The sequence below is a fragment of the Schistocerca nitens genome, chromosome 1 (assembly GCF_023898315.1).
Source record: "Schistocerca nitens isolate TAMUIC-IGC-003100 chromosome 1, iqSchNite1.1, whole genome shotgun sequence".
Classification (NCBI taxonomy): domain Eukaryota; kingdom Metazoa; phylum Arthropoda; class Insecta; order Orthoptera; family Acrididae; genus Schistocerca; species Schistocerca nitens.
Window position 1 is genome coordinate 402,768,821 of NC_064614.1, and position 72,089 is coordinate 402,840,909.

General features: G+C 40.1%; 1 protein-coding gene across 1 annotated transcript; it reads left to right on the plus strand.

Annotated features, from left to right (window-relative positions):
- Positions 1-22,209: 22,209 nt before the first annotated feature.
- Positions 22,210-29,572, plus strand: LOC126250054 (putative leucine-rich repeat-containing protein DDB_G0290503). Its single transcript, XM_049951531.1, has 3 exons — positions 22,210-22,218; positions 22,274-28,240; positions 28,325-29,572. The coding sequence occupies exons 1-3, from the start codon at positions 22,210-22,212 to the stop codon at positions 29,570-29,572; spliced, it is 7,224 nt and encodes a 2,407-aa protein (XP_049807488.1).
- Positions 29,573-72,089: the final 42,517 nt, after the last annotated feature.

Here is a 72,089-nt window from a genome sequence, read left to right on the forward strand (position 1 = left end):
AAAAAGGTGACCCATGTGAAGTGTCCAACTACAGACCAATTTCTATCATTCCTATTCTAGCTAAAGTTATGGAGTCTGTTATGAAACTCCAGCTACAGAATTATTTTGAAGTAAATAAGCTCTTCCAGGACACACAGCATGGTTTTCGCAAGGGAAAGTCAGTGTTTATGGCAGCACTGGACTTAACGAGAAAAATAAGGCAAGGATTCGAAGACAGAGAAAGTGTGGCACTGACACTCTGTGATCTTAGCAAGGCGACTGCATTTCCCACAAGATACTGCACTATAAATTGAAGTGTTACGGTGTTGGAGGTGTTGTTCTGGCAACTTTTCAGTCTTATCTGGAAAACTGGAGACAAGTGGTATCAATTCATGGAGCAGCATCACAAGAACAAAAGCTGGAACATGGAGTACCCTAAGGGTTCATCATAGGGCCTCTCCTGTTCCTTATTTATGTCAATGATATGGGTTATAACAACAATATGTTACAGTTTGCTGATGACAGCACCCTTTTTGCCAAAGGAAGAACTGCTGCAGAATCACTCCAAGAAACAGATGTACTCTTCCAAAACATTAACGAATGGTTCATCAAAAATAAAATGAAAATGAATGAAGAAAAAACAACATCTGATATGCACCCTTAACAACATTGGATGCCATGATAATATGGAGCCTGTCAAACTGTTGGGCTTCATGATAGACAGGAAACTAACAATGAACGAACACACAGTGTATGTGTGCTCCAAGCTCTCCCATGTAATATAACTTCTGAGGAGGTTAAAAGGTGTATTGAGTGACCAATATCTCATAACAGTATATTATGCCCTATTCCATAGCCACATCAATTATGGTCTACTGTTATGGGGACATTCTGCAGGTTGTAAGGATGTGCTAATTCTACAGAAATAAGCTCTCAGAATAATCACATCTAGTAAAAGACAGGTGCACTGTAGGCCTATATTCAAGCAGTTAGGAGTTTGGACAGTCTTCAGCCAGTATGTGTTTTTGTGTCTCATCAGCATGAAAGAAAACCAAGGAGTCTTCAGCATGTGGCAAGATATATGCAATCACAATACCCTTAACAAGAGAGGAGCATCGAAATACCCAGGTGTTGACTGACGGGAATGCAATACAGCTTTCCAGTGGTTGCCCTAAAGATGTTCAACTCGCTGCCTCAAGAAGTGCAATCCCTGCCGCAAGGAACATTCAGAAGGAGAGTAGCACAGGACCTGAAAGAATGCCTATTGCACTCCATTGGGGTGAATTCTTTAATAGTGACCAAAGTGAATGGACAAACAAATATTGTTTCTATTAAGTATAAATGTCTTAATTTTGTGAATATTTTTTAAAATTTGTATGTGTAATTAATCTTGATGCAGTCATGGCTGTTAAACGACACAGATCTAGTAATAAAGTAATAGTAATAAATGTAGTGCTTTGTCCATAAAACTGAAGTATTCATGGTTTTTTGCGATAGTCTCATGTGGCACAGAATCAGAAGCTTGACTTAAGTCTGTAAAGATAGCAGAGGTGATCGGTTTCCTTTCATAACCATCGAGAATTGCAGTAAGAGGACTTCAAATAGCTTTTATGGCTGATTGGCTTGATCTGAATCTAAACTGGTTTTCACAGAGTAATTCATTATTCTCAGAATACTTGTATCTGTGTATGTATGCAGCTCTCTATGATTTTAGACATTATAGAGACCATTGATACTAGTCTATAGTTGTCTGGTATGGCTGTGTTACCCTGTTTGTGTTTTGGAAGTGTACCTGTAATTTTAACACACTCAAGAATAGTGCTGTAATCAAGAATTTTGTTTACAAGATACGCAGAGGCTTTCTGTTTTCCTAGATGATAGATTTTGGAACATAGGGACTGTAAACTACACCAAAGACAAAAATATTGTTTTAACTGTTGGCAACTCAGAGATAACTAATAGTGAGGAAATTGCTGAAATCTTTAACCAACATTTTTTAACTGTCCCAACACAGATAGGTTGCCATGGTTCTGTAGATAAAGCTGCCTGTATAATGAAAAATAATTTTCCAGAACCTTTCAGTCAAATAAGTGTGCCTCCCATTACTGCCAATGAAATCAAAAAAATCATACAGTCTTTGAAAAATAAACATTCTGCTGGTATCGACGATATTTCAAGCAAGCTGTTGAAGGCTTGCTGTAGTGAAGTGACCGAAGTTTTGGCTCACATCTGCAACACATCCATGCAACAAGGAGTGTTTCCAGACAGAATGAAATACGCTGTTGTCAGGCCCCTGTACAAAGCAGGGGATGCTACAAATGTGTCAAACTATTGCCCTATCTCTCTATTAACAACATTTTCTAAAGTCCTAGAAAAAGCTCTGTACAACAGGATTGTGGCACACCTTGGTGACCTGAACATCATTAACAATCAGCAGTTTGGATTTCAAAAGGGAGTTTCAATAGATGACGCAATTTTCTCATTCACAAATGATGTTCTAGAGTCTATAAACAGAAAGAGGCTGCCAATTGGTGTCTTATGCGACCTATCAAAGGCATTCGACTGTGTAGATCACCAGATACTCCTCAAGAAGGCCTGTCATGGAATTACTGGACCTGTAGGGAACTGGTTAAAATCGTACCTCGAAAATAGGAAGCAGAAGATTACTCTAGATGTTTCAGATAGTGTATCACAACATATAGTGGACTCTGAGTGGGGAATTGTGCAGCAGGGAGTGCCACAGGGATCAGTGCTTGGGCCCTTGCTGTTCCTCATATATGTTAATGACCTGCCTTTATCCATCAATAAGCAGTGTAAATTTACAATGTTCGCTGATGATATGAGCATTGTGGTGGATAATGTGTCAACTACTGACTTAGAATCCGAGGTCAATGATATCCTTAAAGAAGTTCTGGGTTGGTTTAGTATTAACTCCCTTTCAATAAACCCGAAAAAAAACCAATTTTATCCAGTTCCAGACAACCCACAAAAACCCAAAAGAAATAGTTATCACACAGAATGATCAGATGATAAAGCAAGTGTACTTATCAAAATTCCTAGGCATATACGTGGACAGTAGGCTGAACTGGGAACATCACGTTCTACAAACACTAAAACGGCTGATGTCGGCAACATTTGCTTTACGAATTTTGTCACGCTTCAATGACATTACCATCTCAAAGTCAGCTTACTTTGGCTATTTTCATTCAGTCATGTGTTATGGCATCATCTTCTGGGGCAATACACCTGCCGCAAAGAAAATCCTCACAGCACAAAAAAGAGCAATAAGAATCATTTGTGGTGTACCCCCACGAACCTCATGTCGAAATCTTTTTAAACGACTTGAAATACTGACAGCAACATCTCAGTACATATATTCACTGATGTGCTTCATAATAAATAACCCCACTCTGTATGAAACGAATTGCCTACATCATGAACATAACACCAGAAGAAAAGAAGATTTCCACTGTCAGTTAAAGAACTTGACAGTTATTCAGAAAGGGGTAAAGTACACTGGAACGAAAATTTTCAATTCCCTACCCAATAGCATCAAAAGTATAAGGAGTAGTACATCAGTATTTAAACGTAGCTTGAAAAATTATTTACTTGAGACCTCACTTTATTCACTAGAGGAATTCTTTCAGAGAAATAAGTAAAACCCAGATTGGAAAGATGTTTTTAAATTTTTTGACACTGTTTACTGTTAAACTAATGTAATAATGCCCTAATGTAAAAATTCCTGTTTTTCTCATTTCCATTTTTGGGTCACTTTTAAACCCAAAGTGGGAAGTTTTGATTACTGTTCAAGGTTAAAATAGATGCAATAATGCCCTAAATATGAAACTGCTATCTTCACATTTATGTTGACTAGTTTTTAAGCTAATAAGCATGACTTTTGTGCACTCTTATTAATACTATAACAATGTCTTTATTCTATGTATTTTATTATGTACATTGACACGTTCCACATCTGAGTGACTTGCTCACATGTACAGGTCTATGGAACAAGTATATAAATAAAAAAATAAAAAAAAGAACCCTTTGTAGTCCTCTTTTCTGGGGCTGTGCAACTTCTTTACAGCATTGGTAATATCCATAGCAGTAATTCTTCTCCTAGTGAATTCTTCATGTAGTTTACCTTTGACTGCAAAAGAAAGAACCTTGGCATTAGATACGTTATCACTTTGTGATACAGGAGTGTTTTCAGAGTTTACAAAATATTCATTGAGAGTGGTACAGTTAACTGGAATACTGATTTCTTCCAATCCCATGTTTATTTCACTTTTCACTACACTGCAAGCTACTTAATTTTTAGAATTTAAGACATACCTTTTAGTTACTTTGATTTTTGCTGTGCTAATATCAGACCTGTAGTTTTTTTTAAGTTTATACAGTTGGTCTCGTTGTCATAACTGTCAGTATTTCTGCCCTTCAGCATGAGTAAAACTATCCTGATTTTACTGAGTTGTGGTGTGTACCACATGTATGTATGTTGTGGTTATTATTGATACTGTTGCATGTTTTAGTAACAAGGGTGAAGTTATTGTCTAGTGCATGTCTTATGATGGAAATGAATGTGGAAAAGAATTCATTAATATCTTCCTTTGTGGTTAACACAATGGACCACCTTATTTGTCTCAATTCATTTATCATTCTTTTGATATTCTTTTTCGTTGACAACTCTGTAGTCATTTGTGTCTGGGAATTATCAGTAGGGTGGTTTCCAGTTTGAACAATATGCCATCATGGCCAGACATTCCAAATCTGATGATTTCTACTAACATTGCTAATCATGTTGTCAGGGCATGCATCCATCCTAGTTGGTTTATCATTTAAGTAGTAAAATTTCATTGATTGTGATATATGTAGTAAACAAATCACATTTTTTCTCTTTGCTCTTCTGTCTAGGTTAATATATCCTGTGATAGAAATTTTATAATGTTTATATTTAGCAGTCTTCCAAATTAAAGCAGAGAGTTCTTCTGCAAATTTTTCTTTGTTAGAAGTTGGTGTTTAGTATACAGATGCAGTAATGCGTTTCTGAGCATGTTGTGCCACAGCAGATACTTGAAAAACACCTGCTACACATAGGCTGCTGAGATCTATCTTTGAATGTTCCAAATTCTTATTGTTATTGAAAGAGATGGGCACTCCACCATAGGCAATGTTGAGCTACAGTAACTACTTGCCATGAGTAACAAAAAATGGTTCAAATGGCTCTGAGCACTATCGGACTTAACATCTGAGGCCATCAGTCCCCTAGAACTTAGAACTACTTAAACCTAACTAACCTAAGGACATCACACACATCCATGCCAGAGGCAGGATTCAAACCTGTGAGTGTAGCAGTCACACAGTTCCAGACTGAAGCTCCTAGAACCAATCGGCCACTGCAGCCGGCCCCATGAGTAACTGGAGTTCAGCAACTTTCTTAAGGATTGTACATTTATGTGTACCAAAATTAGTTCATTTTTGCTGTGGGGAGGTACAGTGTTTGTACTATGCCTTTTATATTTAGTGCTTCTTATGTACTGTGTTCTGAAGCTCTTTGCTTTCCTTGATCTGGTTCTGATGATTATGAATTGTCACCTGACTTGCTAGAGCTAGGTAATTTGCTGTGCACTGCATTAAATTTTTATGGGGTCAACAAAGTCTTGCCCAGCCCATTTAGGTTCTGACCATGTCTTAATGGCAAACTGCTGGGCAATTAAAATTATTCATAGATGGATGATTATAAGTAATATCCTTAATATCAATAAGTGTTACATTCTTAAACTGTTTGCAGTCTTATATAACTGACAGATGAGAAGTATAGGACATATTTTGTGATGGGCTGAAAAGACGAATTTTGAAATGAAATACAGGAGTTTCAGAAATAAGTCTGATACGTGCATTACATTGGTTGCTGCAGATCAATAAACATCAGATATGTAATTTCAGCTGAACAAATATATTCCTCCTGTGTTAACAACAGTTTTCACCTGACCTCTTGAAAATTATGTTAATTTTCTTGAGTTAGTTATAACACATTATAAGCTTTTGCATTATTTTACTTACTGGTGCTATAAACATTTTGATTCAACAGTTGTAGCCTGCTTTAAACAAAGAAATACGTTATGAAAAATTTCTGATTCATCAAAGAATATGCCCTCTAAATGAACAATGGAATATTCTATAGGAGAGAAGAGCAATTATTACAATATTTTAGTATAACATTGCCTAATGCTTTTTTATTTATTTGTTTATTTATTTATTCATCCATGGAACAATAAATATTGTATGGATGTCGTCAGTTTATAATACATGAGTACACATTTACATTTACAATGAAACAGATTTCTCATATTTTTTGTAGTTTTTGTAACTAGTCATACACACATTTATAATTACATCATACTTTGGTGATAATGTCATATGTTGCTAATAATCTACATCTATGTTAAATATTCTTTTAGAGTATAACAACTTTTACTTACTAAGAAGGTTTTAAGCTTTCGTCTGAAAGTGAGGGGCTCATTTATTTCTTTAATTTCCCGTGGTAATTTGTTATACAGTTTTATCCCATTATAAAATATACTTTTTTGCATCTTTGCCTTGTTCTTTCTATCTAGATGGAGGTGGTGACAAGCTCTTGTTTCATGGTCATGTATTAGGCTGTTTGTGTTATACATGTTGAGATTTTTCTTAATGAAAATTATGTTCCGAAAGATATACTCACAAGAAACAGTTAGAATGCCTAGCTTTCTAAATAATTCTAGGCAGTGGGCACTGTTGTTGCTGTTTGTTACTATCCTTATGGCTCTTTTTTGTACTTTGAACACAGTTTGTATGTTACTGGTACTTGTTCCCCAAAACATGATCCTATAGCTATCTGTAATATGTTATTTTAAGACAGGTATTATTGCATACCGGTGCAAGGATTCTAAGAGCATAGCATGCTGTGGATAATTTCTTTGCCAAAATGTTGACATGGTTTGTCCATTTCAATTGGCTGTCTACATTCATCCCTAAGAATTTGGTACTTGTTACACATTCTAATTCATTATTACTAATTTTTATTCTAGTGGCATTGTGTTTTTTGTTCAATTGGAAGTTAATATAGTTAGTTTTCTTTACATTTAGGGTTACTTTATTTTTTAATGACCAATTGTGGACATCACTGAGAGCCTCGTTTGCTCTTTCTGACAGTTGTGTTGGATTTTCACCTGTTATTACTATGTTGCTGTCATCGGCAAAAAGTATTTTTTCTCCATGTCTGATACTTTGTGGGAAGTCGTTAATGTGTATAAGAAACAATATTGAGTCCAATACACTTCCCTGTGGGATGCCTATATTCACATGTTCTGGGTCAGACAAGTGTTTTACAAGGGAACTGTTTGAAACATGTGATATCTCAACTCGTTGAACTCTGTTTTCCAAGTATGATTTGAACCACTTCTTTGTCACACCTCTTATTCCTATTTGTCCTAATTTATGAAGTAAGATTTTGTGGTCAACTGTATCAAAGGCATTTGACAAGTCTAAAAGTATACCACTTACATTTTCACCTTTGTCCAGTGCTTCTAAAATTACTTTAGCGAACTGTGCTATAGCAGATTGTGTGCCTTTTCTGGGCCTAAAACCAAATTGGTCATTGGAAAGAAGATTATATTTATTCAGGTAATTTAGCAGTCTCTTTTTGACTAGTATTTCTATTATTTTAGAAATGATAGACAGTATAGAAATCGGCCTGTAGTTCTCTACATTTTCCACATCTCCATTCTTAAGGATAGGTATAACTTTTGCTTGTTTTAGGTATTCTGGAAAGTATTCAGATTCGAAAAATTCATTAATTATGTCTGTTAATGGGCCCTTTATGGAGCCTATACATTCTTTAATTACGCAGACTGGGATTTCATCGAGTCCTACTGAAGTTTTATTTTTAGTTAGTGTACTACTAGTGCCACTTCCCTTTCTGTAGTTGGCAAGAGCACCATTGAGTTTGTTGGCTGGTTCTGAGTAGGTAAGTCATATGTAACTGGAAATTTCTGCTGTAATTGTTTTGCAATACTACTGAAATATGAGTTTACAAAATCAGCTAATTTTTTAGGGTTACCTACTGGTACATCTTTTAATATGTGAATTGAGGTCCTTTTTAGCAGAGTTAGATGTTTCCTGTTTGACAATGTTCTAAGCTGCTTTGCTCTTGTTTTCAGCTTGAAGTAATATTTTGTTGTTTGAAAGTTGTAGAGTTGTAGGTTTCCTGATTCTTGTGCTTCTTCTGTTTGCTTCTGTTACTGCTGATGATGGTGAAGCTGGTGAAAAGTCTTTCACTGTTGAAGACTGAGGAGGGGCCAATACTGATGAAAGGTCATTGGCTGCTGGCACATCAGGCATTTTTTTTTCTTGTTAATGACACAGTTGCGTAGTATGTAGCTGCTTCTGCTGGCAAAGAGATTATCCACAGCATGCTATGCTCTTAGAATCCTTGCACCGGTATGCAATAATACCTGTCTTAAAATAACATATTACGGATAGCTATAGGATCATGTTTGGAAACTTCTGTCCTAGTTGAATCATTTATCTCAGCTGCTTTTGAGGAGAGTGGAGATTCTAGTGCAGGACCGGTTGTCAGTGATTGAGTTTCATTTTCTTGTTGTAAATTTTCAGTTGCTGTGTTTGATGGTGGAAGTGGTATGGTCATGCTATTCTTGTCCTTAACTGCCTTCACTGCATTAAGGATTTCTCGACTAATGAATGATTTTCCAAGTTTATTTCTGTGAAGCCCATACCTGGTGAAATGACTTCTCTCTGTAGATGGTACGTCCACATATGTGGCATTTGGGAGACTTTGGCAGATTTTCTCAATTTTCCTATTAGTAACTGTGATTTCTTTGTTGACACAGGATTGTCCTATAACATCACGTCTTTGTGGGATAGGCCTACTGGCAATGAAGAAGTTAACATCTGTAATTTTCTTTAATGTACTTCTTAGAGCTCTTGTGGCGAGTTTGCCCTTGTTCCTATAAACATCATTAGCACCTCCTATTATTAAACAGTTGCTTTCCGGCTTCAAAGAATGTTCACAGTTTTTTAAAACTTCGCATAAGGGGGCACCCGGTTTCGTTATTCCACTAACCTTGAACATAGTTTGCATGTTACACAAAATGTCAGCTAGTCCCTTTCCATGACTGCCTGAAAGTATGAAAATATCTTCTTTGTTTTTCTTACCTGTATCAGTAATTATCTTGTTTGCATGATTAGTATGTTCCATGTATTTTCTGGTATTTCCTTTCTTGTTATTACAGGACTTTGTAGGCCTACTGAAATGATTTGTGGTCGCTGCATTTGATGAAAGTACTTCCTTTCTTTGGCTCTTTTCACATATTTCATATTCATCACACGTGAAAAATTCAAACTTATTTGCTTCTGGGAGACGAAAATTGTTTTCATTATGATTAACAAGACAAAACTTTTTAGACCTAATAAAGTTACCGTTTTGTTAGTTTACAACCGTTTCACTACACTTTGAATGGTCTATCACTTCTTCCAGCTTCTGTACACTATCTATCACTGATTCAAGCTTCTCTACATATAGTTCAGCTAACATAAGATCGTATTTTAATGAAGAAGTCGTGCATTCTTCTTCGCATTCCATTTGTAAACACACGATATAACGATAGTTACATTGCACAGTTCCACAGTCACAGGTCATGTTTTTTTTCTTCTAAGGCATTTAAACATTGACGATGGATCCATTTCTGTGACCACGAACATAATTTAATACCATATTTCACCTTCTTACTACATTTTACACACACAGGATTTAAAATCTCATAATTTTCTGCAGATCATTTTATTAGTACATCTATTCGTGCCACCATCTTCCCTATGCAGTTCAGAAAAGCTGTGTACATTTTACATCAGCAACTTCCCACCACACAGCCTTGATCAATTTGCTGCATTTTTAAAATTGTTCTATTTTAGGGAATTCAAGAACACATCTCTCCCTTATACTACATTTTGTTATTGGCAGTTAATTTAATTATAACAATGGAAAATCTAAAATGGAACATAAAAATATTATGAAAAGTGTAATTGTTACTCACCTTACAGTCAAGATGCTGAGTTGGTTGGGTGATTGATCTGGGGGAGGTAACCAAACAGTGAGGTCATCAGTCAGATGCGGAGTAGCAGGTAGACACAACAAAAAGACTGTGAGAAAGTGAACATTAGGCCAACAAGACCTTCATCGGAAACCATGCACACACACTCACACATGACCACAGTCTCTGGCTGCTGAGGCCAAACTGCAAGCAGTAGCACATGAAAGGAGAGGCAACTGGGTGGTGCAGGTAAGGAGGAGGCTGGAATAGTGAGGGGAAGGTCTGGGGGATGGAGGACAATAAAGTGCAGTGTGAGGTGGAGAGATGGTGGGGGGGGGGGGGGGGGGGGCAGCAGAAAAGGAGAGAAGTAAAAATTGAGAACAGCGGTGAGGACAATGACTAATGATGGTTGAGTCCAGCAGGGCTACAGGAATATAAGATATATTCCAGGGAGATTCCCACCTATGCAGTTCAGAATAGCTGATGTTGGTGGGAAGGATCTGGATGGCACAGACTGTGAAGCTGTCATTGAAATGAATAATGTCATGTTAAGTGGCACACTCAGCAATGGGGTGGTCCAGCAGTGTTTAGGCTACAGTTTGTCAGTTTCCATTCATACAGACAGCTTGCTGATTGTCATGCTATCATAGAATGCAGCACAGTGGTTGCAAATTTTACTTTTGTTTCAGAGGTAGTCGTGCCTTTGATAGGATAACTGTTGCTTGTGGCCATACTGTAGTAAATTGTGGTGGGAGGATGTATGGGACAAATCTTGCATCTTAGTCTGTTATAGGGATAGGAGCCATGAGACAAGGGGTTGGGAGCATAGATTGCATAGGAATGGACAAGGATATTGTGTAAATTCAGTGGGCAGCAGAATAACACTAGCAGGAGGGATTGGAAGGATAGTGGATAGGACATCCCTCATTTCAGGGCATGATGAGAGGTAGCCAAAACCCTGGCAAGGAATGTGATTCAGTTGCTCCAGTCCTGGGTGGTACTGAGTCACAAGGGGAGTGCTCTCTGTGGCTGGACGGTGGGACTTTGGGAGGCGGTGGGTGATTGAAGAGATAAGGCACTGAAGATCTGTTTTTGTACTAGTTTGAGAGTGTAATTACAGTCTGTGAAGGCCTCAGTGAGAACCCTGCTATATTTTGAGAGGGATTACTTATCACTGCAGAGGCAATGGCCACTTATGGCTAGGCTATTGCGAAGGGACTTCTTGGTGTGAAACAGGAGGCAGCTGTTGAAGTGGAGGTATTGCTGGTGGTTGGTACGTTTGATATGGTCAGAGGTTATGGTGAAACCTTTGAGGTGGAGCCCAACATTGAGGAAGATGGCTTGTGAAACAAATGGGGAAGAAAGTGTTGAGCTTCTGCACGAATGTGGATAGTGTGTCCTCACTTTTGATCCAGATCACGAAGATGACATCAATGAATCTGAGCCAGGTGAGGGGCTTGGGAGTCTTGGTCTTTAGGAAGGCTCTCTTTAGATGGCCCATGAATATGTTGGCATAAGATGGTGCCATTTGAGTGCCCATAGCTGTACACTGGATTTGTTTGTGGGTAATGCCTTTAAAGGAGAAGTAATTGCAGTTGAGGATGCAGTTGGTCGTGGCAACTAGGAAGGAGGTTGTAGGTTTGGAATCTATCAGACATTAGGAAAACTAGTGTGCAACAGCGGTAAGGCCATTGTGGATGATAATGTAAAAGGAGGTGACATCAATAGGGCACCATGTGATAAAGGAACAGGAACTGTGGAGAGTCAGTGGAGGAAATGGTAGATATCTTTTGTATTGGGGGTAGGTTGCAGGTAATGAGCTGCAGGTGTTGGTCTAGGAGAGCAGAAGTTCTCCCAGTGGGGGCACAGCAACTGGCTACAATGGGGGTGTCCTGGGTGCTTGGATTTATGGACTTTGGGAAGCATGTAGATGGTAGGGATGCAGGGAGTGATATGGGTGAGGGGAGAGATGGACTCTGGGGAGAGGTTCTGGGATGTGCATGAGGATTTGAGGAGGGGCTCGAGATCCTACTGGATTTCTGAAATGGGGTCACTGTGGCAGGGTCTGTAGTTGGATGAATCTGACAGCTGGTGTAGTCCTTCTGCCAAATAATGCTTGTGTTCAAAACAACAGTGGTGGAACCTTTGTCAGCATATAGGGTTGTAAGGTCAGAATCTATTTTTAGGTGGTGAATTGTGGATTTTCCTGTGGATGTAAGGTTGGTTTCCATGTTGAATGATTTGCAGAATGACAGTGAGGCAAGGATCGAGGTTAAGAAATTCTGGGAAGTTAACATGGTGTGATTGAGGGCAGTGGGGTTGGATCATTGTTGGAAGGATTCAGGCTGTGTTCAATATTGGATTTTTGTTGAGTCTTGATTCGTAAGATTACTGGTGAGAAAGTGTTTCCAATTTAGGGACCAGGAGAAGGAGAGAAGATCTTTAACAAGTCCTGTGTGATTGAATTTGGGAGTGGGGCAAAAGGTGAACCTTTGGAAAGGACTGATAATTCTGTGGCGCAAAGGCTTTTGAAGGAAAGGTTCATGACTGTGTTTCAGGTCTGTTTAGTTTCTGGATTCTGTATGGTGATGGGAGGAGGTTTTGTGGGTGGGGTAGGTATAGTAGGTCTGTGAGACTGGGTTTGTCAGCTATGAGGGGATATGGGGGAGGTTTGGAGGTTGTTGTAGAGGTGGTTGACAGTGATAGTCCAAGGCAGAAGTAGGAAGTGAATAGGGTGGAGGTGGTATTGTGCATGTTATTCTAGTTCCAGGAGGGCAAGAGAATCAGTGTATGATATGGGAATTTTGGATTGCATAGCAGAAGAATTTTGTGGATGGAGAGGAGATATTGCAAGGTTTGGGCCTGATTGAGATGATTTTGCAGGACTATATTGGTGAGTGCTAAGAACTGGTGGAATCTGAACAGAGGGAAGTCATTGTGGAAGGTAGGGTGGCAGCTGGAGATGGGAAATTTGATATTAAGGCCATTTGGTGGGACGCCATGTGCCAAACAATGCTTGTGTTTAAGCACTGAGTTCTGGCTAGGGATAAGGAAACTTTGCTGTATTGATGCAGATGGGAAGAGCAAGGTTCCATGGCGATGGATAAAAATATGTAAAAATATGTAAATAAGATAGAAATATGTCGAAAAAAATTGGCAAAAATACACCCAAACATGTGAGGAAAAATGACAAAAAGGATGAAACAGATGAAGTAAAGAGAAGTAATATGAAATCTGAGGGAGTAGGCCAATAGTGAAGGCCAAAAACCAACCGTGATTGGAGTGAAGATACAATGAGCTCAAACACAGTCATGAGCCTTTCCTCCAAAAGCCGTAGCTTTAGCCCACAGAAGTATCAGTCCTTTCCAAAGGTCTCACCCTCGAAAATTCTGTCATGCAGGACTTTTTAATGTCCTTACTCCTGCCCTGCTGCCACTCCCTAACCCAGCCTCCTCCTTACTCTCACCACCCAGTCGCCTCTCCTAAATGCACTGCTGCTCAGAGTCTGGTCTCAGCAGCCAGAGACTGTAGTCATGTGTGTGTGAGTTGTATTTGCATCAGTGTATGTATGTATGTCGTCTATTTCTTGCAAAGGCATTGTTAGTTTGAAGCTCACTTTCTGAAAGCCTTTTTTCTGTCAATCTGTGACTCAGCATCTCCACTGTACGGTGAGTAGCAACTGCTCTTTTCATACTATTGTTTAATTTTGGTGCCTTGGGCTCATTCGCGAAATATATTGTCCCCAGTCTTTTGAGAAAGTGCTCTTTGATAGACTACTGACTCATTTATCTTAAGCAGAATTTATTACCTGCCTCTCAGTTTGGTTTTATAAAGGATTTTCCACAGAGATCACAATGTAAGACCTTACAAATGGACAGCTATTAGAGGTAAATAAGAATTGATATCCTTTTGTTATATTTTGTGACTTTCCCAAAGCATTTAATTGCACAAAACACAAATTTCTACTTGCCACATTAAGGTGTTATCATATTATTGGCATCTGTTTTGCCAGTATGGCATCATACCACAACAGAAAGAAGTAGGTCACATTATGAGATTTATCTTAGAATAGGGAAACATAATATTGAATGTGTAAACTCCATTCCATAATTAATGATGCTACTGAAATACTTAAACCAAAAATGTAAAACCAAAAAATGTGATACATTTTCAATAAGCACAGTTGACAGTAATGTAGGTTAAAATGTTCATTTTACTATTATTAACAAATATAGCCCGTGTCATGCAGGATGGCAGTTCCACAGAACAATTGGAAAGCATGGAGGGGATGAGGTTTGTGCATGCATGGCGGCAAAGAGTGAGCAAGGTCCATGTTCCCACAGTGTGTCAGTGCAGACAACAATCAGGTTCATTTGCCTGTAGTACATTGTATTATATATTCAAATCTATGAGAGAATTTAAAAGTTATTTCAATCAGTCATCTACATAAGAGAAATCGTATTTCACATCTTGAGGTTGAGTCCACTGCTCCACAGCAACTGTCTGTGTGATGTCATAAGGCGAGAAAAGCAGATGCAGCTTTGTGAAGACTTCAAGTATAATTGTTCTCAAAATGTAGAAAATGGTTGCAATAATTGCTATTTATTGCAACTTGGTTGTAGGCCCATTATAGGTAGAAATGTAATAAACAGAAAATAAACTTCAGACTCGAACAGAGATCATTATATTCGTTTGACAGCTGCTTCTACTTCATATACTTTTTTTAAATGTATATAATGCATATATGTTGGTGCATGTCACCGCAGTTCAGTGTAAATCACTATGCATAAAAAGAATTAGTGGCAGCAATGACTAGTGCAAAAGAACTATCATAAAAATTGACAGTATGTTGTCATGTTTTTTGGTATCAACAGGCATTATGAATTTAAACTAATTTGTTTGATGTTACTTTGGGAGAACACATTTATGATCCATTGAACAAGCTGACAATTAACCATCTTCTGTGAATAGCTCAATAGAATGCTGATAAATAACATCAAAAATCACCAAATCGTGATTGGTAACCCCCCCTTTCAATTTAAGGCACTTTACAATTCATGCCTTGAGAATGACAGAAGTTTATGTGCCAAAATATTGGATTTTTTGACGTATTTATCTGGCCACATTCTCGCAATTAATTAGAGCATACGACACTCTGGGAAAAGCTTAACTTCTCATTGGGCAATGTGTTGAACATTATAGTCTGAATACTTTATAGGCTACATATTCCTAATCAATAAAAGTAAGGAAGTTCTCATGTACTATGTACGCAGTTGATATGTTGGCAAAAACATTTTTAAACCATGCATCTTTAAAACCAAGAAAGATCATTACTTTACTTTGTTTCAAAGTCTGCATCATAATACCATCTGCTATCTGTGTCCATGTCTGAACCACCTGAAAGTAAATTTAGGATGATAGTTTGAAGGCTTTTAACCATCTTCACCTCCCTGTCAAAGTCGTTTTTCCGAAACTTTTCAGTGTGCCACCCACAGTCTGTCGATACTGAAGGGGGATGCTGTCTATTGCCTCACACACAAGTGTTTCAGTGTCTGGTATGTTGAATGTCATGTTGTTTCCCCATATAGCTTGTAACTTGTGCTCAAATTTATCTTGTTGGTTTATACTGACAGTGATGTGTGGGTAATCACAAAACAGTGTGACCACATTCACATTCAAGAGAGTCAAATTTGTACATTCTGTCACCTGACTTTTATATATTAATGATCTACAGGAGTTGAGCACTAGTCTAGCTTATATTATCCAGAATATTTCTATTTTTCAGCCACAATGCTGTATCCCCTTTCCTAGTGCTCATACTTGTTCATTTTTGAGTAACAGCTGAATGATAACTGACTTCAAAGCAAGGTATGACAAGAATTGTTCAGCGAACAACTTCTTGAAAGTAACAATGTTCATTTCCAAAAGGCAGTCACTGCTGTTATTCTTACACCTGAGTTTACTCTCAGGAATCAAATAAGAAGAAGAGTCAACATGCTGAATAAGTATCTGAGAACCCTTTCCTTTGTGAACTTAAAACTGCCAGTACCATCACTCATTTTCCAGCAGGTAATAATGAAATGATTTTGATTCACCCATATTTCATCAAGGGAATGCACTGTAAAACTTGTACCATGCATCTTTATAAGGGACATGGTTTGTGCTGTCTCTGTGTCACTTTCTTTCAATTAAAAAACTCTCTTCTTAATAGGTTTGAAACCAATGTGTTTGTAAATTATTTGCATTGATGAAGCACTACCTTTGAAGCCAATCTGCTCAGGCATAATTGTAGCAAGTTTTTGTGATGTTTGATATTCCATTCCTATACACATTTCAAACAAGGAGCACTTTAAAATGTCTTTGTCAAAACCATCTGTTTCTGTTACAGGTTTCTTGTGATTTCAGTGCTATCTATGTGACACAAAAATAGATTTTCTTGAGTTTTATAGAAAACTGGCACTTTTTTCTACTATTCTCTTGCCAACACATGCTTCTGCAGCTTGTTTTTGATTCTTCAAAATGTCAAAAATAGAAGTATTGCTTTCAGATGCACATTTGAAAAAGTTATAAATCTAGGACATAAGCCTCCTCGACTGCTTGTGAAGCATCTACATCTACATCTGCATGATTACCCTGCAAATCACAATTAATTACCTGGAAGAGCATTCATCAAACCACCTTCAATCTATTTCTCTACCATTCCCCTCTCAAACAGCATGTGCGAAACACAAACACTTTAATCTTTCCTTGTGAGCTATAATTTCTCTTATTTCATTATGATGATCATTCCTCCCTTTGTAGGTAGGTATTTTCACACTCTGAGGAGAAAGTTGACAACTGAAATTTCATGAGAAGATCCTGTTGCAATGAAAAACACCTTTGTTTTGATTGCCACCACAATTCACATATCATATCCATGGCAGTCTCTCGTCTGTTTTGTGATAATACAAAATGAACTGCCCTTCTTTGAACTTTTTCTATGAACCTTGTGTGCTGTGGATCCCACACAGGACAGCAGTACTCCAGAAGAAGGCAGAAAAGCAAGGTGCAAGTAGTCTCTTTAGTAGGCCTGTTGCATTTTCTAAGTGTTCTACCAATAAATCACAGTCTTTGCTTTGCTATCCATGCAGTGTTAGCCATGTTATCATTGCAGTTTAAGTTATTCATAGTCATAATCTCTAAGTATTTATTTGAATTTATAGCCTTTAGATTTGTGTGTTTTATCCTGCAGCTCGAAATTTTGCGGATTCCTGTTAGTACCGTACTCATGTGGATTTCTTCAGACCTTTTATTATTTATAATCAATTGGCACTTTTCTTGCCATACAGATAGCTTGTCCATGTCTTTTGTAATTTGTTTCAATCATCTGATGACATTATAAGATGGTAAATCACAGCATCATCTGAAAACAGTCAAGAGGGCTACTCAGACTGTCTCCTAAATCATTTATTAGATCAGTAACAGAGGAGTGCCTATAACACTTCCTTGCAAACACCAGATATCACTTCTATTTTATTCAATGATTTTCCATTGATTACTAACACTGTGACCTTTCTGACAGTAAATCATAAATCCAGTCGTACAACTAAGGGTGTGCAATTTAATTAAAGTTGCTTGTGAGGAACTTCACATTCATTGCTGCCACCTGAAATATTCATTTGGAAATCATTCTAAAATATTTACAGATATGCATTCACAGCTATACTGCTCCAAAAAAGTAACATTAACACCTGAATGAATAATTTGATCGCTCTGTGAATGAAACTGCATTGTAGCATAGCAAAGTACTGCAACAGTGTAGCATGTGGGAGAGAGATTCTTGCAGGACAGTTTATAACTTACATCTAGCTGCCCAGAAACAGAATGAATCTTATTGGATGCTTGCAGTCAATCATGAGGTATGCTCTGAATGGCTGAAAATAGGGCTGTCTTTCTATTTTAGTAGCAATATTGATTTAAGATCATGAAAGAAAGTTGTATACGTGGAAGTGATCTGAAGATACCAGAAAGTTTCATTTTGATTACATAATGGTAAGACAGAGATTTTGGAACTAGATTTTAAACTGTAAGACATTTTCAGGGCCAGGTGTGGACTCTGACCACATTGTTGTTGTTATGGTCTTCAGTCGTGAGACTGGTTTGATGCAGCTCTCCATGCTACTCTATCCTGTGCAAGCTTCTTCATCTCCTAGGACTTACTGCAACCTACATCCTTCTGAATCTGCTTAGTGTATTCATCTCTTGGTCTCCCTCTACAATTTTTACCCTCCATGCTGCCTTCCAATGCTAAATTTGTGATCCCTTGATGCCTCAGAACATGTCCTACCAACCAGTCCCTTCTTCTTGTCAAGTTGTGCCACAAACTCCTCTTCTCCCCAATTCTATTCAATACTTCCTCATTAGTTACGTGATCTACCCATCTAATCTTCAGCATTCTTCTGTAACACCACATTTTAAAAGCTTCTATTCTCTTCTTGTCCAAACTATTTTCGTCCATGTTTCACTTCCATACATGGCTACACTCCACTGCCGGCAGCCTTTACATATGACCAGAATTTCTTTAGGTTTTTTGAAATATTATTGATAGTATTCTGCTATGGTAGTCACTGAAGGCATCATGCATTGTTCTCTTGACAGCCAAATGTACTTCATTCAGCAACCCTCTATCTATAGTCCTATGCTTTCTTTTACACTTATTATGCAGTAATCTCTGTTTTTTTAGAAGTTTATTTACAGTGATCATATACCATGCAGGTTCCCTCCAATTATGAACTGTTGTACTGGGTATATGTCCATCCAGCCCATGGTAAACTATTCTTTTAAATGTGAGCCTTTGTTTCTGTATATGCTCCTGCCCCATGCTGAAAGTTTCAGGTTCCTCATTGAGATATGACTCTATTGATATTTTATCTAGTTTACTGAACATATATATATCTTTCTCCTTGTTTTAGTTGTACTTTGTACTCTGGTAATCGTTGTTTCACAACCATGTCATGGTCTCTGAAACCAGTATTGATGTGTAAATCCTGAAAGAGGTCAGGTCTATTTGTTGCCATTAGATCCAATACATTTCCATTATGAGTGGACTCCCTAACTATCTGTTCTAGGTAGCACTAACATAGTGCTAATTTTGCCAGTTAATTGTTGGATGTTTAAAGTCTCCACTGATGAATACAGTATGACTGGGGAGCTTAGGTACAAGTGAACTGAGATTTCCTCTTCAGTTTTCAGTTACATCAAGCACTGACTCTGGTGGACAATAGAAGTATCCAACTATCATTTTATGCCCTCTGATAATATTGCGTCTTGCTCAAACAATCATACATGCAGCTTCAGTTTCTGTCTCGGTGGATCTGAGTTTCTGTCTACTGTGGCAAATACACCACCTCTATTTCCCATTTGCCTGACCCCTCAATATACAATTAAATTTTCCCCAAAATCTCACTGCTATCAATTTCAGGTTGCAGCCAGCTTTCTGTACCTAGTGTCATGCAAGCTTCATTGCTTTTCATGACCACTTCAAACTCTGGCACTTTGTTGCTAATGCTTTGGCAGTTTACATTTAGGATTTTAATACTCTCACCTGTAGGAGGCAACTTTCTCTTTTTCAATAACGAACTCCAACACATGTCATATCTTGTAGATCATCACCGTCCACTTGTAACTTCTGAGATCTTCATGCCACATTTCTTCTTCTAATAATCCACATCACATTGACATTCTGCCATGATATTTAGGCCCAGAGATGTCTGACCATCTTCAGGTGAGTAGACAACTACTGAAGAGCCCAGGTGCATTCATGGTATTTATGCCAAATAATGCATATGCAAAATGTGCTGGAATCACCATTCTCACCTTGCAGTTCAGATTTGCTGTCATGGTCCTCACATTTACTGTTTGTATCACTCAAATCTGCATCACTTGTCGCCAAAATATGAGAAGTCTGCATAGACTTCATATTAACTTTGAGTAGTTTGCAAATTTCCTCCTATGGTAAGCCCTTTGAACTGAAACAAAGTATCAAAAGGAATAAATAAATTCACTTGCCTGTATAACCAAAATAAATAACAATGAATAAATGTATTTTACTTGTTGTTACACTTACCTCTGCATGTTGACGGCTGGAAGAGAGCTTGGAACTATGACAACAGCAGGTTTGCATTGTACTTTCTACAACAAACAAACGCCTCATTGTTTGCAGTTGAGAAAACAAACTGAGAAAGCTAAACAAAGGAATGGGAGCCATTTTAACATTATCAAGTAAGCTTCAACACTGGAATACATTACTACAGTAGTGCAAAATTAAGGTATTGATAAGGTATAAAAACTGCTACTGTAGCACATTTTACAACAGTGTGGCCAGCAGAGGGTTAAAAATTCATACCACTTTTCTAGTGTTTTGTTGCTACTAAAAGTTTTGTGTGTTTATATTCTCTCTTTTATTGCCAATCATAGGCAATGTTCCACCGCCTGTGTTTTCCCGTTCCTGGGGTTTGGCCAAATCTCGTAATGTTTTTCAGATCATTAGCCACTTCTGTGAAATTTGTGATATTTTATTGCCTAATTTCCTAAAGAATTTCTTGCTTGTTGATTTTCAGGTACTGTGGATCATTTGATTTTGTTCTTTTGTTTTTTCTTCTGCTAGGTTGAAGTCTAATTTTTATTTTCAGGAGATGGTGGTCTGACTCAAAAACTCCCTTTCTTGTTTGTATGTTGAATACTTCTTTGGCTTTCTTATTGGGTATAGCAACATAGTCTATCTAAAACTCACTTAAAGGGGGGTTAAGAGATTTACATGTTTTTAATTTGTCTGCAGGTCTAATTAATTTTGTAGTCACGATTTCAAGATCAGTATTTTTGCAACAGTCTAGTAGTCTCTTGGCATTTTTGTTTGCTTGTCATCCATTTGAACTCCTGCTGTTTATCTGAATTTTTTCTCTTTTCCACTGAAATTTTCTAATAGAAGTTTCACACGATATTCAAACATAAAATCTTAGACACTGCCAATGAACTGGCAATCATGATTCAAGACCTCTATTCATGTATCACAAGAAAAAATGGACTACCGGTAACATGCTGACTATGAGAGTACAACCCTTTGGCAGAATGGCCCACTCCATGCATGGAAGAAAATATATAATTTATGAACTGAACATATAGACCTGTATAATGGACTGTATAATTTAAAATATCTGTTTCCTTGTACCTCCTCAAAAGTTTTTACACCATAAATAATATTTGTTAATATGCAGAACTGGAATATCGTATAAGGCATTTTCTGCCTAGTGTAGTACAAGTTGTGAACACCGGTTAATTTTCAAGTTTTTGACTTTGGTACAATAGTTGAAGTTGTGAACTATGGTCATCAAAATGTTGTAATAACTGTAAATATCCTTTCACTTTTCTAACTAGAGTAACTGTTATATCATAAGAGGTGAGAAGGTGTGGTTACAGTATTGATGTACACACCATTTTGTGAGATTTAATTAGTTTGAATTGGAATAGCTAATAGGGCATACCAGTGTAGCCCATATGTATTTGCTTACAGTTCTTATACAGGTAAATGCATGTATGTGTCTAATACACACACCGTTTATAAATGTCACATCAGTTCATGCTGTATCATCACTCAGCATCTCATTAACAGTTGACTTGTCCAATACCAGTTAGTATCTTTGTGCACAAATGATTAAATCATCTTAAAACAATACTATTAACAATACAATACCAATATTACATGTAGAGATATCCCCAAGAATATTAGAGTCCCATCCATAAGGATTATGCTGTCAACACAGTTGCGTATCAGTTTCTTTTGTGACTTATACGTCTAATTGAGTGTTTGGTTAATAAACAAATTCATACACACATCCAAGTATACCAAATTTTTTGTTGCTTACCTATGCAAGATAAGTTTTCAGGCAGCAGTCATCAGTGTGTGTATGGTCAGTATGATCTATAGACAATATAAATATTATTCTCCAGTTTCTTGTCTCAAATACAATATGAAAATATTAGAAGACAAAACATCTTTACATATTTTTTTATTTCCTTTTGACTGTGTTTCTTCTCTGAGTATCTTTATGCTGACCTGATGTCTTATTTTCCTTACCATTGCCCCAGTAATTACTACAGCACCATAATGATAAGAGTTTCTTATAATGGTTCTCTTTTTAATGTTACATTGATAACTATTTCTTTTTTAGGGAGCTGAAGACTTGGACCTCTTGCACCATCAGCTGAAAGCTTGTAAAATGGAAAATGAGCAGCTATTGAGCTTAATCTCTAAGCAAAATGCTGAAATTATAGACCAGAGAAACACATTGTCACAATTAAGTGAATTAAGAGTTCTTGAACTAGAAGGAAAGTCTCTGGAATCTGTGAAGGAAGAGGCACTTTTACTGCAAAATCAATTGCAAGCTGAAAGGTTAAGATTCAAGAGCATGAGAGACTTTCTTCACAGGCTGCAAATAAATACTGAAAATGTTGTGAAAGAAGCAGCACAGGCAGCAGTTAGTGATGATAGGCTTAAAAGAATGGGAGAAGTTCATTTGTTAGAAAATCAGTATAAAGCACAGAAGATGGAAAGTGAAAAGTTATGGAGGCTTATTGCTAGCTTCAAATCTGATATTGAAAAACTGAGGACTGTATTGCCAGATAACATTAGTGAAGTATCAACCACAATTTGTGAACATGGTAGTACTTCAGAGGAAATGCAAAATTTGTGCAATGAACTGATTGCAGCTAAAGAAGAAAATAGGAGACTTCAAGACATTGTGGATAATCTCAGAAGAGGCATTGACACAATGCAGCATAAACTAATAGAAATAAATATTGAAAATGATCATATTCTGATGCAGAATCAGAGGAGTTCACCCATTCTCTCTTCTGGAAGGCATGAAAATGAACAGCTAAAAGTTGAAGCGGATGACTTGACGTCTAGATTGACAAAATTTGTGACAGATTATCCAGAACAAAGCAAGCTATCTGCTGACACAGATAGTATTAAGGAACTGACTAAAGAAGTCAGATGCCTCCATGAGAAATTAATAGTAAATATAACAAACTGCACTGTTGAAACCATCAAGGAAGAAAATTTAAGATTACAGAAACTTCTAACGCAAAGAGAGTCAGAAATTGCAGCACTTAGGGAACATACATCGGAAGAGGATAAGAAATGCACATTATGCACATGTTGTGCTGCTAATGAGAAAATGTTGACGAAATTAGATGAACTAGAAGCTCATTTAATGCCTTTGATGTCAGATATATACAATTTGAGACAGAAAACATCTGCAAAAGGACCACCAACTCATTTCGAAATCCCTATAGAGGTAATTAGTGCATCCAGAAAGATAGATGTAGTTCAAAGTATTGACTCTTTAGATGATGAATCAGGTACAAAGAAACTTTTAAGTCATCTTGCAGCTGAAAATGAATTACTAAAGAAACACCTCGAAAGAAGGACTACATATACCCCTGAAATAATGCATCAGCTGCAAGAAGAAAAAGAGTTACTCGAAAAACAACTTAAATCTACAACCCAAATTAGGCAAAGTATCGCCAAGAAATCAATCAGATTTGCAGAGAAACCTGTGGACATAATTCAAATACCACAGCAACAAAGTGTTGATATACCACATATTGCTGAAGTAGCTCAAAAGAGTTTTGGAACACCCATTGCAGATGATGAAGAGGAAAGGATGATTAATGAACTGACAAATGTAATTGAATTGTTGAAAAAACAGCTTAATGATGCAAATAAAACAATGAGTCAGCTACAAGAAGAAAATGAATTACTCAAAAATCAGCCTGCTACTGCAGAAGTAGATAATGAAAGGATTTTTAATGAATTGAGAAATCACACTGAATCATTGCAAAAGCAGCTTAGAGATGCAACTGAAACAATGTTTCAGCTACGAGAAGAGAATGAATTGCTCAAAAAACGACGAAAAACAACCAGAATAATGGAAAGTGTTCCAGTAGAAATAATCAAATATGTAGAGAAACCTGTGGAAGGAATTAAAGCATCACAGCAACCATCTATTGATATAGCACATATTGTCGAAGTAGCTCAAAAGAGTGTTGGAACATCCATTGCAGAAGATGAAGAGGAAAGGATGATTGATGAACTGACAAATGTAATTGAATTGTTGAAAAAACAGCTTAATGATGCAAATAAAACAATGAGTCAGCTACAAGAAGAAAATGAATTACTCAAAAATCAGCCTGCTACTGCAGAAGTAGACAATGAAAGGATTTTTAATGAATTGAGAAATCACACTGAATCATTGCAAAAGCAGCTTAGTGATGCAACTGAAACAATGGTTCAGCTACGAGAAGAGAATGAATTACTCAAAAAACGACGAAAAACAACCAGAATAATGGAAAGTGTTCCAGTAGAAATAATCAAATATGTAGAGAAACCTGTGGAAGTAATTAAAGAATCACAGCAACCAACTATTGATATAGCACATATTGTTGAAGTAGCTCAAAAGAGTGTTGGAACATCCATTGCAGAAGATGAAGATGAAATGATGATTAATGAACTGACAAATGTAATTGAATTGTTGAAAAAGCAGCTTAATGATGCAACTAAAACAATGAGTCAGCTACAAGAAGAAAATGAATTACTCAAAAATCAGCCTGCTACTGCAGAAGTAGACAATGAAAGGATTTTGAATGAATTGAAAAATCACACTGAATCATTGCAAAAGCAGCTTAGTGATGCAACTGAAACAATGGTTCAGCTACGAGAAGAGAATGAATTACTCAAAAAACGACGAAAAACAACCAGAATAATGGAAGTAGCTCAAAAAAGTGTTGGAACATCCATTGCAGAAGGTGATGATGAAAGGATCATTAATGAACTGACAAATGTAATTGAATTGTTGAAAAATGAACTTAGTGATGCAACTAAAACAATGACACAACTACAAGAAGAAAATGAATTACTCAAAAATCAGCCTGCTATTGCAGAAGTGGACAATGAAAGGATTTTGAATGAATTGAGAACTCGCACTGACTCATTGCAAAAGCAGCTTAGTGATGCAACTGAAACAATGGTTCATCTACGAGAAGAGAATGAATTACTCAAAAAACGACGAAAAACAACCCAAATAATGGAAGTAGCTCAAAAAAGTGTTGGAACATCCATTGCAGAAGGTGATGATGAAAGAATCATTAATGAACTGACAAATGTAATTGAATTGTTGAAAAATGAGCTTAGTGATGCAACTAAAACAATGAGTCAACTACAAGAAGAAAATGAATTACTCAAAAATCAGCCTGCTATTGCAGAAGTGGACAACGAAAGGATTTTGAATGAAGTGAGAATTCGCACTGACTCATTGCAAAAGCAGCTTAGTGTTGCAACTGAAACAATGGTTCATCTACGAGAAGAGAATGAATTACTCAAAAAACGACGAAAAACAACCCGAATAATGGAAGTAGCTCAAAAGAGTGTTGGAACATCCATTGCAGAAGATGATGATGATAGAATCATTAATGAACTGACAAATGTAATTGAATTGTTGAAAAATGAGCTTAGTGATGCAACTAAAACAATGAGTCAACTACAAGAAGAAAATGAATTACTCAAAAATCAGCCTGCTATTGCAGAAGTGGACAATGAAAGGATTTTGAATGAAGTGAGAATTCGCACTGACTCATTGCAAAAGCAGCTTAGTGTTGCAACTGAAACAATGGTTCATCTACGAGAAGAGAATGAATTACTCAAAAAACGACGAAAAACAACCCGAATAATGGAAGTAGCTCAAAAGAGTGTTGGAACATCCATTGCAGAAGGTGATGATGATAGAATCATTAATGAACTGACAAATGTAATTGAATTGTTGAAAAATGAGCTTAGTGATGCAACTAAAACAATGAGTCAACTACAAGAAGAAAATGAATTACTCAAAAATCAGCCTGCTATTGCAGAAGTGGACAATGAAAGGATTTTGAAGGAAGTGAGAACTCGCACTGACTCATTGCAAAAGCAGCTTAGTGTTGCAACTGAAACAATGGTTCATCTACGAGAAGAGAATGAATTACTCAAAAAACGACGAAAAACAACCCGAATAATGGAAGTAGCTCAAAAGAGTGTTGGAACATCCATTGCAGAAGGTGATGATGATAGAATCATTAATGAACTGACAAATGTAATTGAATTGTTGAAAAATGAGCTTAGTGATGCAACTAAAACAATGAGTCAGCTACAAGAAGAAAATGAATTACTCAAAAATCAGCCTGCTATTGCAGAAGTGGACAATGAAAGGATTTTGAAGGAATTGAGAACTCGCACTGAATCATTGCAAAAGCAGCTTAGTGATGCAACTGAAACAATGGTTCAGCTACGAGAAGAGAATGAATTACTCAAAAAACGACGAAAAACAACCAGAATAATGGAAAGTGTTCCAGTAGAAATAATCAAATACGTAGAGAAACCTGTTGAAGTAATTAAAGCACCACAGCAACAAACTGTTGATATAGCACATATTGCTGAAGTAGCTCAAAAGAGTGTTGGATCATCCATTGCAGAAGGTGATGATGAAAAGATCATTAATGAACTGACAAATGTAATTGAAGTGCTGAAAAATGAGCTTAGTGATGCAACTAAAACAATGAGTCAGTTACAAGAAGAAAATGAATTACTCAAAAATCAGCCTGCTATTGCAGAAGTGGACAATGAAAGGATTTTGAAGGAATTGAGAACTCGCACTGAATCATTGCAAAAGCAGCTTAGTGATGCAACTGAAACAATGGTTCAGCTACGAGAAGAGAATGAATTACTCAAAAAACGACGAAAAACAACCAGAATAATGGAAAGTGTTCCAGTAGAAATAATCAAATACGTAGAGAAACCTGTTGAAGTAATTAAAGCACCACAGCAACAAACTGTTGATGTAGCACATATTGCTGAAGTAGCTCAAAAGAGTGTTGGATCATCCATTGCAGAAGGTGATGATGAAAAGATCATTAATGAACTGACAAATGTAATTGAAGTGCTGAAAAATGAGCTTAGTGATGCAACTAAAACAATGAGTCAGTTACAAGAAGAAAATGAATTACTCAAAAATCAGCCTGCTATTGCAGAAGTGGACAATGAAAGGATTTTGAAGGAATTCAGAACTCGCACTGAATCATTGCGAAAGCAGCTTAGTGATGCAACTGAATCATTGCAAAAGCAGCTTAGTGATGCAACTGAAGCAATGATGCAGCTACAAGAAGAGAATGAATTACTCAAAAAACGACGAAAAACAACCAGAATAATGGAAAGTGTTCCAGTAGAAACAATCAAATATGTAGAGAAACCTGTGGAAGTAATTAAAGCACCACAGCAACAGAGTCTGGAAATACCACATGTTGCTGAAGTAGCACCAGATGTAGACACTGGAAGGATCTTTAATGAACAGAGAAATCAGATTGAATCATTGGAAAAGCAGCTTAGTGATGCAATTGAAAGAATGAGTCACCTACAAGAAGAGAATGAATTACTCAAAAAACAATTAGATACAACACAAATTAAGGAAAGTGTTCCTAAAGAAATCATCAAATATGTAGAGAAACCTGTGGAAGTAATTAAAGCACCGCAGCAACAAAATGTTGAAATACAAGGTATTTCTAAAGTGGAACAACTGACTGGTGGAACATCTACTGCAGAAGCAGAAAGTGAAAGCACTCTTGATGAACTGAGAAGTCAAATTGAGTCATTGCAAAAGCAGCTTAGTGATGCAAATAACATGATTAAAAGTCTTGAAAGTACCCTTAATGAACTGAGAAACGAAAATGAATCATTGAAAAATCAGTTAAGTAGTTCGAATGCCAAGGTACTAGAGCTTGAGGATATAATTAGAAAGCTTACAGATGGAAATGATGCTCTTAAATCAATGCAAATTAAAGATGAAATATCAGCATCAGTAAAACAAATTCCTGCTGACAAAATCATGGAGACTGTTCCACAGGTATTGGCAGCTTCAGAACCATCCTCTGTAGAGCCTGAAAGTGGAATGGTCATCAGACAGCTCAAAACAGAGAATGAGTCATTGAGGAAAGATCTTGAGGATGCAAGAAAGGCCTTACATACGACAAGTGATGATGAAAGTGAATATGAGAAAACTATTACTGAGCTCAGAACTGAAAATGAGCGACTACTACAAGAAATCGAAGAGGCAAGAGTGAAGCGTCAAAGAGATCCAGATAGCACAAAAATTATTAATCAGATGAATCAAGAAAATGAAATGTTGAGAAAACAGGTTGAAGATCTAAAAACGGCTCATGCTAGACGATCTACTGTAGGCACTATTAGTGATAAAGCATTTGAACAATTAATGAAAGATAATGAAGCATTGAGACAAAGGCTTGAAAATGCAAGAGCGAGCATAGGCCTGCAGCCCACAAGTGTAACACATGAAGCAGATGTTGTTCAACTAAGAATAGACAATGAAATATTGAGAAAACAGCTTGAAGATGCACGAAAATTGGCACAGAGTAGTCAAGAACAAGTTTTGTCTGCTGAAACTGATGACACACAAATTATCGATCAGTTAAGGGAAGAGAATGAATTTTTGAAGAGGAGGCTTGAGTCCTTAACTGATATTACAAGCAGCAGTGCAAAAGAAGTTGTGAAGTACGTGGAAAAACCTGTGGAAATAATTAAAACAGACATAGATAGTGAAAAAATTATTAATGAACTAAGAAATCAGAATGAGTCACTACAAAATGAACTTAAAGATGCAAATACCGTTAGAAGGGAACTTGAAGAGGAAGTCAGGAAGTTCAAAGATGGAAAACAGACACCATTACTCCAAACAGAGCAAATTGCATCATTTGATGAAAAAAGCAGAGAGAAAGAGATGAGTCAGCTTATGGAAGATAACAAGTTATTGAACAAACAACTTCTTGATGCAACAAGTACAATTGAAGAACTTACAGTGAATGTCACTAATCTCAAAGATGAAATCCAGAGACTTCAATCTCGAAAAATATCTGATCTGCCATCGGTAGTAGAGGACCATACCCAAGAATTTCAGAAACTGGAGGCTGAACTACAAGCTCTCAGAGATGAAAACAGACGTCTGCATAGAGACAATGAAAAGCTTACATTAGAAGTAGAGAATCTGACAGAAGAGCAAATCCCATCTGCAGTTGCACTGTGGAAAACTGAAGAGAAACAACTGGAAACAGTTGTAGATGAGCAAAAGCGGCGCATTACTACTCTACTTTCAAAAATGGGCAAGAAAGAACATCCAGGAGAGGTCGCTGCCTGGACACGTGAGAGGGAACATCTCCTAGATACAATTAGGCAGCTGACAAAAGAAGCAAAAGAAGCAAAAGAGGCATATGAAGAGAAAGAAGAAATGGAAGATGTAAGTTTTGCCATCCTCTTTTCATTCAGATTAAGATTCAGATTCTTTATTAGTCATTCAGCATTATTACATGCAATAGACTTCGTCAGTTCACTTAACCTATTAATTTTACAAAATAAATTTTTACATATTTAAGTTGATATTGGGCATTTCTAAAAATTCTTCTAATGAATAGAATGGATTAGTTAACAAGAAGTTATGAACATTGTCTTTAAATAATTTGTCAGGCTTGATTGACCCATTTTTAGACAATTTGTTATATACTTTAATTGCCATATACTTATGACTATTGTTAGGTTCATTCAGTTGATTATTTATATATATTTATATTTAAAAAAAAATTAAAAAAATCTCTTATCACACTATTGTACAGGAAATAGATAATGAAGAAAGTATCACATAAGAATTGGACTGACAGTTTATATGAAGTGATCAATCAAGTGCTCAGTCTCTAGATTTGATCTAGATATTTTCTGTTAAGAACAGATATCTGAAGCTAGGTAGTTTTGGGTTATCAGTAGTACCTCTGAACGGATTACCAAAGGATATCATCTCTGCACTTTTTAGTATTTGGACATTTTTATTGTGATAGGTGGGGATGTGGAAGGCAGATTGTGATATAACAATACATAAGCATAAGCTCACTAAACGGAAAAGCTTACTAGGACAGTGGAATTTACACCACATTGAAGTCAGTATTTCTGTCGAATTGAAAACTGCAAAAGAATGATATGACTTGAGATAATTCTGTGTCTTCGCATAAGTAGGTTCCATTTTAGTAAGAGTCATATAAGTAGTTCTCCCTAAAATTTGTGATCACCGTATGAGTAACTGATAGTAAATTGTCCAGTTTGTGATGGCACACATTACAGTTAAAGTAATGATTTGTGAGTGAAAGTAATATCTTAATGGTTTTTCTAATCTGTTTTTGACACTATTTTCAGTAATTAATTGTTAAGTAACTGACAAGGCCTCAAAAATAGTTTCCAGACAGACAAAATCTGTGGTATACTAAACAACTGGCCAATTTTATTCAACAGTTTAAGCTGTAGTATCATATTTATAACAGCTTGAATACCTACCTTCTAAATTAAATGTATAAACGAGTATAAAAAAGCTATCCTGGAAACAATAAAAAAGTGTCCACACTCAGTGATATTGAGAGATGTACCAAAAACTGTAAAACTGCATGAAAACTAACGAACAGTTAGCTAAACACACAAGAAATTACAAAATTAATATGTCTCCACAAAATTTCAATCTTTTTTTTAGGGTTCCATAACTCAGTTAGTGAAAACAGAAACCTTATAGAATCACTTTGTTATCCAGCTGACTGTCTGTCTGTCTGACTGTTAAAAACCATTTTGCTTAAGAACAGGTGGCTGTATCAAGTTTAAATTTATGTCACACACTAAAGTCTACAGTCCCTTGATGCCATAGAAAAACTGAATCTTCTAAGTCAAGTCAGTCAAAAGGACATTGTCGGCCCTCTCCCCCCCTCTAACGGCTTTCGATTTGTTCTCTCTTCTATCAACCGAACAACTCGCTGGGTCGAGGCTGTCTCCCTCCCCAATATCACAGCAGTAACTGTTGCTCGAGCTTTCATCGAGCCATGGGTATTGCGTTTCGGATGTCCAGCTATCATCACGACTGACCAGGGCATACAATTTGAGTCGGCCCTGTTCAACGAGATTTGTAACATTTGTGGCATCTGGTGCATCCATACCACAGCATATCACCCACAAAGTTAGGCTAGTTGAGCGCTGGCACCACACTTTCAAGGCGGCTCTTTGATGCCATGACTCTCTATGGACGGAGGCCCTTCCCCTTGTGCTACTCGGCATTCATGCGATCTATAAGGAAGACCTCAAAGGCACAATAGCCGAGTTCATATATGGCCAGAACATTGTTCTCCCTGGCAAACTTGTAAGCCCTTCTGCTTCTCTCCCTCAGTCTGACTTACCTTCCTTCGTGGACCATGTCAGATGCCACTTCATCAGCTTCCACATCCCTCCGCCAGCCATTCCTGCCCTAAGATTCACGTCCCAAAATCTCTGAACAATTGTAAGTACATCATGCTCCTAGATGACACTGTCCATGCTCCCCTACAACCTCCATATACTGGGCCGTACCGAGTTCTCCGGGGCTCAGCCAACACCTATGACATTCAGCTAAAAGATTCAGCTGTTACAGTCTCTCTCAACAGACTTAAGCCTGCTCATGTTGAGCCTGCTTCTACCCCCCTTCAGGAAACGACCACGTCTCTCACTGTCGTGGCCCATGACACTCCGACCACTCCCTCCACGTCGGACTTACACACTCGGTCGAGTGACTTCCAGCCCCAATCGTCGAGCTCTTCTCCTACCTCGCCCTCTACTCCGGTCTCACGCACTCCATTGAGTGATCACTGATCACATGCTCCCCACGTCGAGCTTACCTATGATCACGCCCTCGCCGCCAGGCCCTTCTCCGGTCCCTTCGACCTCCCCCCTGTCGCCGCCTTGCCCTGTTTAGGTTTCTCATGCCCCCCCCCCCCTCCCCCCCCACCCATCATGAACTTGCCCTCACTCTAGGTGTTTGTGCCTGTCTCCCCGGACATAATCCATGACATCTCTATAATACTATGCGATGACACACTGTTCGTTGTGTGTTTCCCTTCATCCGGTGCTCATGACACAACCTCCGCCATTCCCTACCACCTGGTGAAATGTGTTCCCCTCTCGCCCGAAGTCGACCTGGACATGCTTTGGGTGTTCGCCATGCCCACTGGAGACATCATTGTTGTCGCTCCATTCCTCTCGCAAACCACCAGCCTACCTGTCGCCGCATGACCAGCACTCCCAGTACGATGCCCTGGCGCTTCAATGACTTCCAGGTTTGGTGGCTGGAACTTTCTTTACAACATCTACCCACACAGCTCCCTGATGATGCTGTTGAGCTGACCGCATACCACCCCTGATGACGCCCCTCACTCACCTTCAAATAGGGTCCTACTAGCAGAACTATTTACCTCAAGGGTAAGCTTCCAATTAGTGTCAGTGGTTTGGAATAAAGAAGCCCCCAGCCCTTGTGAGGGTGCATCTGTAGATGGACAAAAATCCTGGTTATGTCAAGATGATTAAAGATGTTGGCATTCAAAAGAGCATCTTTAATATTGTCAAAATCAGTTTGTTCATAACAGGAATGCTTCTTCTGTAGAAGATTCAATAGAGGGTCATTATTTAAAAGCTGCTGTGAGATAAATTTTCTGAAGAAATGTAATAATCCTCTAGATCCCTTCAACTATTTCTTATTCTGAAGTACAGATCAGTGTCTGATAGCATTGTGCTTCTTAGGGTCTGGAAGTATTCCTTAAGGTGATATTATGTGTCCAAGGAATTTAACTGTTTCCTTACTGAAATATGACCTCATTAGGTTGGCTGTGACTTGGTATTCAGAAAACCTATACAAGAATTGAGCCAAGAGCCTTAAGTATTCTGACCATGTGAAGGTAGCAATCAGTAAATCATCACCTTACACAGTGACTCTACTTAACAATTCAGATACTAAGATTCAGTCTAAAGCAGAAACAGGGTGCATTTATGTTTAAACCAAAAGGGAGAACATAGAACTTATACCCTCTGCCCCGCATACAAAGGCAGTGTACTTATGGCTGCCTCTGTGTCGTGCTGTTTCCCATTATGAGGTTCAGAGATCCATTATGATGAGGCACTTAATGTTGTGCAATTTTATAAGTTGTTCTTCCAGGTTGTCAGACTGCTCCATGACAGGCACAATAATTTTAGTTATTCTTTGTGCATCATGCACAAGGTGGACACTACCAATTGGATGTTAATACCCCAAATGAGGCTATAGAAAGGAATAAGGATGGTTGCATTATTCCCCAGTTTAGCATCCCATTGATCTCTTTTCAGGCAGGCCCCTTCTGGTCCATGGTATGGGATAAGAGGAAAAGCAGAAGGTTTTGTGAAGGTACACCTTCATTTTGTTTTTGTGTCCTTTGATTATGCCAAGGTATCTTTTCGAAAACATGAGCATGAGGTGTAGTTCGGGTCAGTTACACCAAACAACACCTTAATATCAGGAGTTCATTTATTCACCTCTTTACACAAGTATTGCTTGCAAAGAACTGGATGGCGGAACTACACAAAGATAATGTTTAGCTTTGTTCAAAGACGATACTCAGATCGATACTGGTGTCGACCTCATCGATGCCACATAGACCCCCCTCACAGTACGGAGTACTCTTGCGAGGCCGGGAGGGTGGGTCGGGTGACTATGGCATCGTCAGGGGTGGTCCGGGGTCAGCTCAACAGTGTCATCAGGGAGCTTTGTGGGTAGATGTCGTGAAGGAAGGTCCAGCCACCAAACCTGGAAGTCATTGAAGTGCCAGGGTGTCGTACTGGGCATGCTGGTCATGCGGCGACAGGTAGGCTGGCGGTTAGCGAGAGGAATGGAGCGACAATGATGATGTCTCTGGTGGGCATGGCGAACACCCAAACCATGTCCAGGTTGACTTCGGGTGAGAGGGGAACACATTTCACCAGGTGGTAGGGAATGGCGGAGGTCTGTGACAGCCAGAGCGAGAGCACCAGCAGCAGCGAGTACTGTTTGTATAACGCGTTTATTTTGCATTTTGTTTACGACCTTCCACTAAGGAAGGGATTCTATTTGTGTTTATCTGCTCTGCATAGAAACTAACAGTTCTTGATCGTTAGGAGAGAAATTTATTTTGTACTTATTTGCTGCGCTTAGCTTTTAAATAGCTTTTCTGGGAAAACCTAGCGTAGTTTTCGCGTCTCGTATTTCAGTGAGTGTTTCTTGATTATCAGAGTAGCTCATCAGAAGATTATCTTGGGAATTTGTCACCGTATAGAGTAGGGTAAACATAGTCATGTGTAGGGACTGTGGTTGTTGTGAGCGGACGCAAGGAGAATTGGCCACTCTTTGGGGGCAGGTGGAGGCTTTGTCTGTTAGGCTCATCGAGCTCGAGGCGCAGGCGTCGCCTCGTAGTGGCGTTGGGGCAACTGTGGTGAGACCTATGCCTACTTCGGTGGCCTTGGAATCACATGGAACCCCTGATATCGCTGCATCTTCCGGCAGTGAGCATCTTACCGGTCAGCCATCACTCCAGGGTGAATGGCGGACAGTGGTGGGCTCGCGCGTGCCTGGTCGAAAGGCGAAGTTGGGATCTGGCCGCGTGGCAGCTGCCTTACCCCTTTCCAACAGGTACGGGGTGCTTCCTAGTGGTGATGACATCGTTTCCGAGCCACCACAGGATGCCTCGCCTGTTGGGCCAGTGGCCGATTCTCCGGCAAGGTCCCGACAGTCACAGAGGGCGGGCCTATTAGTTATAGGGAGCTCCAACGTTAGGCGGGTTATGGAGCCCCTCAGGAAAATAGCGGGTAGGTCGGGGAAGAATGCCAGTGTGCACTCGGTGTGCTTGCCAGGTGGTCTCGTCCGTAATGTGGAGGAGGCCCTTCCGGCAGCTATTGAACGCACTGGGTGTGACCGGCTGCACCGGCTGCAGATAGTAGCACATGTCGGAACGAATGACGCCTGCCGCTTGGGTTCTGAGGCCATCCTTGGTTCCTTCCGGCGGCTGGCTGATTTGGTGAAGACAACCAGCATCGCACGCGGAGTGCAAGCTGAGCTTAATATCTGCAGCATAGTGCCCAGAGTCGATCGCGGTCCTCTGGTTTGGAGCCGTGTGGAGGGTCTAAACCAGAGGCTCAGACGACTCTGCGACTATAATGGTTGCAAATTCATCGACCTCCGTTATTGGGTGGAGAACTGTAGGGCCCCCCTAGACAGGTCAGGCGTGCACTACACACCGGAAGCAGCTACTAGGGTAGCAGAGTACGTGTGGCGTGCACACGGGGGTTTTTTAGGTTAGAGGGACCCCCCCTTGGGCGAAACGATAAAATACCTGATGGCTTACCAGAGAGAACATCAGCATCGTTGATAAAGAACGTCCGTCCTCAGAGACCAAAAACAGGGAAAGTTAACGTAATATTGGTAAACTGCAGGAGTATCCAGGGCAAGGTTCCTGAATTAGTATCGCTTATTGAAGGAAATAGTGCGCATATAGTATTAGGAACGGAAAGTTGGTTAAAACCGGAAGTGAACAGTAACGAAATCCTAGACACAGAATGGAATATATACCGCAAGGATAGGATAAACGCCAATGGTGGAGGAGTATTTATAGCAGTAAAGAATTCAATAATATCCAGTGAAGTTATTAGCGAATGCGAATGTGAAATAATCTGGGTTAAGTTAAGTATCAAAGGTGGGTCAGATATGATAGTCGGATGCTTCTATAGACCACCTGCATCAGCAACCGTAGTAGTTGAGCGCCTCAGAGAGAACCTGCAGAACGTCGTGAAGAAGTTTCGTGATCATACTATTGTAATAGGGGGAGACTTCAATCTACCAGGTATAGAATGGGATAGTCACACAATCAGAACTGGAGCCAGGGACAGAGACTCTTGTGACATTATCCTGACTGCCTTGTCCGAGAATTACTTCGAGCAGATAGTTAGAGAACCAACTCGTGAAGCTAACGTTTTAGACCTCATAGCAACAAATAGACTGGAAATTTTCAACTCCGTGAATGTAGAAGAGGGTATCAGTGATCATAAGTCAGTGGTTGCATCAATGACTACAAGTGTAATAAGAAATGCCAAGAAAGGAAGGAAAATATATTTGCTTAACAAGAGTGATAGGGCACAAATCGCAGAATATCTGAGTGACCACCATCAAACGTTCATTTCTGAGGAAGAGGATGTGGAACAAAAATGGAAAAAATTCAGAAACATCGTCCAGTACACCTTAGATAAGTTCGTACCGACTAAGGTCCAAAGCGAGGGGAAAGATCCACCGTGGTATAACAATCATGTACGAAAGGTACTACGGAAACAAAGAAAGCTTCATCATAGGTTTAAGAGTAGTCGAATCATAGCTGATAAGGAAAAGCTGAACGAAGCGAAAAAGAGCGTAAAGAGAGCAATGAGAGAAGCATTCAACGAATTCGAACATAAAACATTGGCAAACAATCTAAACAAGAACCCTAAAAAGTTTTGGTCATATGTAAAATCGGTAAGCGGTTCTAAATCCCCTATTCAGTCACTCGTTGACCACGATGGCACCGAAACAGAGGACGACCGAAGAAAGGCAGAAATACTGAATTCAGTGTTCCGAAACTGTTTCACTGCGGAAAATCGTAACACGGTCCCTGACTTCAGCCGTCGCACGGACACCAAAATGGAAAATATTGAAATAAACGATATCGGAATTGAAAAACAACTGCTATCACTTAGTAGCGGAAAAGCATCCGGACCAGACGAGATACCCGTAAGATTCTACAGTGATTATGCTAAAGAACTTGCCCCCTTCCTATCAGCAATTTATCGTAGATCTCTGGAAGAACGTAAAGTACCTAGCGACTGGAAGAAAGCGCAGGTCGTTCCCATTTTCAAGAAGGGTCATAAATCAGATGCGAATAATTATAGGCCTATTTCGCTTACGTCAATCTGTTGTAGAATAATGGAACATGTTTTATGTTCTCGTATTATGACATTCTTAGATAATACAAATCTCCTTCATCATAACCAACATGGATTCCGCAAACAGAGATCATGTGAAACTCAGCTCGCCCTATTTGTCCAAGAAATTCACAGTGTCGTAGACACTGGCGAGCAGATTGATGCCGTATTCCTGGACTTCAGGAAGGCATTTGATACGGTTCCGCACTTACGTTTAGTGAAAAAAATACGAGCTTACGGAATTTCGGACCAGGTTTGTGATTGGATTCAGGATTTCCTAGAAGAAAGAACACAACATGTCATTCTTAACGGTTCAAAATCTGCAGATGTAGAGGTAATTTCGGGAGTACCGCAAGGAAGCGTGATAGGACCTTTATTGTTTACAATATACATAAATGACTTAGTTGACAACATCGGTAGCTCCGTGAGGCTATTTGCAGATGACACGGTTGTCTACAAGAAAGTAGCAACATCAGAAGACTCGTACGTACTCCAGGAAGACCTGCAGAGGATTAATGAATGGTGCGACAGCTGGCAGCTTTCCCTAAACGTAGATAAATGTAATATAATGCGCATACATAGGGGCAGAAATCCATTCCAGTACGATTATGCCATAGGTGGTAAATCATTGGAAGCGGTAACGACCGTAAAATACTTAGGAGTTACTATCCAGAGCGATCTGAATTGGAATGATCACATAAAACAAATAGTGGGAAAAGCAGGCGCCAGGTTGAGATTCATAGGAAGAATTCTAAGAAAATGTGACTCATCGGCGAAAGAAGTAGCTTACAAAACGCTTGTTCGTCCGATTCTTGAGTATTGCTCATCAGTATGGGACCCTTACCAGGTTGGATTAATAGAAGAGATAGACATGATCCAGCGAAAAGCAGCGCGATTCGTCATGGGGACATTTAGTCAGCGCGAGAGCGTTACGGAGATGCTGAACAAGCTCCAGTGACGGACACTTCAAGAAAGGCGTTACGCAATATGGAGAGGTTTATTATCGAAATTACGAGAGAGCACATTCCGAGAAGAGATGGGCAACATATTACTACCGCCCACATATATCTCGCGTAATGATCACAACGAAAAGATCCGAGAAATTAGAGCAAATACGGAGACTTACAAGCAGTCGTTCTTCCCACGCACAATTCGTGAATGGAACAGGGAAGGGGGGATCAGATAGTGGTACAATAAGTACCCTCCGCCACACACCGTAAGGTGGCTCGCGGAGTATAGATGTAGATGTAGATGTAGGTTGTGTCATGAGCACCGGATGAAGGGAAACACACAACGAACAGTGTGTCATCGCATAGTATTATAAAGATGTCATGGATTATGGAAAAACTAGTAGAAGCCGACCTCGGGGAAGATCAGTTTCGATTCCGTAGAAATACTGGAACACATGAGGCAATACTGACCTTACGACTTATCTTAGAAGAAAGGTTAAGGAAAGGCAAACCTACGTTTCTAGCATTTGTAGACATAGAGAAAGCTTTTGACAATGTTGACTGGACTACTCTCTTTCAAATTCTAAAGGTGGCAGGGGTAAAATACAGGGAGCGAAATGCTATTTACAATTTGTACAGAAACCAGATGGCAGTTATAAGAGTCGAGGGACATGAAAGGGAAGCAGTGGTTGGGAAGGGAGTAAGACAGGGTTGTAGCCTCTCCCCGATGTTATTCAATTTGTAAATTGAGCAAGCGGTAAAGGAAACAAAAGAAAAATTTGGAGTAGGTATTAAAATCCATGGAGAAGAAATAAAAACTTTGAGGTTCGCCGATGACATTGTAATTCTGTCAGAGACAGCAAAGGACTTGGAAGAGCAGTTGAACGGAATGGACAGTGTCTTGAAGGGAGGATATAAGATGAACATCAACAAAAGCAAAATGAGGATAATGGAATGTAGTCGAATTAAGTCAGGTGATGTTGAGGGTATTAGATTAGGAAATGAGACACTTAAAGTAGTGAAGTAGTTTTGCTATTTGGGGAGCAAAGTAACTGATGATTGTCGAAGTAGAGAGGATATAAAATGTAGACTGGCAATGGCAAGGAAAGCGTTTATGAAGAAGAGAAATTTGTTAACATCGAGTATAGATTTAAGTGTCAGGAAGTCATTTCTTAAAGTATTTGTATGAAGTGTAGCCATGTATGGAAGTGAAACATGGACGGTAAATAGTTTGGACAAGAAGAGAATAGAAGCTTTCGAAATGTGGTGCTACAGAAGAATGCTGAAGATTAGATGGGTAGATCACATAACTAATGAGGAGGTACTGAATAGGATTGGGGAGAAGAGGAGTTTGTGGCACAACTTGACCAGAAGAAGGGATCGGTTGGTAGGACATGTTCTGAGGCATCAAGGGATCACCAATTTAGTATTGGAGGGCAGCGTGGAGGGTAAAAATCGTAGGGGGGGAGACCAAGAGATGAATACACTAAGCAGATTCAGAAGGATGTAGGTTGCAGTAGGTATTGGGAGATGAAGAAACTTGCACAGGATAGAGTAGCATGGAGAGATGCATCAAACCAGTCTCAGGACTGAAGACCACAACAACAACAACAACAATGGATTATGTCCGGAGAGACAGGCACAAACACCTAGAGTGAGGGCGAGTTCAAGATGAGGGGGGGGGGGAGGGGGGGCATGAGAAACCCTGGCAGGGCGAGGCCGGTGACAGGGGAGAGGTCGAAGGGACCGGAGAAGGGCCTGGCGGCGAGGGCATGACCATAGGTAAGCTCTACGTGGGGAGCATGTGAACAATGATCTCTCAACAGAGTGCGTGAGACCGGAGTAGAGGGCGAGGTCGGAGAAGAGCTCAACGATTGGAGCTGGAAGTCACTCGACCGAGTGTGTAAGTCTGACATGGAGGGAGTGGTCGGAGTGTCGTGGGCCACGACAGAGATGTGGTCATGGCCTGAAGGGGGGTAGAAGCAGTCTCGACTTGAGCAGGCTTAAGTCTGTTGTGAGAGACTGTAACAGCTGAATCTTTTAGCTGAATGTCATAGGTGTTTGCTGAGCGCCAGAGAACTCGCTACAGCCCGATATATGGAGGTTGTAGGGGAGCATGGACAGTGTCATCTAGGAGCACGATGTACTTACAATTGTTCAGTGATTTTGGGACGTGAACCTTAGGGCAGGAATGGCTGGCGGGTGGAGGGATGTGGAAGTCGATGAAGTGGCATATGACACGGTACACAAAGGAAGGTAAGTCAGACTAGGGAGAGAAGCAGAAGGGCTCACAAGTTTGCCAGGGAATGTTCTGGCCATATATGAACTCGGCTATTGTGCCTTTGAGGTCTTCCTTATAGATCGCACGAATGCCGAGTAGCACAAGAGGAAGGGCCTCTGTCCATAGAGAGTCATGGCATCAAAGAGCCGCCTTGAAAGTGTGGTGCCAGCGCTCAACTAGCCTAACTTTGCGGGTGATATGCTGTTGTATGGATGCGCCAGATGCCACAAATGTTACAAATCTCGTTGAACAGAGCCGACTCAAATTGTATGCCCTTGTCAGTCGTAATGATAGCTGGACATCCGAAAGGCGATACCCATGACTCGATGAAAGCTCGAGCAACAGTTTCTGCCATGATACTGTGGAGGGGGACAGCCTCGACCTAGCGAGTCGTTTGGTCAATAGACGAGAGAATATATCGAAAGCCGTTAGAGGGGGGGCAGAGGGCCGACAATGTCAATACGAATATTCCGGAAACGCCCAGGTGGGATCGAAAAGGTACCGGGGGGGGGGGGGGGGGATGGGGGGGGTTAAGGTGTGCTTGTGTACTTTCCAGCGTTGGCACACGACGCAGGAGTGTGCCCATTGTGGGCAGTCCTTGTTGACATTTCTCCGCACAAAGCGCTCTGCTACGAGGCGGGCGGATGCACGAACACCGGGGTGGGCTAAATTATGCAGTGTGTTGAAGACAGCTTGATGGAGCATGGTTGGGATGAGGGGGCATAATGTGCCCGTACTGTCGTTGCACCAGATCTCACCAGAAATGCCAGGGAAGGTGATGCGGATGAAGTATAGTGAAGAGGTAGAGGCTGAAATCAGGTTTTGTGTATCCTCGTCGGCGAGTTGGAGGTTAGGCAGTTCAGAGAGGTCTAGCAGTGAATGAACGGCGTTGACACGTGAAACGAAATCAGCAACTATATTATCAGCACCCTTTATGTGTCTGACATTGGTGGTGAACTGAGATATGAAGTCCATGTATCTGAAGCGGCGAGGAGGCAGGTCAGCTGACAGGTTTGGAATGGCCGCAGGCAGGGGTTTCTGGTCTTTTAAAACACAGAAAGGGCATCCCTCAATGTCAGTCTTAAAATGCTTGATCACTTTGTAGACCACGAGCAATTCCCTGTCAAACGCGGAATATTTCCATTGTGCATTGTTGAGCTTGCGCGAGAAGGACTGCAGAGGCGAAGTTTGGCCGTAGACTGTCTGGCTAAGGACAGCTCCAATTGCAGTATTACTCGTGTTTGTGGTGATGAAAAGCTGCGCATTGGGATGAAGATGTGTGATGGTGCAGGCCTCAGCAAGAAGATTTTTGAGGGCAGTGAAAGAGGCAGTCATTGCAGGTGTCCATGGAATGGGCCGAGATCCAGAAGTCTTGGTGCCCGCCAAGGTGTCAATCAGTGGAGCCTGAATCTCCGCAGCCGAAGGTAGATGACGGCGGTAATAATTAACCATCCACAGAAAGTGCCAGAGCTCTTTGAATGATGAAGGTCTGGGTAGGTTTGTTATTGTTTGTACTTTGTCAGGGGGTGGTGAAATGCCATTGGCAGAGTCCCGAAAACCAAGAAAAGTGACAGCAGGTTGATGTAGCTGCAATTTGTCCTGGTTGGTGTGGATGCCTGCTGCCACGAGAGTGTTCATAGCAGTTTGCACATGACGAATGTTGTCCTCGAGAGAGGAGCTGAACACAAGAATGTCATCAAGATATGCAAAGCAGAATTTTAGTTCGAATAGCACCTCATTGATGCAGCGTTGCCAGGTCTGGGTTGCATTTTTCAGACCAAAGGGCATGGATCGAAACTGAAATAACCCGACTGGGGTGGTGATTGCTGTCTCCTCGATGTCTTCAGGAGCCATGGGGATCTGGTGGTAATCCAGTTTGCAATCAATGACAGAGAATGTGGTCGCACCTGCAAGGGAACTGGTAAAGTCGGCAATATTGGGTATGGGGTAGGTGTCCATAATTGTTCGTGCGTTTAGTCGACGGTAGTCTCCACACATGTTCCAGGACCCATCTTTCTTGGGTGTCATATGAATGGGCGTAAACCAGCTACTGGCAGAGGGTTCAATGACGCCGGAGCTTAGAAGTTCAGAAACCTGCTTTTTAAGGTCGGAGATGCGCTTGGGACAAAGTCGACATGGTTTACTGGAGATCGGAGGGCCTGGCGTGAGGCGAAGCTTGTGAACTGCGCTGTTGGTGATGACGGAAATGTTGCCAGCGGCATGGGAGGTGGTTTGTTTACAATGTGTGGTGGGCAGGGCAGGCGAGGCGAGGTTGTGGTGTTCAGAGCCACTCGGTGGATCCGACGGGAGCCGAGGCAGCGAAGTGTCCCAGGAGTCAACGTGACAAGATGACCGCCGGCCCGAAGCAGTGGCACTGTGGTCGGGTGAGCTTGGTAGAGCTCGTGAAGTGTTAGTGAGTCCATTGTCCGAGGGCACAGCCTGTGGCAGCATGGTTGCGGGTGAAGATCTAAGTGCAAGTGCACTGTTTGTGTTGTCAGTGGCGGTCGAATGGCGCCACGCAGGAGCCAAAGTTGCATAGTTTGAGGTGCTGCCTGCGAGGGGAGGAGTAGGAGCTGTCATTTCAGGAACACGTGACACTGGTCGTACACGCACACTCATGTCCAGCTGAGTGTCAAATGCAGCCGTGTTAGGGGGGTATGGTCCTGTGGAACTGTCAGTACATGTTATGGTAGATAGCACAGTTGCGAGGGGTAGTGGGAGGTAAGCACATGGAGGCTTCAATGCTGGGTCTACAAGCAGATTTGGCGCACTTACTGACCTTGCTTTGTCCTTGCTGCAGTGGGTCTGTAATTCCTTTGCTGCGTCGGAGAGCTATAGCTGAATTTCGTGGAGATGGAGGGAGAGCCCAAAGTTTTCCTTGCATAGGTGAGCGACGTTTTTAAGATCAACAAGGCACTTGTGCATTGTTTTTTTGTAATGTCATTGACAGAGACGAGCATGTACCGGATGAGATGAGCCCACACCAATGTGTCACGGGCGGGGGGGGGGGGGGGGGCGGCGGGGGAGTTTGGGGTTGCTCGACGGAGCATAGGGGAAGTGAGTTTTGGACAGGTGATGAAACACAGCGTTTTGCACTAGGTCCGGTGAAAGTTTGTGGTGTCAAAAGAAGTCAATGCCTACTACAGGTTCGGACTCACATTCAGGAGGACGATAGTCAATCCCACATATGGCCTTCCTGATTTAGGTTTTCCGTGATTTCCCTAAATTGCTCCAGGAAAATGCCGGGATGGTTCCTTTGAAAGGGCACAGCCGACTTCCTTCCCCATCCTTCTCTAATCCAATGAGACCGATGACCTCGCTGTCTGGTCTCCTTCTCCAAACAACCCCAACCCCCTAGTATAGGTTCCTCAATATTGCACACTAATAAAGTCCACTCAAGTTTGCAGTTTGCGGAGAGTGAGACGACGTGGGAGGTTGAACCCAAGCATTGTAGTTTAGTTGAATTCACAGCTTGCAGTGAAGTATGATGAGGGCGGATGTTCAACGACACTAAGGACATAGGCAGCAGCGATACATCGGCGCCTGTGTCCACTAGGAAAAAGTATCCTGACGAACTGTCTTTAATATAAAGTCGTCCATAATTATCCAATTGTTCCCAGACAGAATGGAGCACTGGGAGGAGCCTGTCATGTTGTGCACAGGAGGTGGCACCTGGACCTACCTGCAATTGGCGTTTGGGAAGCAGCAGGTTGGTCTGCAGTTCTGTGCCGCCTCACCAAACCGTGTGTGGAAGTAACAGTATGGGTAGTGCGATTGCATTTCCTGTGGAAAGTTCGTTGCCAGAGGTGGTGGTTGAGGTTCGGTGGACACAGCTGGTTCGGTTGCAGGAGGGGGCGTGACCGATGGCAGAGCTGTTGACGTCCCAGCTGTTTGTTTACTGTGTCCCAGAGAGAGCAGAACAGTCTGTACAGTGTGGCCCTGGCTGCATCCGGCCACGGGACGAGGAGTCTGAACCTGAGACTTGCCAGGTAGGGAGTGGCTGGAGAAATAGAGCAGTGATGCATCATGTAGTTTGTCAGCAATTGTCATTCATTGCTCGACAGGTTCGGGGGACCTTTGAATCAGAGCAAAGTGAATGTAAGGAGGCAGTTCATCTGACCAGATGGCGAGGAGAGCTGAGTCAGAGAGTAGATCGTCGCTGACCAGGGCCCGTAGCCATCTCCAGAGTTGTGAAGGTTTGTCATTGCCTAGTTGCTTGATGTGAAGCACTTGCCGTATTGCTGTCTCAGTTGAGCACGCAAGCCGACGTAGAACTGTCTTTTTGGCTAGAGTGTACCGGGTAGCTGAGACCGGGGCGTTGACCAGGTCAGCAATCAAGTACTCCTGGTCGTGCAGGTGGGTGATAAGGCACAGAAATCTGGTTGATTCATCGAGTTTGAAATGGTCGAACACTTCATCCACAATTTTGAACCAGGTTGTTGCCCTGTCGGGAATGAATGCGGCATCATCGGTAAGCATTGTAGAACGTTCGGAAGAACATGTTGAATTGAATTCATTGGGGCACTGCCTGAAGTGAGCTGCTGTTGTCGCAGTATTCCAGGAGAGTGTGCCTCCAGGGTATGTGGTGATAACGGCTGGTCAGGTGGCAGCGTGAAGGTGATGCAATGTGGTTGAGCGCGATCCGATGAGATGCAGAAGGCCGACGCACTAATGTGTCGATTGTGGTTGCAGAAGTTCGACATGTTGCGGCTGTGTTCGGATTGACATGTTGTGGAAGACCGAGATGTGCTGAGAATGGTAGCAGAAGCTCGACTGAAGCTGCTGCAGGGGCTACAGGTGAGAAAAAGTTCAAAGTTTGAAAATGCGTGCCAGTCCATGGAAAACTCGACGTACGATCAGAGTCGGAACCACCTGTGTTGCAGGGAGGTTGCGGAGGTGCGGGCTGTCCAGGAGCACAGTGAGGAAAATGATAACAAACATCAGGCGGAATGTGTGAATGTTCACTGTTCATATTCACTTCACTCAAAATGGTGTGCGGATAAGGTGAATGTCATGGCACAAAACACTGAGGCGTAACAGTAGGACGGAAATGGAGGTCAGGCACAGATAACAAGCTATTGTTCCTGTTGCAGGCTGAGGTAGGCATGTGCTGATGCTGAACTGAGGCAGGTGTGGCAGTGGTTGGATGCTGAGGCAGTTGACCTGTGAACAAAGCAGTTCTGGCCACATGGCAGGTATCCGCGTGGTACTGTACGGATTGCAGAGTTGCAAACCATTGTCCTGGTGGTGGTAGGTTATCCAACGAAGCATTTGCAGAAATCGGCATTGATCCCACACTGTACAGATATCCGTAAGGGGTAACTGCACCGTCAATGAGGGAGGGCACATGCTGTGGGAACAAAGGCATCTGATAGCTGGAGTCATGCACACTCCTAACCTCACTTATTCTTGCAGGCACGAAAACGTCTGGCGAAATCGGTGTAATCGTCGAGTGAGAGTCTTTGTGTTGCAGTCCTGGAGGGTGTACATCGCTCGCAATATGATGCATGTCGATCACAAAATCCAGCATTAGGCATTGGGCTGAAGCCATTGTTCGAATGTTGTGTTGATGTAATACACAGGAAAATAACTGATGCGGAAGCCACAGACACAGTAAAACGGTGAAAATGGAAGACGTTACAACTCAGGGTCACCAGTGAGGTGTAGTTCAGGTCAATTACACCAAACAACACCTTATTATCAGGAGTTCATTTATTCACCTCTTTACACAAGTATGGCTTACAGAGAACTGGATGGCGGAACTACACAAAGATAATGTTTAGCTTAGTTCAAAGATGATACTCAGATCGATACTGGTGTCGACCTCATCAATGCCACAACTGTAATATATTAAAAGCTCCTGCACCTCTTCCTTTTGTTCTTCTGTAAGGCACACTGACTCACTTGCTTTCACACACACGATCTCAGGGCCTATTTCCTCTTCCTGTGATTGCTCAATTTCCTGTGTGTTTGCAAACATGACAGAGGGATAGAAGAATTGTATTCAAATATCAGCAATGTGTTTGGGTTTGCTTCCTCTGGCTTTTGACTTGAGTAGGTCTACTGAATACTGTTTGTCATTTACAGCGAAATGAGATTTCCCCTTTCCGATGGCAGTTTGTATTTGGTACCTGCTAAAGGTTCCCGTGCTGATAAGGAAGTTTACTATCAGCCTTTCAACCACAAGATAAATGTATTGTAAAGATAAGTAATCAATTTGAATAGGAATCCATGCCTGCAGTTGTACATCTTTAGACTTACTTCCTACAGCTGTTAGGAGTTTACAGTTTTGGACTGGAAGCATCAGTATGTGTCCTCATTTTCATAATTGGTCTAACAGACCCTATGAAATTATATTCAAGTTAGCTTCAGTATTCAGTACTACAGGTACCTTAAACCAAGTATTTGTGCACTGATTACTGTCTGTACTGTGTCTTCATCGTCATGTACATAGTTGGTAACATCTTCCTGATGAAGGTCATCTTTGATATCACTATAGTTGTTATATCTAAGAAAACAGCTTTTTAACTGGTTCCACGCTCATCCCCTATTACTGGTCATCAAATGAGGGACTATCAATAACGGTTCAAGTTTCCCAAATTACCCTGAACACTGACCACCTCTTCAGGGATAGCCTCAACTATGTGTACTTCTGGTCAGGTGACTACAGGGTTATAAACACAAAGTCAAATAGGGGGAATGCAGGAGTAGGTTTAATAATGAATAGGAAAATAGGAACGCGGGTAAGCTACTACAAACAGCTTAGTGAACGCATTATTGTGGCCAAGATAGATACAAAGCACACACCTACTACAGTAGTACAAGTTTTCCCCCCCAAGAACCATGGACCTTGCCGTTGGTGGGGAGGCTTGCGTGCCTCGTGCCTCAGCGATACAGATAGCCGTACCGTAGGTACAACCACAACGGAGGGGTATCTGTTGAGAGGTCAGACAAACGTGTGGTTCCTGAAGAGGGGCAGCAGCCTTTTCAGTAGTTGCAAGGGCAACAGTCTGGATGATTGACTGATCTGGCCTTGTAACAATAACCAAATCGGCCTTGCAGTGCTGGTACTGCGAATGGCTGAAAGCAAGGGGAAACTACGGCCGTAATTTTTCCCGAGGGCATGCAGCTTTACTGTATGATTAAATGATGATGGCGTCCTCTTGGGTAAAATATTCCAGAGGTAAAATAGTCCCCCATTCGGATCTCCGGGCGGGGACTACTCAAGAGGACGTCGTTATCAGGAGAAAGAAAACTGGCGTTCTACGGATCGGAGCGTGGAATGTCAGGTCCCTTAATCGGGCAGGTAGGTTAGAAAATTTAAAAAGGGAAATGGACAGGTTAAAGTTAGATATAGTGGGAATCAGTGAAGTTCGGTGGCAGGAGGAACAAGACTTCTGATCAGGTGACTACAGGGTTATAAACACAAAGTCAAATAGGGGTAATGCAGGTGTAGGTTTAATAATGAATAGGAAAATCGGAACGCGGGTAAGCTACTACAAACAGCTTAGTGAACGCATTATTGTGGCCAAGATAGATACAAAGCCCACACCTACTACAGTAGTACAAGTTTATATGCCAACTAGCTCTGCAGATGATGAAGAAATTGAAGAAATGTATGATGAAATAAAAGAAAGTATTCAGATAGTGAAGGGAGACGAAAATTTAATAGTCATGGGTGACTGGAATTCGAGTGTAGGAAAAGGGAGAGAAGGAAACGTAGTAGGTGAATATGGATTGGGGGGAAGAATTGAAAGAGGAAGCCGTCTGGTAGAATTTTACACAGAGCATAACTTAATCATAGCTAACACTTGGTTTAAGAATCATGATAGAAGGTTGTATACATGGAAGAACCCTGGAGATACTAAAAGGTATCAGATAGATTATATAATGGTAAGACAGAGATTTAGGAACCAGGTTTTAAATTGTAAGACATTTCCAGGGGCAGATGTGGGCTCCGACCACAATCTATTGGTTATGACCTGTAGATTAAAACTGAAGAAATTGCAAAAAGGTGGGAATTTAAGGAGATGTGACCTGGATAAACTGAAAGAACCAGAGGTTGTACAGAGTTTTAGGGAGAGCATAAGGGAACAATTGACAGGAATGGGGGAAAGAAATACAGTAGAAGAAGAATGGGTAGCTTTGAGGGATGAAGTAGTGAAGGCAGCAGAGAATCAAGTAGGTAAAAAGACGAGGGCTAGTAGAAATCCTTGGATAACAGAAGAAATATTGAATTTAATTGATGAAAGGAGAAAATATATAAATGCAGTAAATGAAGCAGGCAAAAAGGAATACAAACGTCTCAAAACTGAGATCGACAGGAAGTGCAAAATGGCTAAGCAGGGATGGCTAGAGGACAAATGTAAGGATGTAGAGGCTTATCTCACTAGGGGTAAGATAGATACTGCCTACAGGAAAATTAAAGAGACCTTTGGTGATAAGAGAACCACTTGTATGAACATCAAGAGCTCAGATGGAAACGCAGTTCTAAGCAAAGAAGGGAAAGCAGAAAGGTGGAAGGAGTATATAGAGGGTTTATATATGGTCGATGTACTTGAGGACAATATTATGGAAATGGAAGAGGATGTGGATGAAGATGAAATGGGAGATACAATACTGCGTGAAGAGTTTGACAGAGCATTGAAAGACCTGAGTCGAAACAAGGCCCCCGGAGTAGACAACATTCCATTGGAACTACTGACGGCCTTGGGAGAGCCAGTCCTGACAAATCTCTACCATCTGGTGAGCAAGATGTATGAAACAGGCGAAATACCCTCAGACTTCAAGAAGAATATAATAATTCCAATCCCAAAGAATGCAGGTGTTGACAGATGTGAGAATTACCGAACAATCAGTTTAATAAGCCACAGCTGCAAAATACTAACACAAATTCTTTACAGACGAATGGAAAAGCTAGTAGAAGCCGACCTCGGGGAAGATCAGTTTGGATTCCGTAGAAATACTGGTACACGTGAGGCAATACTGACCTTACGACTTATCTTAGAAGAAAGGTTAAGGAAAGGCAAACCTACGTTTCTAGCATTTGTAGACTTAGAGAAAGCTTTTGACAACGTTAACTGGAATACTCTCTTTCAAATTCTAAAGGTGGCAGGGGTAAAATACAGGGAGCGAAAAGCTATTTGCAATTTGTACAGAAACCAGATGTCAGTTATAAGAGTCGAGGGACATGAAAGGGAAGTAGTGGTTGGGAAGGGAGTGAGACAGGGTTGTAGCCTCTCCCCGATGTTGTTCAATATGTATATTGAGCAAGCAGTAAAGGAAACAAAAGAAAAATTCGGAGTAGGTATTGAAATCCATGGAGAAGAAATAAAAACTTTGAGGGTCACCGATGACATTGTAATTCTGTCAGAGACAGCAAATGACTTGGAAGAGCAGTTGAACGGAATGGATGGTGTCTTGAAGGGAGGATATAAGATGAACATCAACAAAAGCAAAACGAGGATAATGGAATGTAGTCGAATTAAGTCGGGTGATGTTGAGGGTATTGGATTAGGAAATGAGACACTTAAAGTAGTAAAGGAGTTTTGCTATTTGGAGAGCAAAATAACTGATGATGGTCGAAGTAGAGAGGATATAAAATGTAGACTGGCAATGGCAAGGAAAGCGTTTATGAAGAAGAGAAATTTGTTAACATCGAGTATAGATTTAAGTGTCAGGAAGTCGTTTCTGAAAGTATTTGTATGGAGTGTAGCCATGTATGGAAGTGAAACATGGACGGTAAATAGTTTGGACAAGAAGAGAATAGAAGCTTTCGAAATGTGGTGCTACAGAAGAATGCTGAAGATTAGATGGGTAGATCACATAACTAATGAGGAGGTACTGAATAGGATTGGGGAGAAGAGGAGTTTGTGGCACAACTTGACCAGAAGAAGGGATCGGTTGGTAGGACATGTTCTGAGGCATCAAGGGATCACCAATTTAGTATTGGAGGGCAGCGTGGAGGGTAAAAATTGTAGGGGGAGACCAAGAGATGAATACACTAAGCAGATTCAGAAGGATGTAGGTTGCAGTAGGTACTGGGAGATGAAGAAGCTTGCACAGGATACAGTAGCATGGAGAGCTGCATCAAACCAGTCTCAGGACTGAAGACCACAACAACAACATGTGTACATTGTGCATCTTGTCTAACCAGTTAACACAATGCGCAGCTCTTGATTCAAAATTTCATTGTCCCTGGCCATTATATGAAATGTAATTTTGTTTGTACTGATTATACTCAGTTGGCAGTGGAATATTTTGTCACCCGGTTGTGTTTTGCACCTGTCAGTTGTCCACAGTCTGCAGTACGTTGCACGCTTGCTGGCTATATTCTCTCTGGCCATTAAATCCTGTCTGATTGTAATCCCATCATTGGTTATTGTATATATTAACTTGAATTTTTACCCCTTTGTGCTACAAATGTTTACCTGCTGGTATTGTTGGAAGGGGATATGGCTGCCAACTCTGTCGGTCATTACTGCATTCCTGCCTTGCTGTGCATTAGTTCATGTGGGGGTCAGCCTGCACACTATCACTTTGTGGTTGTACAGGTTTCTCTTCATAAACAAGATCTGTGGAATTGAGAACTGAGAGGAAATTCTCTGTATTGTGCTCAGGAGTGGTGATTAGTTTCTCACGGATGTTAGCCGGTAGTCAGTTTTCAAAATGTTTAGAACTTCTATGTCCAGTAACAGATTTTATTTAGACACTTCTCGAAGTATTTTCTGAAGACTCTGTGTTTACAGCTGAATGGAACCAGATTAAACACTTCATGACTCAAACTCTCTTCTACTGTGATGGACCAGAGTGTGCCTAAGAATGCTCCACCAAACAGTTCGTAGGTGTGACATTTCTCTGCCATGTCAGTGGCCCATGGCAAGACACCACCCTGTGTATAATCTACCGCAAAGAGTTTCTTTTGTGCTTCAGTCCAGTTTCTTGGGAAAACATTCCAGAAGGCTCTTATGAACATGAGTTTGTTTGCTTACCTTTGGAAGAAAAAATCGAAAACTGCTTGTGTCATTGTAAACCTTCATCTATGAGCAAAGCAGAAAGCCATGCAGCACTGTCTGTTGCCGGTGTGGCATTGTTTTGATGTATTGAATCATATTTTGAATACCTCTATGCAACAGAGACAGAAGTCAGCAACTCCTGCTACATGTTAGAGTTGCAATTTATTTCACCTGGCATGTTAGTGTTGAACTGCAGATAGATGTTTGGATTATCTATCCTGTCCGTTGACTCCTGATGTGTTGGTGTTGAATGTTCCTTTTCCTTTTCAGTGTTATTAATGATGTTAGTCAGTGATTTTACCTTTGCCACTTTCAATCTCTGATCTATTTCAGCTCTTAGTTCTCCCTTCTGTACAGGAATACTGCTCAGGGACACCATTTGTCATGGTATCCCCACAGTCCCTCACTAGAGTGCAGAGCACTGGAGGGTGTGCTGAGAGTTTATCTCATTGAGCAACAAGCACTGCTGGTACTTGACAATGACTGTCTCCTGAATACAGAGTACAGATGGTACGGCATGAACTTGATGGGTCTGGCCATAGGATGAGGTACTTGGGGTTGGAGGCAATTTTGCATCTACCATTGACGGTGGTAGCTGTGGTAGTGCTGGTCTAGCCAGGGGGCAGTGAGAAGTGAGAACAGTTAGCTGGCATGGTGATAGTGAGCTCAATTTCTTAAAAAGCCCAGGGAACACAGCAGCAAAGCCCACAGTTGTTGGTAGGCAGAAGGTTGAGGTAAGTGAGGTGGCAATCGTCATAGACTGTGAGTCTGTACCCACATGACTAGCTTCAAATAAAGGTTCTGTGTCAGTCAGTTTGACCACTACTTCATCCAGTCAAAAGTCATGGATGCTAACGGTAACAGTCGCTGGCTCAGAGGGTCATGAGCCTCGTAGGGTTGAGTTCTCAAAGCTCTGTCTTGAAGAGCAGTTGGGTCATCTAAGGTGGCGATGATCTGAGATAGTTTCATCCTGTTGATGGAGAGTATCTTAGAAGTGCTGCTTAAGTCAACATCTAAGGTGTGACTACCCTGTTTCAACACCTGGAATGGCCCAGTACAGGGTGATTGTAAGGATAGCCTTATGGTGTCGGCCATATGGTATCATTACACCATATGTCATAGGCATTGTCTCAGAATTTTTCATGGATGTATGGCTTTGGGAAAGCATGCAAAGCAGCTTGTAAATAATATTTATGTAAAGAACTGTTCAAAAATTATGTGCTCTCTTGTATTTATGTATATGTAAGTTTCATGCAGCTTTACTGTATGATTAAATGATGATGGCGTTCTCTTGGGTAAAATATTCCGGAGGTAAAATAGTCCCCCATTCAGATCTCCGGGCGGGGACTACTCAAGAGGACGTCGTTATCAGGAGAAAGAAAACTGGCATTCTACGGATCGGAGCGTGGAATGTCAGATCCCTTAATCGGGCAGGTAGGTTAGAAAATTTAAAAAGGGAAATGGATAGGTTAAAGTTAGATATAGTGGGAATTAGTGAAGTTCGGTGGCAGGAGGAACAAGACTTTTGGTCAGGTGATTACAGGGTTAGAAATACAAAATCAAATAGGGGTAATGCAGGAGTAGGTTTAATAATGAACAAAAAAATAGGAGTGTGGGTTAGCTACTACAAACAGCATAGTGAATGCATTATTGTGGCCAAGATAGACACAAAGCCCATGCCTACTACAGTAGTACAAGTTTATATGCCAACTAGCTCTGCAGATGATGAAGAAATGGATGAAATGTATGACGAGATAAAAGAAATTATTCAGGTAGTGAAGGGAGACGAAAATTTAATAGTCATGGGTGACTGAAAATCGTCAGTAGGAAAAGGGAGAGAAGGAAACATAGTAGGTGAATATGGATTGGGGGGAAGAATTGAAAGAGGAAGCCGTCTGGTAGAATTTTGCACAGAGCATAACTTAATCATAGCTAACACTTGGTTCAAGAATCATAAAAGAAGGTTGTATACCTGGAAGAATCCTGGAGATACTAAAAGGCATCAGATAGATTATATAATGGTAAGACAGAGATTTAGGAACCAGGTTTTAAATTGTAAGACATTTCCAGGGGCAGATGTGGACTCCGACCACAATCTATTGGTTATGACCTGTAGATTAAAACTGAAGAAACTGCAAAAAGGTGGGAATTTAAGGAGATGTGACCTGGATAAACTGAAAGAACCAGAGGTTGTAGAGAGTTTCAGGGAGAGCATAAGGGAACAATTGACAGGAATGGGGGAAAGAAATACAGTAGAAGAAGAATGGGTAGCTCTGAGGGATGAAGTAGTGAAGGCAGCAGAGGATCAAGTAGGTAAAAATACGAGGGCTAATAGAAATCATTGGGTAACAGAAGAAATATTGAATTTAATTGATGAAAGGAGAAAATATAAAAATGCAGTAAATGAAGCAGGCAAAAAGGAATACAAACGTCTCAAAAATGAGATTGACAGGAAGTGCAAAATGGCTAAGCAGGGATGGCTAGAGGACAAATGTAGGGATGTAGAGGCTTGTCTCACTAGGGGTAAGATAGATACTGCCTACAGGAAAATTAAAGAGACCTTTGGAGAGAAGAGAACCACTTGTATGAATATCAAGAGCTCAGATGGCAACCCAGTTCTAAGCAAAGAAGGGAAGGCAGAAAGGTGGAAGGAGTATATAGAGGGTTTATACAAGGGCGATGTACTTGAGGACAATATTATGGAAATGGAAGAGGATGTAGATGAAGATGAAATGGGAGATAAGATACTGCTTGAAGAGTTTAACAGAGCACTCAAAGACCTGAGTCGAAACAAGGCCCCTGGAGTAGACAACATTCCATTAGAACTACTGATGGCCTTTGGAGAGCCAGTCCTGACAAAACTCTACCATCTGGTGAGCAAGATGTATGAGACAGGCGAAATACCCTCAGACTTCAAGAAGAATATAATAATTCCAATCCCAAAGAAAGCAGGTGATGACAGATGTGAAAATTATCGAACTATCAGTTTAATAAGTCACAGCTGCAAAATACTAACACGAATTCTTTACAGACGAATGGAAAAACTGGTAGAAGTGGACCTCGCAGAAGATCAGTTTGGATTCCATAGAAATGTTGGAACACGTGAGGCAACACTAACCTTATGACTTATCTTAGAAGAAAGATTAAGAAAAGGCAAACCTATGTTTCTAGCATTTGTAGACTTAGAGAAAGCTTTTGACAACGTTAACTGGAATACTCTCTTTCAAATTCTGAAGGTGGCAGGATTAAAATACAGGGAGCGAAAGGCTATTTACAATTTGTACAGAAAACAGATGGCAGTTATAAGAGTCGAGGGGCGTGAAAGGGAAGCAGTGGTTGGGAAAGGAGTGAGACAGGGTTGTAGCCTCTCCCCAATGTTATTCAATCTGTATAATGAGCAAGCAGTAAAGGAAACAAAAGAAAAATTTGGAGTAGGTATTAAAATTCACGGAGAAGAAGTAAAAACTTTGAGGTTCGCCGATGACATTGTAATTCTGTCAGAAACAGCAAAGGACTTGGAAGAGCAGTTGAACGGAATGGACAGTGTCTTGAAAGGAGGATATAAGATGAACATCAACAAAAACAAAACAAGGATAATGGAATGTAGTCAAATTAAATCAGGTGATGCTGAGGGGATTATATTAAGAAATGAGACACTTAAAGTAGTAAAGGAGTTTTGCTATTTAGGGGGCAAAATAACTGATGATGGTCGAAGTAGAGAGGATATAAAATGTAGACTGGCAATGGCAAGGAAAGCGTTTATGAAGAAGAGAAATTTGTTAACATCGAGTATAGATTTAAGTGTCAGGAAGTCGTTTCTGAAAGTATTTGTATGGAGTGTAGCCATGTATGGAAGTGAAACATGGACGATAACCAGTTTGGACAAGAAGAGAATAGAAGCTTTCGAAATGTGGTGCTACAGAAGAATGCTGAAGATAAGATGGGTAGATCACGTAACTAATGAGGAGGTATTGAATAGGATTGGGGAGAAGAGAAGTTTGTGGCACAACTTGACTAGAAGAAGGGATCGGTTGGTAGGACATGTTTTGAGGCATCAAGGGATCACAAATTTAGCATTGGATGGCAGCGTGGAGGGTAAAAATCATAGAGGGAGACCAAGAGATGAATACACTAAGCAGATTCAGAAGGATGTAGGTTGCAGTAGGTACTGGGAGATGAAGAAGCTTGCACAGGATACAGTAGCATGGAGAGCTGCATCAAACCAGTCTCAGGACTGAAGACCACAACAACAACAACAATTTTCATTTATGTGTACACATTGTTGCACAAAGTTTAAGTAACTCAAAGACATGTTTCTATGATGATATGTTTATGTTAAATGTAACTGGTGGCATTGTGATGTGAATGTGATGAAATTATACTTCATGTATTACTATTAATGTAAAGCATATGTTGTTTTTGCAAACCTTATATGTATATGTGCCCAACACTGTATGGAGTGTTAAAGATGTTTCACTCATGTATCCTTAATAGGAAACATCACTGAAACATGGTGCATATGTATCAAAAAAGTCAGCGACAAAGAGATTAAGTGGCCAGCACTGATCTGTTCACATCTTGTATGTTGAAGAAGTCAAGTAAATCTGCAGGATTGGGGAATAATGCCTCAGATGGTGGCATTTATTGGATGGCTCTGAATTGTAATACTCTGATGCCAAGAAGATTCTTTTCAGTGCACAGACCAGTTATTTGCTTCAGGTGGAAATAATAAGCATGCAAATAATAATAATTATAGAACACTCACCTGACCTTTGCTCATTTTATCTAAACAGGGGCCTTTCCTTAGTGATGCAATATATTTGAGTGTCTTATTTTATTGAACTTCCAGAGTATTTATTATATTAAAAGAGCTCAATAACATTTGTCGAGTAGTAAATTTCTGGAGTGTTCAATTAGTTTTTTACTGAAACAGTCCACATAAATTTTCATAGCTGAATGATTAATGTTTTGCAAAAGAATGAAAACTAAGAAAAGAACAAACTGATTTATTTCACTTTCATTATCAATAAAATATTAATTCAGCACTAAAAGTAACTGAATAAAATAGTAATCATAAAAACTGATTAAAGACCATTGCAGTTTAAAGGGCTACTGATGATTACCTGCATCACAGGTTCATAAAAGTGTGTTGTTTTATTCATGTGTTTGTGTGTAACCCGGTAAACAGGCGTAACACTTCATGGGCCCCAAACTAAATTTTGAGCCAGATTCATCATCATTATTACAGATAAAGTATTTATGGAGTGTAGTGACAGCCTTAACAGCTTTTAAGGTCTTGAAAGTTTAACTGGCAACAACTTGTTCAGTTATAACAGATTCAGGACACCCATGTTTCACTTATTCCCTAAATTTAATGATAATTTATCTGGTTTTTCTCCTCCCCCCCCCCCCCACCCCCCCAATACCTTTGTGGTAAAACCTCCTATGTCCAATTTATGTAGTGACAATGTATAATGAATTTAAGCTTTCTTACTTTGAATACAGATTGTATATGTTAGTAAGAGACCTTTTATTAGCAGAACAGTTTAAGCTTTTATCTGTACTGCTCATGACAACCAACTTTTTTAATAGTTGCTAGTTTTGTGCTGCTGTTTCATTTCCTATTTGCAAAACTGGTTTATTACCAAGAGAAGCTCTGTACAGGAGTTAATTTTCTTGGTGGATGATATAAATACTTAGTACCATTTTGGCTAATTAGGCTGCAACTTTTTACATAATTACTGTAAAGAAACTACTGTGAAGAAGCTACCATAAAGAAAAGAAGTCTGATACCTCTTTCATTAACACATGATCATTCTCATTTTAAATTCCTTTCATAGGTGTAACATTAGCAGAAACTTGCTCTTGTATTATTAAATGGAAATATTGTACTTATTTTTGTGCATAACATGCAAACTAATAGCAGGTTGTGTTATAGGGTCAAAAGAGATCAAAGTGTAGACAATGTAAATGCATGCGCTATATGTCGAAGCTGCAAAGGAGGATTTGTGCGTGGCAACCCACCTTACTGCATTTACACTTGAGGCATGCCTCTGTCATTGCACAGCAGTCACGCCTGACACCTGGGCATATGAAGTGCTTGGTGCCTGGTCAGGTAGTTGGTAGAACTCCCAGATGAGTGAGGCTGAGGAGACAATTGAAGATTGGCTGTAGCATCAATGTGGGGAGGCGCAGTTATAGACTGTGGTGGGTACTTTGCAAAACATGGTGGAATCTGAACCAGGAACTAATCGGTGTCCTATTTTGAGATTAGAAGAATTGTCATTGAATAAGGCAAAAGTTGTTGGTACCCACTATTATATCTCAGCCAGTCTGCTGTAATTCAGAGTGAAGGAGATTGTGTGCACATATGTGAGGTAATCAGTGACAATGTTGGCTAATCTATGCAGATGATGGATGCCAAAGGGAACTGGGCAGTGAGACTAAGATGGTGAAATTTTTGTGGATTGACAATTATATGATATGTAACATATGGTGTCTGCCAGTTGCTTATGGTCAGTGTCATCTCAGAAGGGTCACCCACCCTCATATACTGCTAGTAACTCACAGTTAACTGCAGACCATTTTGATTGAAAGCCTTTGAGTTTCTTGGAGAAGGAGAACAGGGGCTGTGTCTCAGTTGTCACCTCTTGCTGGAGGACAGCCCATGACAGAATCACTCATGTCCATGCTGATGGTAAGCTGGGTGTCCAATACAGGGTGTGCCAGGGAAACAGCCATTGGAAGACACTTCTTGGAGCAGTCCACTGTTTGCATCTCTGTAGTCCAGACAAGTTTCAATTTCACTTGTGTGTGTGTGTGTGTGTGTGTGTGTGTATGTGTGTGTGTGTGTGTGTGTGTGTGTGTGCCCCCAAGAGTATTAATCAGAGGTATTTGAAACTCTGCAGTGTGTGGTAAGTGTCAGTGGTAGGCACTGAAAATAACCCAAGGAATAGCAAAGGTCTCGATTAGTTTGAGGTGGTGGCAGCTGGAGATTGAGTTCATCATGATCTGGTGTTGGTTTGATACTGTTAGCATTGAGAGATGTCAGAGAAATGTCATCGCCACCTTGTGAAATTCCAGTTTTTCTTCACTAGTGGTCACCCTCATGATATGAAGAACATCAAGAATGACTTCAAACTGTAGTTCATGGCTTTGAGAGTCAGCAGAGAAAATTAAGTTATCAGCTAAGTACATATTATCATCTAGGTAGATGTAATAGCAACTGAGCCTGAGAAGAACCTTGTCAATAAATTTTTGCCACATTTCAGCTGCATTCTTGAGTCTGTAGATGAGAACAAGTAAACTGAATAGGCCAAAGGGCATAATAACAGCAGAATTGGTGCCACTGTCTGGGTGCATGGGGATTTCATAATAGTTGTTGCAGCAATTGATCACTCCAATAACAGTAGCTCCTGAAAGCCAAACTCATTAAGTCTTGGATGTTGCGCATCATGAGGTAGCTGTCCTGAACTGTGTGGGAGTTGAGAGTCCTGTCATCACCACAGAACCATATTGAATGGTCTTTCTTAATGAACAACTTTATGGGAGATGCCAAGCACTTTCCACATGAAGAATAATACTTGAGTGCAACATTTGTTCACCATCACCTTAGCTGTAAGTAGTAGGGCATTTGAAAAATGTCATGGCCCATATCAAGCCAGTGTACTGTACCATTCCTGATAGCACACTGATAGAGCTTATCCGTGTGTCATCTGAGAGACTTGAGTGTATTTGCTGAACCAAGAGGGACATAGTAAAAAGTGATGTAGTGACCTTTGTAGGTTTCATCGTGGCAGGTCTGCGGCCACAGAGGGGAGGAGTGGCCAGACGACAGGGGGATGGCTGTCCAAGGTAGCCACAGTGTCTGAAAGGTGTGGAGTTGCTCATACTCATGTGCACATGTGAGCTTTTCTTGCACCTGGTGACACAAGTTGTCACTGGTGCAGCATAAGAGTCGTGAGACACCGCAGGCCATGAGCAGACTTTACGGGACTGTGGTAACTACTTCCAACATCACAATGCACTTATCAATAATTGAAGAATGGTCAGTGTTGGCAGTGATGTAGGCCATGGGCAGAATGAGCATTGGTTCATGGCCAATGGCAAAGCCAGGGAAAAAGCCCTGGGACAGACTGATGTGTTTCTCATGGAATAAGGCAGCCTGGTCAAGATTGGGGAAGAGACAAAATCTGTGGAAAAAATTGATCCCCAGCAAAGGCTCAGCAACATCAGCAATGTAGAAAGTCCAATGGCTGCATAACATATCCATGAGTTGTGTGACATGATGTGCAGAGCCATACACACAGGTTCCTGCCTCATAAGCTACATGAAGCTGCAATCCAACACCTTGAGTATCTGATGGGGCAATATGCATAGTTCTGAATCTTTGTAAATAGGTAGGTACATGTTTGAAGATTGGCCATGAATATACAGATGTCCTTCAGTGGATGCCATTGTTGTGGGAAAGAGATGACTTGACATTGTTGTGTGAGCCAGCACACCTACTGCATTTTTTTGTTTGGGATAAATTAGGGATGATTACAGTTACAAGAGGTGGTGTCACACTGCAAGTGGTAGTATAGCAGTGTGGCCATGAGGTGGCTGTTTCAACTGATGTGGCATTATCTGGTAGCAGTGTGGTACCATGTGCATTCTGCTGTCTGGTGTTCAGGAGGGGCTTCAGGATGTCAGCTTCATGTGCAGTCAGACAGCATCACATCTGTTTGGGGAGCATGACAGTTGACAGGATGGTGGGAGTGGATTCACTTACAATAATGTGCTGCCTGTGGCGCATCACTGTAAGCAATCTGTCCACTAAGGAGAAATTCTTGTACAATGCTTCTGTCTCACGTATAGTCATTGCTAGCTGTAGTTGAGGTGGGAGTTTCATGATCCACAGCATCCAGAGTGTCACCGCCAGCATCAAAGTGTGGTCCACCAGGGTGTGTAGTTGGTGCCACAATTGAGAGGGACACCACCCTTCAAGTTGTTTATCAGTGAGCACTCTGCACAGTTATTACTCTGTGTGTGAGTGAAAAGTTGTAGCAAATCTTCCTTCAGCGCATCGTACTTTGTTGTAGGTACAAGGGGTGACTATGTTAGTAACTGGCTTAGCATATTCAGCAAGATGACAGATCAGCATGAACAACTTTTAATTTCCATCGTCTATGCCTGACGTAGAAAAGATGCTCTCTGCCATTGCAAACCACAATGTCACTTGCTGTACATTATCCATACACCTATAGGCCTTAGACCTTGTAAGAATTTAATGCTAATTGTAATTATACTAAATACACAGTAAAGGTTGACCCCACAGTATTCTGTCACACTTCTTATTACAGCAATTAAATTTTGTTTCATGCTCACGTGGCATAGATTTCTCACTGCATGAGTGAGCAGATGTGGAAGCAGATCAACACTGATGAACAGCAACTGGTGCTGGCAGCATCAGATGTTGGTTTCTGCATCTGTGTCCCTGCGATGTGTGTGAGAGCTACCCACTCCACGCACTGAATCTTCTTAGTTTTATTTGTTCTATGCATATTTCTTCTTGGTCTAAGAGATTTTCTCCTTATTGTGCTCGATTGCTATGGCAACACATGATAGTTACAGGAATTTCTCAAGACTTTTGCTACTTATAAAATAAGTAGACATACAAAGTTTCATTTGCTTCAACTAACGAGGTATATTTGAACTTCAGACATTTTACAAAACCCCACTCTTCACATAGATAAGTACTGTTTCATAAGTCCCTCATGTCACCAAACATTATAAGCAAAGTTAATTTACATATAAGAGGAAGGTGGCTTACACACCATGCCCATTCTCGACATGAATCAGAAAAACACGTCTTCCCCTTAACAAGGCTAAGACATAAGTTTTTGACTGGTTCTTTTTGAACTGTTCATGTTACTAAAACAATGGTCAAAACACAATTAGAACAGAGCAGCATAAACATTCCATGGTTCTTCTGCCCACCTTCACTAAACTTCCGTGTTTGACTGACAAGTACTTGTTGGTGCAGTTGGACCCCCACATCTACGTTTTGCTTGCAACGCATTTACAACCTGCACACACAAACATGTGATGCACAGTAGGTAGGATTCCACTCTGTTGCACTCATATGTAAAATATCGTGTGTTTAAGACAGTGGAAGGCCAAGTGGTTCTACAATCTACACAGAAATTCTCGAATCACTACACTTCATCTGTAAGCTCATCAGTGATTCTTTTTATGGTATACCTTTCTCAAGGAAAAATAAATTGGACAGAGAAAAAAAGAAAAATGAGACAGGTGGGCTAATAGCAGGAAGTAGAAGTGAATACAACAATCCATTAGATGTTGTGTCATAAAGCAGTGGCCTAATAGTAAGAAGTAGAAGTGAATACAACAATTCATTAGATGTTGTTTCAGAAAGATATGGAGGTGTTAAGCTGATGCTTGAATCAACACAGCTTAATAAATTTTTACAAAGAGAAAATAATTGCACTGGAAATATGAACAAGCTTTTGCTTAAATCAGATTATGTAATGTTTTGTGAGTTAATTTCAAGCTTTCATCCAATTCCTCTTGAACCTGATTCCAGAATGTATTCTTCATTTTTATATGGTTGTAAAAGTTATCCATATTGTGTGATCCCTTTTGGGTTGAATATGTAAATAGCTGAATTTAACAGAGCATTGGACCTTAAATTGGCTGCTGAAGTTTCTTTTGAGTTAAGCAAATATATCAGTACTATTGTTATTTCTGGTTAAACATGGGAAGAAGATTTGGATCCACTGAGGGGAAATGGTTTAAAATAAAGAGAGGGTTATAATTACTTTGAATATAGAAAACTGTAATTTTTTGGTAAATGAACTGAAGTTTCAGGACATACTCTTTCTCAAAAGGGTATCTTGCCTGATAATGACAAAATTGATACCGCCACAAATTTTCCTGCTCCAAAAACCAAAAAACAGTTAAAATAAATTTTTGGCCTCACAGGATTTTATAGAAAATTCACTTTTAGTCAAGCTTTAGATGCCAATTGTTTATATAACTTGTTAAAAAAAATTCAGTTTGGGATTTGGCTCATGAGTTTTGGAGTGTTGTTGTTGTTGTTGTTGTTGTGGTCTTCAGTGCTGAGACTGGTTTGATGCAGCTCTCCATGCCACCTTATCCTATGCAAGTTTCTTCATCTCCCAGTACCTACTGCAACCTACATCCTTCTGAATCTGCTTAGTGTATTCATTTCTTGGTCCCCCTCTACGATTTTTACCCTCCACGATGCCCTCCAACGCTAAATTTGTGATCCCTTGATGCCTCAGGACATGTCCTACCAACCGGTCCCTTCTTCTCATCGAGTTGTGCCACAAACTCCTCTTCTCCCCAATTCTATTCAGTACCTCTTCATTAGTTATGTGATCTACCCATCTAATCTTCAGCATTCTTCTGTAGCACCACATTTCGAAAGCTTCTATTCTCTTCCTGTCCAAACTATTTATTGTCCATGTTTCACTTCCATACATGACTACACTCCATACAAATACTTTCAGAAATGACTTCCTGACACTTAAATCTATAGTCGATGTTAACAAATTTCTCTTCTTCATAAACGCTTTCCTTGCCATTGCCAGTCTACATTTTATATCCTCTCTACTTCGACCATCATCAGTTATTTTGCTCTCCAAATAGCAAAACTCCTTTACTACTTTAAGTGTCTCATTTCCTAATCCAATACCCTCAACATCACCCGACTTAATTCGACTACATTCCATTATCCTCGTTTTGCTTTTGTTGATGTTCATCTTATATCCTCCCTTCAAGACACCATCCATTCTGTTCAACTGCTCTTCCAAGTCATTTGCTGTCTCTGACAGAATTACAATGTCATCGGCGAACCTCAAAGTTTTTATTTCTTCTCCATGGATTTTAATATCTACTCCGAATTTTTCTTTTGTTTCCTTTACTGCTTGCTCAATATACAGATTGAATAACATTGGGGAGAGGCTACAATCCTGTCTCACTCCCTTCCCAACCACTGCTTCCCTTTCATGTCCCTCGACTCTTATAACTGCCATCTGGTTTCTGTACAAATTGTAAATAGCCTTTCACTCCCTGTATTTTACCCCTGCCACCTTTAGAATTTGGGAGAGAGTATTCCAGTCAACATTGTCAAAAGCTTTCTCTAAGTCTACAAATGCTAGAAATGTAGGTTTGCCTTTCCTTAATCTTTCTTCTAAGAAAAGTCGTAAGGTCAGTATTGCCTCACGTGTTCCAATATTTCTACGGAATCCAAACTGATCTTCCCCGAGGTCTGCTTCTACCAGTCTTTCCATTCATCTGTACAGAATTCGCATTAGTATTTTGCAGCTGTGACTTATTAAACTGATAGTTCGGTAATTTTCACATCTGTCAACACCTGCTTTCTTTGGGATTGGAATTATTATATTCTTCTTGAAGAATATAATATTTGGAGTGTATTTAACAAAATAAAACAGTAACTTTGCTGAAGCAAACTTTTCTAACAACCAGAAATGTCTCAAGCAATTTGTATAATGACAGAGAATAACAATACAAGTTTGGGAGCACATTTATTTGAAGCAAAGGAAATAGGGTTAAAGATTGAGCACCATTCAACCATATTTGCAAGTCATGTGTTACAGAAACATGATAAATTTTATTTAAGTCCTGAAAAAGGAACTGTCAGCCATTAACTAAGCATTTTGTTAAATTCAAAAGCTATCTTCTGGGACACAAAGTAATTCTTTATTTGGAACACAAAATTCTGACTAACATGAATGCAGACAATATCATAAAAGAATAAATAGATGAGTCTTATTTATGCAGTGGTTTGATTATGAAATTAATTACATTCAAGGAAAAGACAATGTTGTGGGAGCACAGAGACAGACAAAATAAATAAACAGTTATGCACAGTGCAGCAGTCGACATCAAAGATATTAATTGTTTGAGTACTGTTCATTTTTACCTTTGTTCTGTGGAGTTAGAATGTTCCATTGCTGGTTATTCACTTTTACATCTTATGCGAAAGACAAGTACAGTTACATGTTCTTGCATGTATGTACAAGAAGTTTTTGTTCAATATCATGTTACTTAGTAGCCATAATGTGGTGCCGCAGGTTCAGAAAAACTCACACAGCAACAAACGAACAAGTGAGACAATGCAAATTAGACAACACATATGACGGATGATGGGCAGTCCTACGACACATTTAGTACAGCTACAGAGTACTTTGTGCAGTCAGATACAAGACTTACAGAATTAAGTAGTGTAGCATCAAACTTTTCACTGGAACAAATTGATGAATCCCATGCAAAAGGCTCCACAGTTGACAAAACTATGAGAAACTGTGATTCATCTTGAGGGCGTATGTTGGTGTGCATGCCTCAGTTCCTGCCTGATAAAGTGGAATTCTGTTTTTTATATGTTAGAGTTGGTGGTCACTTGTAGTAAAGTAACAAACAATCAGGAAAAGTACACAGTAGCAGTCAACAGTCTCTATGTCAGACCATTAGCACTACTAGAAGAAAACTTAAGGGTCCACCAACAACACAGCAATATAAGAGTCTAAAGAATATTTTGATAAGCAGGCTTAGTAAACCATTACATCAATGGAGACACCACCTGTTGTGCAGCAAGTAATGAGGAGACAGATTCCCTCAGAACTTTGTAGGTAGTTACATGGGATAGTGACAGAGGCAGAATTTTCGGATGCTATGTTGTGGTACATTTGGACATCACATATTCCCATGGCAATAAGAGCAGTGATGGTTATAAAGGACAGGTGCAACATGACCACTATTCTCCAGCTGCCTGACAGAATGTATGCAATAATGGAAACAGTAAGTGCACTGACCATTGCAGGAGTGGGTTCAAAGTCAGGAAAGTATCAGGTGGTTATAATTCAGAAGGATCAACAAGTGGATACAAGCACACAATTTCAGAAACTAAGGGGACAACTAGATGGCCTACAGAATCAAATTAAGGTTTGGGAAATCACTGGTTCAGAGGGTCTGGCAGCACACTGAGGAAACAGTGGACAGACGAAACTGGAACAAATTTTTGTTGGTATCATAAATGATTTGGTGAATGACCTGCCAAGTGTATTCTGGCATGCAGTTATGCACACCATGCCAATAACAAGACTGTAAATACAGACACTTCCTTTCTGCCTTTACCATGACAACACGCTGTACGAGATGTGAAGAATTCATGTTATTATGCAGTAGACATCAGGTCTGATGTAAGCATGTTGGCAGTAAAGAGAGATATGTCATTTGGGAACAGTTCACTGGTTAACCTCACAGCAGCAAATAAACAGCTGATAACAATGTATGGCAGCTGCAGCAAGGATGTAGATATAGGTTTTTGTAATACTTGTCATTGGATGTGTGTAATAGTGGATGTAACAGAACCAATCTTAAGGGTGGATTATCTATATGCATATAGTACCACCATTGAAATTAATTTGGCCCAACACAAGAAGGGAGAATAAATGGTAACTGGGCTTCTGGGAAAATTCAGAGAAAGAGGAGATAGTTGAGTATGAGTGACAAGAAGTAGACCAGCATATGAACCTGGCAGCACAAATATTAGTCACAGTGGCACATAATATGTTTCCCCACATAAGCAAAGTGCCAGGCTCTCCAGTCTCTTTTAGACCAAGTCAGATAGCACATGGTCTTCACATTTGCATATATTTATGAAGAAAGACTGAAGTTGGAGGCCTTGTGGCAATACAGGGAATTGAATGCTTGCACGATACCCAATCGATATCCAGGACCCAGTATTTGTTATTTTATGACTCTACTAATGGGAGGAATATTTTTCAGCATCATAGATTGTGAAAAGGCATACCACCAGATATTGGCTGCAGACCTTGACATATTGAAGACAGTTGTCTTTACACCTTTTGGACTCTTTGAATTTTTATGTATGCCATTTGGCCTAAAAATCATGGCTCAAACATGACAATTGATGAGGTGTTACAATGGCTACATATCACCTTTGGTTATCTCAAGGATATACTGGTGTTGTCAGTGACACAAAATCTCAATGAGGCACACCTTGAAGCAGTTTTTGGTAGGCTATGTAGGTATGGGATAATAGTGAAAATAAGTGCAACTTGGAAAAAACACGATGTATCTGGAGCGGACAGTTTCCTCAGATGGCATCTGCCAGCTGGAAGAGAAAGTGGAACTTATACTACAAATATCTCAGCTGTTGGATTTGCAACAATTATGTAAGCTCTTAGGTGTTGTAAGTTCTACTGTTGATATCTGCTGGGAGCAGCTGCTTTGCAAGCACTGCTCACAGAGGTACTGACAGGCCCTAATACCAGTAAACATCAGATGATACGTTGGACACCTTGCCTGCAGCAAGCCTTTGAATGGACTGAGACAAGTCCGAAGCATGTGATTCTATTGGTCCATCCTGAGAGAAATGCGAAACTAGCTATAATAGTTGATGAAAGTCAGATAGCCATTGGAGCAGCTTTACATCAATGGTCTGCAGGATGTTAGTAGGTGTGTTTGGGACTTTTTCACAGAAACTCGATGAAGCATGAAGGAACTGGAGGGCATATGACTGAGTGGTAAGTGAGGTAATAAAGGCATTTTAGTCCTAATTTGGATGGTAGACCATTTACAGTGTTCACAGACCACAAATCACCCACCTCTGAGTTCAGCAACCACATAGATGCTCTGTCACCTATGCAGTTCAGACAGTCAGAATACATAAATCACTTCAGCACTGACTTACGTCATGCAAAAGAAGTGCAGAATGTCACAGTAGATTATTCCTTAAGCATCGTGATGGTAATCAATTCTGTGGATTATATGAGATTGGCAAGAGAGCAGAGAGAAGATGCACAACTTCAGATCTTTTGCCAGAGCACTTCACAAGGTTGAGACTGCAGGAAATACATCCATAAGGGGAGGCCACTAAAATATGGTGCAATTCCTCACAAGAAAGACTTAGACCATTTGTGCCTGAATATTTACTGCAAGAGATATTCAAAAGTATACATAATTTGGCTCATCCAGGTAGATGAGCAAGTTTCACATTGCTGACAGAACACTTTGCTTGCATGGAGTTAGGAATGATTGTCGAAGATGGACACCAAAGTGCCTTGCCTGTCAAAGCTGTAATGTGGGATGTACAAAACTTTCAGTGGAATATGGTGCCACAACAGGAGCAGGCATCTTCCAGAACAGCAAATAAAATGAATCTAGTAGAAGATATGGTAGCAGAAGAAGAAGACACAAAAGACACAAAACTGATGATTTATACAAGGGCAGGTTGAAAGGTATGATACAAGTTTCCATACATACCTGGAGCTTCGCTCTAGTGGGATGGACTTTGTGGGAGTGGGAAGATATGCAAAATAAATAAACAGCTATGTGCAGAGCCATAGTAGGTTGCAAAGTTTTTAATTATTTGAGTGCTGTTTATTTTTGTCTTTGTTGTCTGGAGTTAAAATGCACTATTATTTACTTTTATATTTTTTGAGAAAGACAATTAAAGTTGTGTTTTGTCACTTGTGCATATAAGAAGTTATTATTTAATATGATGTTATGTAGTGGTCATAATGTCATAGCTGGTGCACTATGTAGGTTATCTGTTGCAGCAAATTCTGAAAACACTTATGGGAATGGGGAAAAGAACCAACTTGACACCACCATTCTTCTTCTTTACAACCACAAGTGGGTTGTTATACCTGTTGGTGGACCTTTCAATAGTCCCCAATGAAACCATCTTTTGAATTTCTTTTGTCAACACTTCCTTTTTTGAAAATGGAACAATATAAGCGGAATAATTTCATGTTTCTTGAAAAATAATTCATAATCCTTAAACTTTAATTTGCACTCAAAATTTTTTACCAAACCTGGCTTACCTGAAAATGCGTTACAGTTGCTCAGGAGAATACCTTTCAATTCCTCCCTTTGACTGTTTGTAATGTGTTCAATATCCTCAACTCTCTTTATTATTTCCAACCTTACTGTCTCCTCCTCTTCTTACTCAGTCACCTGCTCAGCAGTCAAAACACTTAATGGCATATCTAATTCTGTTTGCACACACTTGTCCATACCTTCCAAAAATGATACACCATACCTATTTCCATTGCACTTAAAACTAAACTTACCACTAGCAAAATCAATACTTACACACCATTTTCACAAGAAATTAGTTCCAAATATTACATGAATACTGAGATTTTGAATCACCAAGTAACTGCATTCCAACAGCTGTCCTGCCAATTCCACACTTAATAGTACCTGATGTTTCACACTCTTTGATACCTTACCAGTAGCACCAATAATTTTTATCCCAGAAACGTGCATCACTACTATTCCTCTGTGTTCTTAATATATTAAAAAAATGCCTGTGAAATACCATTAAAATCACTACTACTGTCCAGTAAACACTTAACATGTATATACATTTGCTGTTATTACAGGGTGCCACACTTCCTTTTTACTTACCATGTGATCTTCTTCATACAACAAATCCTCATTAATCCTTTCCCTAGAAAAATTATCATCCTGGTTACCAAAATGATTATCAGACACAGTCAAATGACAGATAGCATGGTCTTCTTCCTCATTACAGCTCTCACACTCTTAAATCTTCATTAGGCTGAATATTATCCTCCTTTATTCGTTCTTTACTTAACACATTGCAATCATTATCAATTATAAACTCAAATACCTCATCCTCATCACTACCGGATTTATCACAGCTATCATCATTACCGCTACTGTCTGAATCAGACCCATTGTCACTTTCTTTGTCCTCAGATACTTGACTGATTAGTTGATCCATGTTTCCCATATCAATCCACAAAGCAGAACACCTGAATTCATTATGTTCCCTTAAAAATTTACCATCCATTTTGACACTTTGGACATTCTGAGCAACAGCAACACAATGTGTACCCTCATTTAATTTTATTACAGTAACTTGCTCCTCTCTTTCTACTGGATAAACATTGCTACATACACCATCAATCAACATCACACTAGAGTTAGAAATGACACTTGTCTTACTACTATCATTTACATTACCCTTACCTGTTACTGCAGCACATTTATATACACATGGCTCTTCATCACAACCTGCTCTAGTGGGAACCAAAACTTTAGCATTATCTAGTTCAAATGGTTTGATCCAGAATTAAAGTCATCTCCTCCATTTCTTTTACTTGAATTTCTCCTACCATTTCTGTACCCATTCTGGCTATCCTCCACCCAACTGTTCCTTGGACTTCTATTGTAATTAGTCCTGTTCATCCCATTTACCTGAAATTCTTTACCTGATTGATTAGTGTCATCAAAATTCCTCCTATGATCTTCCACTGAAGGCTTCACCCTCTCCACTTTATCAACTGCCTAGGGGCAGGTACAAGTAATTCTCTAACTTTCTGAGGTGCCTTAGTTTCTAAAACCACAATTATTGATTCACTACATAGCAGTTTCTCCAAATATTTCATTTTGTTTATCCAAAGCTGACGGAAACCTTTCACAGTACCCTTCCTAGAGTCAAATCTCTTTCCTCCCCAAAATTCACTCAAAATTCTCTGCTGCTTCTCTTTGGACTAATATTCATCTAAAAATGTTTTCCCAAAGCTTCTCTATGAATTACAGCTATCAGCTACCTGAGCTGCCCATCCATAAGCATCTCCTTTCAAAAAACCTCTCACAAATGACATTTTCTCTTTGTCATTCCATGTTTCATGCAAATCATTAAGTTCTCCAATGAAATCCAGTGGATGCACTTTCCCATATGGTTCAAAATTATTGAATTTCTTACTACTAACAAATGAAGGACTGTTTGGAAAACTACATACTCTATGCTTTAGGTTTTGTACCTCTTCCATCTTTTTCTCTATTTCAGACAATTTGGAATCTACATTTTTATTTACTTTTACCAGTTTTCCTCTACCACTACTGCACACTTTGTTTCTACCTCCATTTCTAAATTTTTAATCTGATTGATTTGATTCTCAAGTTTAACCCTGTTTTCAGTACAAAATTTTCTGGCAGCTTTGACTTCATATTTTCACGGTTTTTTGGAAGCCTCCACCCTCATACTATCGTCATCACAAAGTTTCTTTCTCTCTTCTACACATTTACTACTCATTAATGTAGAGCTAACTTTCTTAACTTCCTTTTTAATTTCTTTCTTCAGTTCATCTTATAAGCAGGTCATGTCCTCTTTCATACTGTTTCCCACTCTACTAATGTCTTCTTTGATACTCATACAACTCAAACTACTCATTATTTGCCTTAACATCACTTCCACTTTTCCATCTGCCATAAACTTTTGCCCTTGCTGACTTTTGCCACTAGATTATGCCTCCTTAACCTTAACGATTCATCTGCTTCAGTATTTTTTTCATCCAATTCACTCACATCACCATACAATGTATATGATGCTTTTATCATTCCATCTACAATAGGACTTTTGTCCCCATCATTCAAAGTTACAGTCATGTCTGATTTATAGCCACTATCATTTACAGAACTAGCCTCCATTAAGTCTTTCTGTTCATTTTAAAACTTAACCTCTACAGCTCTGTTAGCAATTTTCTCATCGCTTCCCTGCTGTCCATTCTCCTCAATCTCACTCTCATGTTCTTTAAGGCTACTCATTATTATCGCTTAACATAAAATGGCTTTTGCTATAAAATTACCTTATTCTTATTCACTTGCCTCCTGCTGCTGCCCCTGTGGTTGTCATCTTGACTCATGTAGTGACTCAAGAATTTCGGTGTAAATTCTAGAGACACTCGGCCTTTCACCATCTCGAGTACCTGACATTTTAAAAGTAAGTAAGAGAGTGGTAATGTATCTACTGTGCCACTGGTTTCTGTGTTCAGCTTGGAAGACAGTAAGCAGGGCAGTCGAACAATGCCGAGAAGTGTTTGCCGCAAGAGCCACAGGCGCTGTGTGAGAGGATGTGGAGTAATTAAATGCTATTCTTTGCTGTGTTAGTGAATGTGATTCTTGAAAAAAGAAAAAGAAAAACGAACATTTGACTATAGACTTTTAACTTCCTTCATGTCTTAGCTCTGAACGAAGCAAAATGCATGGGACATGTATAAATTATTTGGTTGTTAAAAACTAGCAATTGTGATTATATTTAATTGTATCTAATGGGTACTGGTGCAGTTGACTTACAAGAGTTTGTATGCTTATATGAAACTTGTGGAAAGGAAAATATTCCTGAGCTTGACTGAAAGTATGAGAGTACCAAGTTATTTCAAGTGAGACTGATAGTATATATATGGTTCCTCTAACATGCATTATTTCTTTGAAGAAGAAGTTATGGAGATCGATGCAGCCATATATCCAGAGAAGAAGATTGGCTAAATGTTTCAAGTAAGTCAGCTGTAGTAACAGAAGTGTCAAGTTCGCAATCCAATTTTGCACCACTTCTTTTGTTGCTAAAACTGTTAGAATATAGTGACCGACATGATCAGGACTCGAAGAAAGAGGAATTTTCAAACAAAATCAAGATAAAAGGATATTGTGAGTTGCTATGGCAACCAATAGCAACAAGGCAGGGAAATTGTTTCACAGAGTTGGATTCAGCATAAACAGTAAAAAGGGCTGAAAATTAGTAAATACCATACAAGAAAGGATGCAAGGAAAGTCTCAACAGTTTAGACTAAGAAGAGTTATGATGAGATCTATTCGATGATGAAGATCTAGTGTGGAGAGTAAGTAGACCTCACACACATTGCGGTGGCATGGACCACATAACCAGCAACCGACACCAATGACATCAGCTGCTGCTCACCAGTGCTGACTACAAATCCGTTCACTGGCACTGATGCTGAAACCTACTTTTGA

Excerpts from the sequence above, each read along its gene's own strand:
- LOC126250054 (XM_049951531.1), top strand. Across the intron at positions 28,241-28,324 it reads TACTACAAGAAATCGAAGAG|GTTGAAGATCTAAAAACGGC; the intron begins GCAAGAGTGAAG and ends TTGAGAAAACAG.